The sequence below is a fragment of the Poeciliopsis prolifica genome, unplaced genomic scaffold (genome assembly GCF_027474105.1).
Source record: "Poeciliopsis prolifica strain line A6 unplaced genomic scaffold, Auburn_PproV2 SCAFFOLD007, whole genome shotgun sequence".
NCBI lineage: Eukaryota > Metazoa > Chordata > Actinopteri > Cyprinodontiformes > Poeciliidae > Poeciliopsis > Poeciliopsis prolifica.
Window position 1 is genome coordinate 8,553,867 of NW_026562382.1, and position 67,009 is coordinate 8,620,875.

At 35.7% G+C, this 67,009-nt stretch overlaps 3 protein-coding genes across 8 annotated transcripts; 2 read left to right on the top strand and 1 right to left on the bottom strand.

The window, feature by feature from the left end:
• Positions 1–4,297: 4,297 nt before the first annotated feature.
• On the bottom strand, positions 4,298–24,861 carry LOC129361438 (immunoglobulin superfamily member 3-like). Of its 3 annotated transcripts, none has more exons than XM_055032281.1 (9): positions 24,826–24,861; positions 12,279–12,650; positions 11,770–12,189; positions 11,260–11,655; positions 9,598–9,969; positions 8,697–9,068; positions 8,212–8,604; positions 6,660–7,040; positions 4,298–6,567 (listed from the first exon to the last, which is right to left on the bottom strand). In XM_055032281.1, exons 1-9 carry the CDS (start codon positions 24,833–24,835, stop codon positions 6,374–6,376), a joined length of 2,910 nt encoding a protein of 969 aa, XP_054888256.1. In that variant the 5' UTR covers positions 24,836–24,861; the 3' UTR covers positions 4,298–6,373. The 3 variants fall into 3 exon arrangements, with proteins under 3 accessions (XP_054888256.1, XP_054888257.1, XP_054888255.1); XM_055032282.1 differs by lacking the exon at positions 24,826–24,861 and adding an exon at positions 14,768–14,839; XM_055032280.1 differs by lacking the exon at positions 24,826–24,861 and adding an exon at positions 14,373–14,739.
• Positions 14,578–28,571, top strand: klhl6 (kelch-like family member 6). 4 transcript variants are annotated; one of them, XM_055032286.1, is made up of 8 exons: positions 14,578–14,612; positions 20,065–20,362; positions 20,440–20,605; positions 23,000–23,449; positions 23,550–23,787; positions 24,241–24,443; positions 25,816–26,029; positions 28,089–28,571. In XM_055032286.1, coding segments are annotated over exons 1-8 (1,869 nt in total). In that variant the 5' UTR covers positions 14,578–14,611; the 3' UTR covers positions 28,388–28,571. The 4 variants fall into 4 exon arrangements, with proteins under 4 accessions (XP_054888261.1, XP_054888262.1, XP_054888263.1 ...); XM_055032287.1 differs by lacking the exon at positions 14,578–14,612 and adding an exon at positions 14,855–14,977 and having other exon boundaries at positions 19,069–20,362; XM_055032288.1 differs by lacking the exon at positions 14,578–14,612 and adding an exon at positions 14,855–14,977 and having other exon boundaries at positions 20,025–20,362.
• A 1,353-nt stretch (positions 28,572–29,924) lies between these two features.
• On the top strand, positions 29,925–44,218 carry LOC129361439 (sporozoite surface protein 2-like). Its single transcript, XM_055032284.1, has 14 exons — positions 29,925–30,201; positions 30,287–30,346; positions 31,148–31,456; positions 32,372–32,641; positions 32,870–32,971; positions 33,655–33,714; positions 34,105–34,212; positions 34,667–34,861; positions 36,382–36,573; positions 37,238–37,417; positions 38,079–38,258; positions 38,924–39,103; positions 40,523–40,714; positions 42,692–44,218. Exons 2-14 carry the CDS (start codon positions 30,298–30,300, stop codon positions 42,943–42,945), a joined length of 2,271 nt encoding a protein of 756 aa, XP_054888259.1. The 5' UTR covers positions 29,925–30,201; positions 30,287–30,297; the 3' UTR covers positions 42,946–44,218.
• Positions 44,219–67,009: the final 22,791 nt, after the last annotated feature.

Sequence of the window (67,009 nt, forward strand, 5' to 3'; positions counted from 1 at the left end):
TCATTGTCAGTTTCCTCCATGCCAGTTTTCTAATTGCTTTGCTTTTCCAGACAGTTATTCTTCAGGTCTCTCAGACCAGTTCTAATATAAGCTCTAAGTAGTAGTTTAGAAACAACTCCAAGTACAGTCCATTTAGTAATAAAATAATGTCTGAAGGCAATTGCACAGGAATTTAATGAGGAGTATCAGGCTGAAAACAATGGCACACCACACATTTTTAGATAATTATATGTTGGTGTTCAAATGAAACAAATGTTGTTTTTTCACTTACTTACAAATATTTATTCACTATTCTTTTAATGCCAGCATGTGATAACAGTGTTTGTTAAAACAGAAAGAACTGAAAACATTTCATGGTTGGAGAATTTTAAATAAGATGCAAAAAGCCGAGCTGGAAAACACTGGCTGCTTTTCTGTGGTTACATCCATCCTTTTATTTTGGGAGTGCAACAGCGCCATCTAGTGTTAAAAAAAATGATGGACTTCAAAAGATAGAAACCGACAAAGCCGAGGCTTTGTCATTTCTTTTAGAGTAAAAGCAGCATCAGACACTAAGATAAACCTATAAGGAAGCAGGGAGTGAAAGAAAGAAAAGTTTAAAAAAAGAAAACTAGGTGAGTTGAGGTAAGAGGAAGTAGCACCTCTGAGAGGCAGACTTTCAGAGTCTAGCAGACATGTTATGTAATTCGTACAGATGGCAGATTGGGGGTTTCTCCTCTCTGAATGTTATATCACTGTGACTTCCTTGCACATGTTATGCTCTATTTCAGAAGACTGTTTAAGGCAAACTTTGGTTGCTCATGTTGGCAGTGGTGGTGTTTGTCTATGTGACTTGGACTGGTCATTGTAAAACCAAGCTTGACCACATATGTATCCATAACCAAAATGTCTTTTGAAAAGAGAAGGTTAGTTTAAACTTCTCTTATTGCCTTTGAATCGCATTATAACCACATACGTTAATTGAGGTTTTTAGGATTTGCCTTTGACAGAGGCTCAGGTTCGCCTTCCAGCAGGACAAGAACTGCAGAGGAATGGTTTGAATCTGAGGTTTTGCAAAATGCATCATTGGCTAATAGATTTGCATTATCAACACTGATATTTCAATTAAACATATATTCCAATACCAAGTTATTTTACTATAATCGAATATAGAAAGATAAATATTGGACAAAGCCAATGCTGTCTGCAAATGTATCTACTAGCGGTTCAATCATGTCGTTGACAGAAGAAACATTTTGCCCCTTATGGGTCATGAAAGGTCAAGGGAAAACTTATTTCACAAATTTTAATTCTATGTACATCATATATTTCACTAGTATCAACTTATCCAAGGCTTCATGGAGAATGGAGATGTTTTTAGACCAGTTGCCTTAATGCAATGGACAAATGATCCAATTATTGCTGAAACATTTTAACTGATACACCACATGATGGCGCTTTGGAGAAAGGTAGTGGATCACTGAAAAGAAAGTAAAATAATTAATAGCATGTTCCTATCAGGTAGTTCATCTGAACCAGACAAACAACTTCCTGAGCAAAACCTGCCTGACATGTAAATCAGTTTTTCTTCGTCTGTAGTAGGAAGCAACTGGATGTAGGATTTTACTTCAACCCTGCATGTCTGAGCTGACATAATAGTTTTCTTTGTTGAAACTTTATTTGCATCAGTGACGGTAAAACGCTGGATGGTTAAACTGCCATTTAAATTAGACCTTTGCTGTATTTGATTTTAAATTTAAAATTAGATTTACTGAACATTATTTTTGGTCTCAACATAGAGAGTTAAGAAATGTATTTTTTGCATGTTTTGCATGTGGGTAAGATTTAAAAATTGTATTTCTTCCTACTGTGCTCCTGAAATTTACATGGACATTCAGATAAATAAAAAACAAAAAAATAAGAACATACAGAAAAAGTATATAAAAAATTTTCCTCTTAAAAAAATGTTGATCTAAATTATATCTGTGGCCTCCTTTCTGAAAAGCATGAAATAAAAGGGGTGTGTCCAGGATCCCTTTTTCTCAGGATGACATTGACAGACTTGGAAGAAAAGTCAGTTTATCAGTCCTAGCTATCAGTCCTAGCTAGAAAAACTATTTTATCACAGCTTTAACTGATGTTCAATCAGCACCCGTGGGGCAACTAACCCAGTTACTTACCGGAAACATTCATGGGTTTAGTAAAGATGGCTATTACTGATATAGTATTTGTAAAATAACTTCTTTTATTATATTTTTCCATTTTACAACTAGAAATGTCAATGTACTTTATTTAGATATATTGTGAAAATGTGTATAATTATTAAGGAGAAGGAAAATGGTCAAATGTTCTTTTTTTTGTTTGTTCTTTTTAAATATGAAAAGTGGGGCATAGCTTTGCATTCAGTCACAATCTCTTCTGAAGATTTCAAAGTTTTTTCTTCTGTAACAGCAATGAATTTAGTAGACACCCAGCTCTGGCTGCCATAACCAGAGATTATGGGCCACTTGGCATTTATCTGATTGTACACAGTCACAATCTCGGTCATCGGTACAAACATGCACAAATCTTTGTCTACATTATGTTAATGTCAGAAAAACACAATTTCACAAATGTGAATAATGTGAATAATGAATTAAAGAAATATTACATGTGAATAAGCTTGTTCATACAATAAATCATTAATAGTCATAGAAGAGACAGATGCAAAAAGATACATCAAATATAGTCATGAGTGAGTCATGGTGCGAGAGCATCCATTAAAGGAGACATTGACGTCTTAGTTTGGGTTTGGCTACATGTGTGATGTTTTGGGGAAGTTGTAGTCTGCTATTTTTCAGAAGAGCGTTGGATTTAAAATAACTTTCTATGAATTGTGCAATGCTGTGAGAGCTCTGATGGTGCCAGCTGCACATTGTCTGAAAGACAAACCATCATCCTACTACTACTTCTTAGGATTGTTTTTGCCTAACATCCGGTTATTGATGTCGGATCGATAGCCGACATTTTTATCTCTAGAGATAAAAAAAGAAAGAAAAAAACAACTAAAAATCACAGAACAAGCTCTTTGTGTAGTTTTTCACATTTTTATCTTAAAATAGGAAATCAAAATTAGGACTACTAGTATAATTCTTTCTGCTGAGTATGCAATAGTCATGTGGTGTCCTGCTCCTTCGTAGCAAAAGTAAAAACAATAACTAAGCTGTTTTAATTCCTCATGCAAATGGACTGATACAGCTGTCGTCAGGAGAAATAGGGCAGGGAACTTAGTTATTGACTTTAATTTGCTTGCCCCACCTTATGCAGCATTCCTAGTATGTTTGCAATTATACACAACAAATAAAGACATTCAGATCCCAGATCACGTGGATTTGTTTTACAGTTACTGAAACAGGAATGTGGCTTGCCACAAATAAGCAAAACCATGGTGTTACTGAAATTTAAATTAAATCTAAATCTCGATCTTTTTAAGTTGCTGCAAAAGTAGTTTTTGATGAATGTCTGCCATCTACAGTAGACATTCCTTTATGAGTAAAATAAAAGCTGAAGCAATGTGGTTTCCTGCTTCTGGAGACCCTTAACCTCATACTTTGTTGGAAATGTAACGACTTTTGATATTAGTTAAACGTTTGTGATATCTAGATAAGTGTGCAGCAGAATGCCGCGTCTTAACTTGATGCTTAACTTGGCATCTTAAGCAAGTGTTTTTTCACTTGGCTCAATGTGTTTCGTTGTCTAAATAATGTGTGTTATCTACATAATGTGTTGCATTAAATGCAACCATTGTGTATTTTTGCACCAAAAATACCTTTTGAAATCAAGTCCAAAAAGGTTGCCCTCTACTCCATCAGGTCATTCATCACATGCTTTCAGGAGACCACAAAAGTGTTTTTGCACAATTTGGTCAGGTTGATTTTATCCTCAGAAATAGATACCATTTTGTCACCCAACCTAAATATCTGAGTATAGACAACTGTTGTCACATTTAAAATACAGTTCATTTTAGGCTTGTAAACATCCCTGGTGAGCATTTTTTTTCACCAGTGTTTGATGATTTGATGATTTCACTGGTCTACTTTAGCATTTTTGGATTTTTTTATATACCTTTCTCCCGACAACTGATAACTTTTGTCAGGGAGACCTCTCAAATGTTTCGGAAATGTCTGAGGACCAAGGCTTTTTGCTGTGGGACACAACTCAGCAAAATGTTACAAAAAATCTTACAAAAAGAGTTCAATTTTGTTTGGAGTGCATCAGAGGCATTTTTTTTATTTTTATTTAACCAATAATTTACCAGGAATATCCTTGAGATAAAATCTCTTTTTCAAATCAAGTTTATTTGTTTAACAGTTTTCAGTAACAAGGCAGTTCAAAGTCCATTACATCTTAAAAACATTACACATTGACCAATTATGAAACAAAGCAATAAATGTAACATGTTGTGAAATGCCTTCATGAAAATGATCAAGGAAATATGAATCAGACATGTTGATCAATGTTCCGTTTGCTTAAAAACACTCCTAAACCTGTGGGATTTTATCCTTGATTTAAATGAAATCAGTGTTTTGTATGTTTTGCAGTTTTCTGGAAGTTTGTTCCAGTTTTACAGAGCATAAAAACTAAATGTTACTTCTCAATGTTTTGTTCTGGTTATTAGGATGTAGAGTAGACTTCAATCAGAAGACCTGAGTGGTGGTCTTAAAGGATGATACATTGGGGATTGAAAAAGTGGCAAGTAACAAACAACACAGCAACCTTCAACTCTCACGGACAACTCGCACGTGTAGGGTGCACTACACTCAAATCTGTCCATTTATTTCTATGTCACAATTCTCCAAAGTTTGCCCTTTGGTTGATGCAGATCTCTTGGCTGCGACCCTATGAGTTTTCCAGAACTGTCCAACTGGAACCTCTCAAGATTTGGCTATTAACAGCAATTAAGCAATTTGTTATTTCCACATCTCTAAACATCTGAATTCCTTCCTGGCTTTCCAGATCAGTATAGAGATCAGTGTCCCAGTACATTTGATCTTGCTAAAAACATGCTGTAGTGCAAAACTGCCAGACAACATAATTATTAATTAATATAATTTTATTCCTCTTCAGATTCAACAATAGCTACAGATCTTTAATGTATTTTGGTGATATTTATTGAGTGATTTATAATCTAGTAAAAGTATTTGTTCTTGGAGCTATGGGGAGCCACTGTAAGAACCTAAAAACTGGGGTGATCTTCTCTGTCTTCCGGGTTTTAGTAAGAACATGAATAGAAACATTCTTGATCAACTGAAGCTGTCGGAGTGACATTTAGGCAGACTTATAATAACACTGTAGTAATAATGTGACATGAGTCCACTAAAAAAATAAAAAATCAGATATTATGATCTCATTTGTGTAGTTTTTTTTAAAATAGTACTGTAACAGAAGCATGCTGACTTACCATGCATGGAGGAACTTAGAGGCACCTGCAAATGTTGGCTATTTTGACAGAAACTGCTGTTTGTGGGGGGAGTTGTGTTAAACCAACAAGGATCTGAAAACTATGCTATGTCAATTTAAGAACTTTTATTAGAAAAAAAAATTAAATATTAAATTAAGTCATTGACACAAAAAACAGGTTAAACAAACACCCACTTGGTTTCTCAGCAACTCAGCTGAGGAACAGCTTTCTTATGCAAGCTGAATGACTCGCATGAGAAATGTTAACATCATCAGATTTGCTCATCAGAGTTGCAAAATGAGAGAAGCATAACATGCACACATGCAGGTTTTAACCAACTCTGCACTGCAAGCCTGTGTCTTTCTCAAAAAAAAAAAAGGAAAAAGATTTACAGATTGTGAGATCGTCTGTCACAAACACCGCTTACAATCATGTGCACAACCACAGAAAGCTTCCGCTTCTTCCTTTTTTTTTGCAAAGGTTTCAAATCTTACCACATTTTATGACATGCTGCTGTTCTGGACATGCAAAGCTTCAGATGACCCCTCAAAAAAAAATCATAGTTTCAACACTTTGTAACATAAAATAAGAGTCTTTTCAAAGCTGCACAACCACAAACAAAATCTGCTGCCTACCTCAACTTCGTTTCAAACAGACAAAATGAGTGCGTAGAGACTTTAGCTCCAGTCTGAGAAATGCTTGTTTCATTTCAGAGTAGCAACAAATGTTAATTATTCATAAAAGCTAAGACATTCCCACCAGCATAGATAGTAACTTTTTTTTTCTCTAACATTCATAACATTTAATAAAAAATTAAAAAAAATGTTCAAAATACAAAAAAAAACAAAAAAAAAAAACAAGTACATTTTAAAACTTTTTTCATATACTTCTTAGACTTAATAAGATATTTATTTTTCTATACATCACTCTGCTTCACTGATTCACTTAGTTTCACTAAGCGTGTGGGTCCAGGGGGACCTGTTCTGTCCAGAGAGATGGACCTGAGTTCTTTCCTCCTGAAGTATTTTTCTTGCACAGCTTGTACGCCAGAATTGTTATGACGCATAAACCGATTGAGACAGTTACTACATATATTGGTATCCAAGTACCGGCTTGCCATGTCAGATCAGTCACAGCTTTGGCTTGCCCTGGAAGAAAGTGGTAATAAAAAGCAAGTCTCAACATTAGTGATTTTGCAACACCCAAGAAGAAAACTAGCTCAACTGTAAATAGAGCTTACCCTCTGCATCTACTGTCACGTTCAAATTTCCAGACTTTTCCACTGCATGCTTCATCCACTTGTCACCAGGAGCGTGAATCCACTCCTCTACCTCACAGAAATATATGCCGTCGCTTTCCGAATTAGATTTTAAAACTGTGAGGTTAAATTGGTGAGGGGAGGGGCGATCATATCTTACGACATTCTTATCCCTGGCTTGTAAGGTGGAATTTCTGTAAGCTGTAAATATGGTTTTAACTTCGGTGCCTTGTTGCCAAAACCATGTGACCTGGAACTGGGATTCATTGGTGGATTGTTGGGTGATGTAACAGGGAATGGAGAAATCCTCCGCAATGCTTATGTTCATCTCTGCGTCTTTTGTTTCAATGGACAATTTTTTTTCTGTGAGAAAATGCATAAATATTAGTATTCAATTATTATTCAACAGTAGTTGAATGCATTAATAAGGCAAAACCAAACTTCCTGGAAAAAAGTTAGGTAGATTAAAATATAGGTAGAAAAATATATACATATAAAAGTATTAGGTGCAGAGAAGGAGATTGTGCAATGAAAAAACCCTGAGAGAAATTGTTATACACAACAGTCAGAAAAGAAGTGCCTATCTCACAGATACAGAAATAGAGAAGTCAGGTTTTGCAACATGAGTAAGCAAAATTCATATTGACATGATCTACCGATAGCCCTCGTGGGGAACAACCTGTGAATGATTCTCAAAAGTACACTTATCTTTTTTCTTTTTTTTTTTTTACTGAAGTCATGTTGCATTTCTAGAGAGCAAAGATAATACTGTATTATACATTAATCTACTCCATCTTCAAAATGTAAAGTATGTTGCAAAAACACTCTTGCCACATTCATTTACAGACATTTTGTATCTTTAGAACTACAAACTCCCATACATTTTACTATATTTTGTGTAATTAACTAACAAAGAAGACTATTAATGTGAAGAAGGTAAATAATGCACGTGTTTAAAGTTCATTGTGATCTAGTATTCAGCCCTATCTACACCAAAACACTCCAATTAAATCCAGTTCTGCTATTTTCTTGTTTTCTTCGTTGGTGACTTGGGAGATGGTTAGTTAATGGGAAGACGAACTGAGGTGAACACAGGTTAAACATGGAAGGAATTTTGTTCAGCGGTTGTAAAACACTTCGATTTGGATTTTCACCTTGTGACTGAATAAGAACCCTTAGTGTATAGACAGAGACAAAATGGAATGACTTCGGTCAGAGATCATGCATGCATCAGAACAGCCCAGACTTATTTTCTATTTAGAATTTGTGGCCAAATATGTTCACATGTGCTCAGTAGTTTAATTTCACAATTGTGTTCTACTTTCTGTCTGTTTATCATATACAATACCAATAATAAAATATTAAAGTTTGTTTTTGTAATATGATAAAATATATATTTATATATAGCTGTAAACATTGAATTTAAACATTTAAATGAAGCCATTTGATATAAATAAAAAGAAGGGAAGAATGTAAAATACATAAGAATCAGAAATTATTAATAAAAATTAAAATTAAGAAAATATTAACCTACCTAGTTCAATGACATCAACCTCTGTGTGCGAATGTTTATCTGAGAGTGAATACCATTCTCCCCAGGGATCTTGTAGGTACTCCACCACTTTGCACAAATAAATGCCTTTGTCTGAAATTCTGGCTTGCTGAATAGTCAGTTCAAAAGTAGGTCCATCAGTGTGCCTCATGCTGATCCGTTTCCTGTGACTCTCTTCAATCTGTTCTCCAAACATAGTGATACCATTACGGTCTGAGGTCAGAATGATCTTATTTCCAGCATCTTCTTGAAGTTCCCAGGTGACGGCAAACAGTGAAAACTCTGATGTTCTTGAGGTAACTTTGCAATAAATTTGTATGTCAGTATTTATTCTTTGGGCAATGGTCTGATTGGGAGATAGGGCAAGTTTGCTATCTAGAAAGGTGAGAGACAAATAAGTAGAGGTAAAAAGGTGAAAAGCTGAAAACAAAGCTACAAATCAAGTCATCATCAAATTTCAGCATTACCTGGATTTAGTACCTTCACATCCACAAAATGGGACGCAGGAAGCTTTTTGTAAACGTTATGCAGGAAAACTGACACCGTACATTGGTACTTCCCTGCTTCTCTGTGACTGGCACGAAGGACTTTCAGACTGTACATGACAATGTTACCCTGGTTGTCCACCTGCACTTGGTAATGGGACTGGTCTCCAGACCAGCTGATGGAGCCATTTGAGTACAGTACCACTATGGTATTAAGGTTGCCGTCTTCTGTCTCCCAGCTCCAAGTAAGAGTCATCGGCACATCTGGTCTTGATATTTTGCACATTAATTGTACATCATTTCCCATGGTCACCACAGGCTCTCGGCTTCTCAGTGCCACCTTTACCAATGAATCTAAGACACAAATTGAAATGGAAAGAAAAATGATAACTCAAATTGATAAAGTATAATATCTTTAAACTTGAAATATTTTTTTTTTTGCATTTTCTTGTAAGTAATATTATAATTTGATCCAATGTTGGCAATAGGGTAATCACTAAAGGAGTTATGAATGACTAAATTGAGTAACCAGGGAACTTGATCATTTCTTTTAACCTAAAGGTAATCTTGCAACAGGCCTTCCAGCATCTAAAAGTGTCATGATGAGGTCAGAATACCGCTGGCATTACAGTTACTTCACAATTCTTAGCTATGAATGTAAAGTATGACACATCTACACATTCATATTTTCACACAAGAAAAGTTCAGTCTTAGGCTCATCTGACCAAAGTATGTGGTATTCTTGGTACAGTTGGTAAACTATATGACCACTAAATGTCTCTTTTTGTCCAACAGTTTGTCTGATTTGTCACAGTCAGAAAGTATATCTTTATTAACCAGTTGTCTTAGAATAAAAATGTGTAGGTTTCATCATTTATCTTACCAATAGATTGCACAGTGATGTCGACATTTTGCTTCTGGCTTTCAGTTCTGCCATTGGGTTGTGTTTCAGAGACAATGCACTCATAGGTACCCGAATCAGATTCTGCAACATCAGGCAGCTCGAAGACAAATCTGTTCATCGTCGGACGCGTCACTCTCACCTCACGACTTGCAAAAGCGCCAGCTTTCTCTGTGACACCATTCTTATTTAGACTGACGATGGTGGCAAACAAAGATGACGTGGGAAGCGTTTTGCGGTTCCACGTGACAGAAAGCTGACCTTTGACCCCATCAGCGTCACAGATGAGCTTTAAATTCTGTCCTGGGGAAACAGTTTGCCTCACATTTTGCATCTTGACGGAGAATCCACTTTCTGTAAACAGATAAGGCAGCAGATGTGACTGGGTTTGACAAAATGATACAAAATCTTATCAACATTGTCATCAGCAAAATCTAATCACAGAAATATAATGTATACTCTTTTGCAAAATAATTTATTGGCTTTGAATACTTTCACCTATTGTTATCTTAGAACCACAAATTTGGAGTAATTGTAATAAGTTGAAAAATATCAATTTATTTAACTTTGATTGATACAACAACTAGAATAAATTGGAGCATTGAAGAGAAGTAACATGTTCACTATAGTTTTATGCATATATACATAAAATAATAAAATCTCCCTCTCTCTCTGTAAACATGCAATAAATTTTAAGGTTCACCTGATTCAAATTCTGTAAAAATAGTCTCCTATTAAGCACTTTTTGTTATCCAAGTATTAGTCAGTATATCCAAACAATAATCAACAAATTCGCCCTGTGTATTGTTGATTTTAAGTCAAGCAGAAAGGGCTGAGCTTTTAGCAAGTTGATGTTGAAAGTATGTTTTAGCTGCAGACACATATTTTGCTACACTATGTTATTCCAATTTAGGCAGAAATATTTATTTTTTAATTTTAAAATAGGAATTACATTATTTGTTTACACATTTTAATTTATTTCTAATATATAATACATAAAAATGAAAAATCTGCAGAATGCACAATTTTTAAAAAATCTGATTAACTGATCAATTGTCAGAATAATTGATAGCATAACTAATCATTAGTTGCAGCACTGCTTGGCACATATTTTTAATTAGATTGCGCTCTGGTTTTTGATGGAGACATTGGGTCTTGCTGCATGTTTATGGTCATTATCTTACTGGAAAATCAACCTCTGCTCCAGTTTCAGGTGTTTACCCATCTTTTACAATAGGAATGGTGTGTTATGATGTCTACTACATTCGGCATGGTACACATAGCCCAGAAAGATCAAAATTATTATTATTATTTTTTTTTTCGAAGCATCTTTTGTCACATGTTTGCTGTGCATTTCTGTTTTATTGTATTTAAATTATATCCATGTTAAATAGGTTGAAGACAGACGCAGGTCACCCTTTCAGATTTTAATTTGTAAAAATGTTTCACACCATGCATCACATTCCAGCCACATCACAATTGACTATTAAATGGTGTTATCAGTTAAAATTAATCAAATTAGAGTGACTTCTTGGGCAAACACATAGTGTGTGAAGGGGTATGAATCATTTTACAAGGCACTGTCTAGAAATTAAGAATAATTTATGCAAAGATTTATGTTAGTATGAGTTCATCTCAACCAACCTGGAGTAAAGATGTCAATGGCCATGGCTTGGGAGTCTTGAGCTGCTCCTTGATTAAAGTTTCCATCTTCCCCTCTCTCTTCTGGCCATGCCCTGCAGCTGTAACTCCCTTTATCTGTAGTTTTCACTGGCATTATCCTGAGTTGGTAGTTATTATTTCCTGTTCGCGTGGCTTTTAGCTCCCCAATTCTCTCTCTGTCGATATACTCTTGCCTTACAGTCAGAATGCCTGTGGGCCCGATTTTGGCCAACTCATTTCCTTCCCAGAGCCATGCTACGGAGAAGAACCGTTTTGCAAGGTTTTGTGCATTTATGCCACAAGACAGCAACAGCTCCTGCCCCTCATGGAGTGCATTCTTTGCCGAAAGACTCACTTGTGGTGACATGCTTGTCACCACTACACATAATAAAAGAATAAAGAACACATGTTAACAAGTGCTGATTCATTTCAAGACATCCCACTTAGGTCAGGGCACTAATTAAAGTAAGTTAAATGGTTACTTCATCTTACCTTTGGCTTTGACTGTGAGGGGAATTTCCTCTGCATCCTTCTGAGAAATCTTGTACCAGGAACGATCAGGATCTTGGATCCACTCCTGAGCTTGGCAGTAGATCTGACCCTGGTCTGACTGCTCAAGCTCAGCAATATTAAGCCTGTAGGTGGCCTCATCTAATTTGTCTAATCTAATGGCTTCATCTCTATAGCGCTGCTCAAAACCCTCACCTGGAACCAGTGTGAAATCTCTGTCCAAAGAAATAATCGGTTTAGCGTCTTGTGCCCCTTCTTTACGGAGGTACCAGGCGAATGCCAGATGGACGTGCTGGATGGTGTTGGTGGAGGCTTGGCATGTCAAAGAAAGAGCTTCCCCTTCGTTATAGCTCAGTGAGGTGGGGGAGCCACTGGATGTAATGCTAAGGGAATCGTCAATCACTGTGGCAATGCAAGAAAAATAAACATTGTACCAATTACATTTTATAACCATACATACAGGTGTGGCAGCTAAAAGAATAACTAGTTACCTTTCACAACTGTCTTTGCAGAATAGATTCCATTGAAAGTATATTCTGGGTTGACTACGGCGCATTCGTATTCCCCTTCATCCTCCTTCTTTAGGTTTTTTATTTCAAATATGATTGAGTTTGAATCAACATGTTTCATAGAAATCTCATTTTTTTGTATACGAGGAAAAAAACGAGCATAGCTAAAGTTCGGGTCTTCAGAGCTTATGATATTAATTTCGTGAAAGGGCTTTGCAGGATTTTTCATGAGGATCTTAAAATCTTTCTTTAAATTGGGGTTGGAAAATCCACTTGTATTGCAGGAGATGGAGAGCAGAGAGCCAACCACACGATACAGGGGCCCGGTCTGTATCTCAGTGTTCACTTTGGCCTCTAAGGAATAAAGACAGAGATAATGAAATTAGTCATGGGTAATGATTGGGAGTTTTTGAAATAATATGAAACGCTGAAGCTCTAGTGGCTACATTGGCTTGTAAAATATGTTTGCTTGATGATATAATTAATGGACAGATGTGGCAAACATGTACAGAAGACTTGATGATTAAATGGTGTTTAGATTAAATAAAACGATATCCTTTAAAACTGGGAAGCATAAGACACAAGACATGGCCAAAACATGGCCATCCACCAAAACTAACGGTAAGAATTAACCACAGAAGCAGCCAAGAGGCCTATTTTAACTCTGGAGGAACTGCTGAGATCCATAATTAAGTTTGAATAATCTGTCTACAGAAACTATTAATCATGCTCTCCACATATCTGGCTTTAATGGAAGATTACAAAAAAAAAAAAAAAAAAAAACATTGTTGAGAGAAAATTGAAAAATAGTTAAACATGGCAGTAGAAATATACTGTGTGACAGCTTTCCAACAGACAAGGAAGCCGGTCGAAGTTGATGAGAATAAGGATGGAGATGTTGGAGGCTCCAAAGCACTTGGATGCTTTGGAGAATGAATGCCCTTACATGTATGTACACAGACTTCCCAGCAAGCATCATAAATAAGGGACAATCATGTCTGTATTTCAACAGGGGTCTGAAGCAAGCTTGACTCATACAGACCTTTTTTTTTTCAGTTTTTGAGGTGGTGAGTATGCACGACATCACCAGACAGGAAGTGCTTGGCTGCTAGACGTTCAATCTAACAAAACACAAGGTAACTGACTTCCCTCAGCTGAGGATATCAGCCACAGCAGATAGTGCAGAACAGTGCACCGCACATTGAGGGAAGCATCAAACCCATGACCTAAAGACAGAAAGCTAAGCAGCATCAAATATAGAACAAAGGGGTTTGACTGAAACTTCCTCCCAAAGGCTGCAAAGCTTATGAACTCTCTGCTTCAATGAATTATCCATATTTGGTATTGTATCTTTTTGTCTGTCCTGTGACCCCAGCTCCCACCACGTTGTTTTATTTCATGATACCTAATATTTTATATTAGTTTTATTGACTTTATTTGTAGGTGTATTTTTTGCTTCTTGCTTTGAGAGTACATCACTGGACTTCTGTCGACTAGGTAAAAACTGAACATGAACATTACAAGAAATATTAGTCTTCACATTTACAGAGAATGTAATGCTAACAGTACAGTAACACTACTGCTATCACAATTACTACTACTACTACTACTACTACTACTACTACTACTAATAATAATAATAATAATAATCCAACGTGTTGCTGTTCAAAGTTTTTAAATACAAAATAACAATTACAAAGACAGAGGCTTAGTAAGATTCAATTTAAACTACAGGGTTTTGTATTAAGAATATTATCAGAGGTAATTAATTAGCTTCAGTTTACCTAACATGATTTATTAAGAATAACGACCCAGAACGAGACTATATATTAAGGAAACTCGCTCCAACACGTCAAAAATGATTTCATGGTAATCAATGAAACACCCAAAGTTTCCTGGAAACTTAAAACTGAGTTGTAACTTTTACCTTTTATGTGGCTTATCAAAAATAAAACGAGTCAATTAAAGCTGAATTCATTCATGATAAATAGCCCCAATTTAATCAACATTACATGTTGACTACCGTGGCTTTGCGAAAGTCAATATAAGTTTAACAACAATAATTGTCTCACTTACCGCAAAGCAGAAATAACCCCAGTGAAATCAATAAAAAGGGTCTAAGCGGAGAGAACACCGAGAACTTCATTGCGAGTGCATGTAAGACGTTTTCCCTTGTCAACCGAATTTGACTGCTTTAGTCTTCGATGTTAAGCAAGAGGAAGAAACATACATTTCCCGGTACATGAAAAGGTACATGCGCAGGAAATGGATAATAGAGTCAAAGAAGTGAAGAACGACTTGCTGTTGCATTTCTGAGTAAGCACTTCCTTTGGTTAACTTCGGTGGTCGGAACGAAAGACAAGCCGCGAAGCCAAATGCTGAAGTTTCAGACGAGAGGCTTTTATTTTATGCAATAGTTATTGTACCGTGGACAGAACTGCTGTGGGCAACACCCACAGAACAGAGCGTACCTGTTCAGGTCGTGGTACAGCCATGGTAATAACATTAATGGCACATTTTAATGTCTTTTTAAACTCCACGAAAAGGTGCGGGATTGATATACGTTGCTAAGTGACAAGTGATATACAAACATTACTGTTTCCAAGCAGAGTGAATTTGGTCCTAAAACGACCTCAAACGCGCCCTTAAAAAATTCAACGGGACAACACTGCCGCCTACTGGTAAGTTGTCAGATTTGAGGTGGCACAGATATCGGTGATCTCCATCTTGCTGATCCTGTATTTGTTAGTTTTAATTTATTACTTTAAATTGTAAAGACATGAACTTTTATGTACAAATCACTAGCTACAATATTATATGTGAAGTTTTTTTTTTTTGAAGTTTTACTGTGTGAACATCTGCCCTGATAAAGCAAACTGGTGAATTAATTATTAACATTGATAAAATAGTTCCCAGGCGTTATGTTTTGTCTGGTTTATCACTCAGTATTTTTTTTTATTATTTTAAATTATGCACAGGTCCTTCTCCATAAATTGAAATATCACCAAAATATTTGCTTCTGAAATTCAAAATGTAAAAACAAAAAACATAATCCCTTAGGAAGTTAAAAATGATCTAAAACAAAAACATTATTATGTAGACTATGAATGTTTTGTAGGGTTAAGCTACGAAAGATAATGACAAAAGAAGCTGACTCTTCACACAGTGCTCAATCCAGAGCATATTCATAGGAGGTTGAGTTGAAGAAAATACATATCATTTTGGCCTGCCCATAGCAATGCATAAGTCAGTCACTGCCTCCATGCATTGCATGGCAGGCACCTATTGTTCTTCACCTCAAAATAACTGCTGTTTCCTTCTAGAAGAAGGCACAGAAGCTGATTATGTGCCTTCAAATAAGTTTAACAATGCTCTTGTAGAAGATTCATAACTTATAACTTATAAGTCTGAAACAGGTAGAGGTTTGAAAAACAGTCTGTGTGCTACACTCATTGTTACCGTTGAAGCTGAACATTCGAACAATGCTCCTGTGTTTGATGCATTCACATCAAACACGTTTTGAGCGTCAGGCGAGTCTGGTTTATGTTCAAAGTCTATGTGGAGTGTTGGATGCGCAAGATGTGTCAAACACGCAGTAGCCCTAGACGCACCTCCACATAGACTGAAGGCAAACCAGACGCGCCTGACGCTCAAAACGTATTTAGTATTTAACACTGGACATTAGGTCAGTGCTTCTCAGTTCCAGTGCTCAGGCCTTCTGCTCTGCATGTTTTAGATGTGTCACTATTTCACGATGAAATGATTGCATGACCTTTTTTCATAAAAAAAACTGACTGGGTGTCTCACAAAGATAGAATTATTTCTTCATCTCTGTCTCTTACACACATAACAGTTAGCAGAGGATCCATTACCATGGCAACGGGACACAACAAAAACGCATCACTGTAGTTTTTACTATTGCAAAACTCAGGAATGAGCCGACCTTTAGAACTACTTGTGTTTTGGGCATTTTATGACTGATTTTCACCAACCACATTGTTACACACAGGACTAGTGTGCCAATTTTAAATTAAGCTTAATGAAAATTACAAAATAAAAGTCTTGAGCATTTTTACATGAGGTAATTGCTCTCCTGGGCATTATGTGACTTTTTTGAAAAATAAAACCACTGTTACACTTTGGATTAGTTTGGCAATTTAAAATGAAGCCTAATGAAAATTTCAAAATAAAAGCATTCACATTTTTACATAATGTTATTGCTGTTTGGGGCATTTTATCATTGATTTAACCCAATCAGTATTACTCATGGGATTAGTTTGGACATTTAAAATGAAGCTTACTGAAAATTTCTAAATAAAAGCCTTAATATTCTTCTCTGGATAGTGTACTGCCATAGGCGGTATTATCATATTAGCTTGCGTTATCTTTTTCTCTCAGGTGCAATAAGATTAGCCTTCATTATCTCAAGCTAGCATTAGCATTAGTCTTTTATCTTAAATAAGGTATTAGCTATTTCTCTTACTTATTAGCCATGTTTATATTGAATGGAGTAAGTCAATTACAGGCAACATGCTAGTGATAGTCTATATGCTACTAACATGCTAATTTTAGCATACTGAATTGTTCAACTCCATGTTCTCAACATTTTTTTTTTTGTGCTAAGCTTAGCATTGATGCTAATTTTTAGCATCAAAACGCTGACAACAGGCACACTTTGGCAGGCCCCGGTTAAATTTCTTCAGGAATTTTCTAGTTGATAACTTCAGCCTTGTAGCATTGTGAAGAATTTGATGGGGGTTTGTAAGGTGTTGACTCCGGCTAGAGTCAGTAGCTCATGAGGAATCACATTCAGATGAATCAAAGACTTGGTTACAAGTGTTGCTCTTTTCAGATGAATGTAGCGCTTTCATAAGCATCTAGCATAAAAAGAAGAAGGTCTTTCAATGCTGTAGCTATGATGTTTTTTTTGGTAAGAATCAATGGATACATGAACACCACAGTTACAGTGTGCCACTAGATTCTCTCTACCATCTAAAGCTGAAGCTGTTTGAATAAGAGGTCATAGCCCTTCAGAAATTTGTGATAAAATGCTAAGTATTTGCAATCCTATGTAGTTTCTGATTAGCCATTGCCACTCATTGCTTTTGATTTTATTTGACTCTTGTAAACTTAATCTGACCCCTTTGTAGTATCCATTCTCTTCGACTTGTTCCTTATTCTTATCAGTATCATAATCCCCTTTTCATTCTCTGTTTCACTTGAATTTCAATCTTCTTTTCTATTCTAAATTACTAAGTTTTGTTTATTTTGCTGTTTTGGTATTTGAATACAAAATGTGTTAGTTTAGTATATTGATTACATATCACATTATGAGAATTTACAATTGTCAATGCCAACTTCTCAAGATAATATTCTTTGTGAATATTCAAGCCTAATCTCAATTATAATATGTAGAATCTTTACACATTGCACAAATTAATAGTCAATTAATTTGTACTGTTAATTAATTACAGATGTATATGTTAAGTTTGTTCTCTAAAGCATCGATTGATTTATTAATTGTTGCATTATTTGAAAGTGATAATTTTGAAAAAAATAAATAAATATGATTTTCAATTACTGTCAACATTCCAAAAGTAGCATTGTTTATTACATTGCTGCATCTTTGACTCATGAACCAACCTGGTTTGTACCACCTGTAGTTCTTGAAACCTCCTCCAGAGGGGAGAAAATCATCACTCTTCCTCATTTAGGCCAGTTTGCTGGCGAATGAAGCACAGTGATACTATTATCGTTAAACCAGCAGAGGGAAACGTAAGGTAGTCTAAAACTTCCTGCTGCATGGCTGTGTTTTCTTAAAGTGTGGTGATATTCAGTGAACCAAAACCATCAGATAATATGGTTCATGTTATCACTGACAGTTGAAACCCAGGCAGCATGGATTCTGTCTCTCAACCTGTAATCTTGGTTCAAAATAAAATACAAAACTTACTGAAATCTGAGGAGTAAGTAACTAAGAGATACTGAGGAGTAAGTAGACGAGAGTAAGTAACTGCAGACCACTGAGCCATCGTAAGATGCTTTTGAAATTCATATTTATAATAACAGCTGTACCTCATGTACATCTGTGTGGAATGGTTCTTCAAACTTTTACAACACTGAGTCTCTTAAATGGGTTGTGCTTTTCGATATCCTCTTCTATAGTAATCCATGTTGCTTGTGAACCTTTTTCTATTTATGTTTTCCTCCCACTCAACTTCCTGTGAATATACTTTGACAAATCACTCTTTGGACAGTTTCTTTAGCAATCACCTTTCGAGGCTTACCCGTTTTGTTGAGAGGTTTAGTGACATTGTGTTGAAAGCTGTCAAGACAGCAGTCATCCACATGTTTGCTTGGGCTATGACAATGCTTTTTTTTTTTTGTCTTAATTATTCTTTTTTTATTACTTGTTACTATTTAATATTAAAATTTTTGAAGAAACTGCATTTTGGATTTTAATCACAATAGCTCATAATTCCTTAAATTGACTGATTTGCTTGTAATATCCCTCATTGTGCAATTAATATTTAACATATGATACATAAGTTTCACTTAAATCTTTTTCTAAGATATTATAATTTATTGATATTCATTTGTGACAGACTATACCAGTATGAATGCGTCCAAATGCCAAGCTCTAACATTTGTTGCTTTTCAGTTGTATAAAAACATATTTTCCTTCAAAATATCATATCTTCAAACACATTTTATCATCAGACAGTGATAAACAAGGTATGTATAAAACACAGTTTTCAAATTGTGATTTTAGGTTATCTTTACCAGAAAATCATAAAGGAGAGTGTCTGACTACAGTTCATGGCTAAACCTGCAAATGATTCAATAAACAAAATGAAGGTTTTGGTGTGGCTCAATCAAAGTAAGAATCAAAATCTAATCATGATTTTCTGGCTTGACACTAAACAGGATAGTTATATGTAAAATTGTACAATTTTACAAAGAAGATTGGGCAAAAATATCCTTCAAATAGATGTATTTGAAGAATCCAAATACACCTATAACAGATGGATATTTGAACTATCAACTCAAGTCATTGATAGTTGGTACCAATCAGGATTTCCCGATGACATGGTTTATATCATCACTGACCATAACTTTGTACTATGCAGCATGGATTCTAAGTCGCCATATAAAACCAAGATCCCAGAGTAGCACATTTTTACACATTGTAGTTCACACAGATGTAGCATAAGACTCATTGTTCACTCTGTCAAAATGATTGGAATTAAAAAGATTAAGATATTTTCTCAGCTGTACCTCATAATTGGTAAAAGTGGCAGTGAAAGCACTGCATATACAACATATACATTGTGTGCATCTCTCATTTAAAGTATAAGCAAGTTTTCCCTGTAAGTCAGCCATTGTATAGAGGAGAGTATGTAACTACAGAGCTGAATAAAAGACATATACATCAAACTGCTCTTTGGCTTTGTTTACTGTTATCTCTCTTTGTTGAGGCCTACTGCATGAAGTCTAGAATCATTTTTATCAGCAAAAAGAGGAATATTAGGTAAGCTAGGGTAAATTTGATCAGCACATTCGAAGAGGAAGTGCTTAGAATTGCTACACACGCATGTTCCCCACAGAACAGGAATAGGAAGTATGAAGAGGACAGAAGAGAAAAAAAAACAAATCCTCATCTCAAAGCGACATAACTGCTCTCACTGTGAACCACAAAGGCTTTTTTTTTTCTTCTCTCTTCACGAGCCTTGAGGTGCGTCTGAAGCTGTCGACTGGTTTTCTTCAGTGGAAACTTTACCTCAGTGGAAATTACTGGTGGAAAGAAAGATGAGTGACTCACTGGAAAGGACGACAGACTGTCCAGTATCGCCACTCGCAAGCGGGTCCAGCCTGACTGACGAGAAAGACAAACCAGGAGGTGCAAGTGAGCTATGCTGGCAAGATGGAGGCCTGCCTGTGGAGCTGCAGAGAGGGATGGAAACCCTGAGGGTGAACAGAGAGCTGACCGATGTGACCCTCTGTGTTCAAGGGCAAGACTTCCTCTGCCACAGGGCCATTCTGGCTGCAGCCAGTCAGTACTTCAGGTAAAAGCAATTCTGTTATCAGTGAAGGTATTGTGATGGGACTTCTAGCTTCACTGACCCAATGTATGTTCGAACAGGGCCATGTTTTGCAGTGGCCTCAAGGAGAGTCATGAGGAACGTGTGGAGATAAAAGGCTTGGACAGCGGGACTATGCGCTCTCTCTTGGAGTACACCTACACCAGCCGAGCCCTCCTCACACACTCAAATGTCCAGAGAATACTTGAGGCAGCCAGCCAGTTTCAGGTACAGCAGCTTGATATTTTATAAAGATTCTCAAATGTTTATCTCAACCAACTTTCACATGGGGGCTTCATGATTGACTATTTCCCAATAGAAAATGAACAAAATATTCAAAAAACAGGCGTCAGTTTTACAGGATATTTGTTGCTGCTTTGACATTCAATAATTTGAAGTAATTTTCTTGGCTGCTTATTGTAAGTCAATGAACATTACCTACCAGCATGAGGTTGTAGGATTAATTAAGGGTCATTATCTGTGAACCAACCTGAACTGGAATATAATGATATAGGATGTTATGATAATTCATCTTCATAATTCACAAATCTAAACATTGGAATAAAAAATAAAAACACTCAGAAATTCTGCAAATACGTTAAAGCTGTAAAAAACTGACCAATTTTGCCATTAATAGAGATTATAATTTTAAATCAACATTCAAAGCTTACATGTTTAGAGCTTTTAAGTGGCTGACTCTGGTTGGATCAAGGGTCTTTCTTTGTCATTATTCACGAGAGTCTTTCGATTCAAATGGAAATTATAGGAGGGACAAAATAGAATTTGCAATTTTATTTTACTATTAAATTATATTATTATTATTATTTTGTCAAGTTTGATTATTTTTATTATAATTTATCCTCAAAATTCACAATAAATTTGAATTACAGTGAGAGAAAAACCCTGATACACCAGGGTTCAAGGAAACATGTATTTTGAAAAAAAGCTTGTTTACAGGTTCAAAATGCAATAGTAATGAAGTGGAATTATGAATTAGTGAAGGGACAAAATGAGTAGGACCCATGAATAACACAAAGGCTATTATCATAACCCATATGTCAGTATCAAGACTGCAAGCCAATTAGCCCATTCAAAAATATTTTATTTGACTTTTTGAATGCTTCAATATTTCAAAAGGCTTTTTGAAAATGGCTTTTGATGGCTTCATTATGTAAGCTTTCTAACATTCATGTTTTGTGTGATTAAATAAATTCTAGCAATAATATGCCAAGGAGGTAAAATGCTATTTATCTCTGTAAAGCTTCAAATGAACAGCTAGCGGTGCTAATAGCCACATGATTAATTCAACGGTATGTTAAAACAGACAGTGCCGAATAGTAGAAAACTAACAGCAAGAAAGTACACTCAGAAAAGGTAGCTTTAGTAATTGAACACTGAACATCATTCAAACTCATTTAAACGATAAATTGTCTTCTCACTTCACAAAACCGCTTTCCTATTAAAGGATTCACACACTTAAGTTCTCTGTTAGTCTAAGAGGGAAGTGAAAGTTGGTTGTTGTTTACACTTAGGATCAGTTTTCCATTTAGATTTAAATTAACTGCACAGCTGTGCAGTTTGAAAGAGGAGGCAGGTGTTTGTGTTATTGTGTTTCTATTTTTGCAGAAAGCAATTTGAGTTGTTTGAAAATAAACAACTCAAGAATTTAAGCTGATTTCTTCTGCTGTTTAACAGATTCCTGCAGCCATAAATGTGGTTAAGGTTAGAATCTGACATTATTTAGATGAATTGAGAATTATTGTAATTGTTAAGATAACAATATTTTTCTACACCAAAGTATGATTACAAATCAGATTAAAAAACATTTTCAACATATTTGTTAGCCTAACAATTCAAATCAATACTTTTACTTAAGAGCAAAATTTGTCTTTCATCTTTTTTTTGACGTCTGTTCTCAAACAAGACAGAATCATGCACAGGCACAAAGGCCGACAAACAGAAACAGAAACAATGAAGACAGTCACACGGCTGGGCAAATGGATGGAAATGAAATCAAAAACTTTTCCATAGTGAAGCTAATCAAACATAACAACAGTTACATGGTGGAAATCAGTGTGAGGACTTTAACTTTTCCAAAAACAATATACGCCCATCATAAATACCAGAAAAATGCCTGAAATGCATAGAAATATTAGCCACAAGTGCTTCTGTTTTTAGGAACTTTGTATATTAAAGACAAGTGAATGAAACAAGAAACTTTCTTATGATGTAAAAAAATATTTCACGGCATGAGTAACTTAGCTTCTATTTAAAGCATGAGTTTAAAAAAACTATAGTGGAACACAGATGCGAACACGACTTTAGCTAGCACCATGATGGAAAATGATTGTGTGTTTTATTTTCCACACAGCAGCACTAAAATGAACTGTATATCTGACGACTCTCAAAAAGAGGTCACTAGAGTCGACTAAACCTTTAAAACATTTATATTACCACATTATGTTATACAGCATTCCAAGCCTTTTGGAGAACTGTTTTAAAATGACATCAGAAAATACATCTCCTCAGTTTTAATATTGATTACTTTTATTGTAATGAGTGTTGTATTTGTGTCAGCCAGGAATGACTGTAATAAACAAAAACATGTCCTCTGTTTTTCAGTTCCTCCGTGTGGTAGATGCATGTGCAAGCTTTTTGAGCAAATCTATTCATCTCGAGACCTGCATAGGAATCCTAAATCTGGCTGACAGCCACGTTCTGCCCACCCTGAGGACCAGGGCTCAGGACTTCATCACCTCTCAGTTTTCTCAAGTGGTGCAGCAACAGGACTTCTTAGAGCTGCCTGCAGAGTCTTTGGAGGCCATCCTGCAGAGGGATGACCTCAGTGTGAATTGTGAGGAGTGTGTCTTTGAAGCTCTGATGCGCTGGGTGAGAGCCCAGCAAGATGAACGCTATCCGTTACTGGCCAGGTTGCTTTCCCATGTGCGGTTGCCATTGTTGGAGCCGGCGTACTTTGTGGAAAAAGTGGAGTCAGATGAGCTGATACGTCACTGCACTGAGGCTTTCTATTTGCTGCAAGAGGCTCGCATGTATCATCTTTCTGGTAGAGAGGCATGTATCCATTAAATAGACAAATTATCTCACTTTTTGGAATTAAAAATAGCTTTGAGAGCTACACAAATATTTATCTTTATCATTCACCTATTCGTAGGTGGTCTCAGAGCGAACCAAACCACGGGTTCAGCACTTTCTGTCAGAAGTTTTTCTGATCATTGGAGGATGCACTAAGGATGAACGCTTTATTCCCACTGTCACCTGCTTGGATCCTCTAAGACGCAGCCGACTGGAGGTGGCTCGGTTGCCAATGACAGAAATGGAAGATGAGACCCAAATCAGGAAGTGGGTGGAGTTTTCTTGCATCACTTTCCACAATGAAGTTTACATATCAGGTGAGAAATCAATCACAATCTTATGCATAAAGACTGAAGTATGACGCCACCATCCATTTTTAATTTATATCTTCCATCATAATTGTTGCTTCCAAAATATATTTTCTTTACTGGAACTGAAATATTATGGTTGAACTGAAACATTTTGAGTTCACTAGAGAACAAAACAAACAGGAAGGCGTGATGTCGTCTGCAGTAACAGTTACTGTGGTTTTAGGCGTTTCCAAACCCAGGAGCTGACATTTTAGATAAGGGTATTTTAACTGCAAAGGTTCTTGCACGCTGCAAAAGTTAAAACAAGGTCATAGGCCTTTTGGCACTAAACCTAACATGACCACAATGTTCCAACACAGACATCAAGACTAATCTTTAGTCTACATGTTAGGATAAATTAGTGGGATACAAAGTCTTAGCGAAAGGTGACATTGTTCTCATATGATTTGCTTGCTCAAGGTGGTAAAGAGACCCCACATGATGTTTGGAAATATAATGGTGCCTTGGACAAGTGGATCCAAATTGAGTCAATGTCGAATGGACGCTGGAGACACAAGATGGCAGTTCATGGCGGAAAAGTGTACGCTCTGGGGGGATTTGATGGGGTTCAGAGGCTTGCTAGTGTGGAAGCCTATGATCCTTTTCACAATCGCTGGACACAGGTAAATACACACTTAGTTCAAAGTTGGCTTCAATGTCTCTAAGTCCACTTTCATATTCGAATTACACCACACCAGAATTACAAATTCCCCTGAACATGGACGATCTTAAAGAGTTCCTCAGATACATCAGAAACACAGAATCCCCAGTGCACATCCCCAGCCATTTTTCAAAGTTTTGATTTTAGCACATTTTTCCAATAAGTGGGGATAATGTAATAAATTGCAACATTCACTTCCCCAGCATTGGTATACAGCGCAAAGGACAAATACATACTTGTACTTTGAATTTCCTTGTCCAGTCGAACCTCTTTTGAGTAGAGGTCAGACTGAAAGCTGGAATAAAAAAAAAACAGAGGAAAAAAGGTAGCTGTGTAATATTTACCTTGTTCCATTTTTGTAGATTCATTTGAAATGTGCATGTTGGCTGATTGGTCATAGACTGAGGAATTTCTTGTGCAGTTAAAAGATGCAAGATGTACTGCTGTCAAAAATGGAATTTACGAAACAAATACATATAACTAAAAATATAAACAAATATGTACTGTGCTTTGCAAAACTATCTAGCTTCCTCTTGGTGCTGATAAACTAATGAAAACAGTGAAGTCTACCACAACAAAGCTTCAAATGATGTTGGAGGTCCATAAATCTGAGGTTTGGGAGGTTTCACATCTCCAATAAGCGTAGAAAAATTTTACAAATTGTGGGGAAACATCTTAGATATCTTTCTTGTGGTCACTATCATTGTAATATAACAGGGAAGAGAAAAGCAGGATTACACATGTTCTCCCTCTAAGAGGGAGGAAAGATTATACTTGCCTTCCTTAGAATTCCCCAAATAAAACTCCCTTCCTCCACATTTTTTAAATGTAACTTAATGCTAGGACAGTTAAAGGAACCCAGTTTAATTACATTGTTAGTGCTATAATGGTAAATTTATCACTTAATTATATTATATTATTAATGTTATATTAAATATGTGTAACTGTTTTAGTAATAAATGTCTTTTTATGATGTGGACCCTATTGGCAATGGCTAATGGGGATCCTAATAAACAAATATATATATATATATATATATATATATATATATATATATATATATATATATATATATATATATATATATATATATATATATATATATATATATATATATATATATATATATATATATATATATTTGCTGCAATCTGGCAAAGTTTGAATGACCATGGAAATCTTGGTCAGGTGTAATATCGCCTATTGTTACACTGCGTGCAATAAAAAATATTACTTAAAAAAGAGATTTGTCTGTGAATCACAGCCACATGAACTCCCTTTACTGATATTATCTTGCTTTGCTTGCGTAGTAAATGTTCATGTATTTACTACAGGTGACACCTCTTGCAGTGGGTGTCAGCTCCTTTGCAGCAGCAAGCTTTGGCAGATGGATCTATGTGATCGGCGGTGGTCCTAATGGAAAACTAGCCACAGATAAAGTTCAGTGCTGGGAACCAGGGACAGACAGCTGGGAACTCCGGGCACCCATCCCCATAGAAACCAAGTGCACCAATGCTGTGACATTCAAGAACTGCATCTACATCGTTGGTAAGTTTGAAGTATTTAAAATAAATAATTGGATGTTACTTGACATATAAACAAAGATATTATCTGAGGTGTGGAAATTTAGATAAATAGCTCAATATGGCACAAAGATAATATTCCTAATTTTTTTTGTGAAATATTTGGTCATTATAAATTTGAAACCAGTAAAATATAAAAATGCTTAAACAGGATATACAGGAAGACTTGGAAACTCTGAATTTTAAAATTAAAAATTAAAGGCTGCATGAAAAAGAAAACTGAATTCTGCAATTATTTACAATGCATAGAATACAATGTCAAATTCTTCATGTGCAAGGCAAAGTACCTAGAACAATAATGTTGCTGCTGAGAACATGGCGGTGTGTGAAATTCGCAACTGCATTCAGAACTGCTATTTAACACTTCATCATGCGTAGCAAAATGATTCTGAAGTGCTGTGGCTGTTTTTAGCGCATTTCTGTGAAAGCTGTGTCAACATGGTTTGATTTTGGAAATTGCTTGTTATCTTTCCTGGTTGACATAATAATGACAGTGCAAAAGCCAGCTTAGACTTATTTCAATGCAAACATTTGGCTTAAACTGCAGCAAAGTCACAGACATATTAACAAAGGCTACATTCCTCTCAGAGGAAGTTCTGCTTTTGCATTTGCACTACAGGACAGCCAGCATGCACAGGTGCAAAAGTGGAACACAGCCTTCACAGCCTCAGGAAAGGCAAACCATTATCTCACCAGTTCTATGCCAAACCACATTCTCTGCAAAATTTGCAAGAGTCCAGACACCGAGATATCTTATTTTCTAACGAGAAAAGTAACCCAACCAAACATTTCATATATCATGAACCATTTGAAATGCGTAATGAACGATGCATTCTGCAAAGAACTTGTCCTTCAAAGCAGCTGGGATTGATTTCAGTTACTAATCCCTCAAAATTTCAAATAATGGAGGAGTTATTATGTTGGTGGCATCTAAAGTCTGCAAAAATGAAACCAAATATTTTAACACTATATACTCACCATATTCTGCAGCTTTATTAATTTTATTTAGCAAGTATTTTGGAGAGCAGTGTGTAAAATAGCTTTCACTGTTGACTGATCAGATGAGGCTAAGCTTTCCATGTGCAACCCAGTGTGAGAACATCTACAAAACTGTTAGATCATGGGGCTGAATGGAAATGCATGGCTAATTTTGTTGACTTTTTTTCATAATTAAAACAGATTTTCAAAAATGTGAAAACCATCCATCTCCCTTCTTCCACTTCAAAATGATCAATTACTCTGTGTCGGTTTCTCACACATGATCCCAATAAAATACACTGAAGTTCAAGGAGTAGGAAGAGTTCAACAAGCCGCTCATTTATTAGTACATAAATCCATATGTGGCTTTCAATAACCAATGGGTATTCATTTCAGTTTATTTATATCTTTATATATTGAAATATAATTCACTAACAAAGTCCCAAATCACAGCAAATGTGATTTCATGGCTCTTTACAAGACAAAGAGCTCCAATACACATTATATCCAGAATACATTTCTGCCCAAATTCAGCTCATATTAATCTAAGTTTTCTGATTTTGATTGAGTTTTATATTCTATGCTGATTTTAACACAGTACAATTTAAGTCATGCAATATCAGTTGGTAAAATGAGAAAGGCAAGGTTAGCTTTGCAGCAATGCTTTTGCTTGAGCAAGCACAGGACTACAGTGGAGAGAAACATTTTATTTAAACAGGAAGAAACCTCCTGCAAATAAAAAGGATAACCAAGTCTGTTAGGTGGTTATTCTTAATACTAGGTTAAGAATAACCTTAACTTGGCAGGAGACCAGCTATGACAACTGGCTGGAGGCTGAACGGACATAAGAAACATAGAAACAATTGTCCAGGAGTATGTGTGTTTCAGTACACGCACATACTCCTGTGTCCTTACAAATGAAGCAAGATTAAAAAAAATTTAGTAGATACATAATATTCATTAAGATTTGAGTCACCAATTTCAGTAGTATGTATGCTTTATGACGTAACCTTTAGCTCATCTTCGATTCTTTATTGCTCTTCCAGGTGGTGCCATGCACGCCATGTACTGCTATTCCCCTCTGTCCGACTCCTGGTCCCTGGTGGCTCGTCTGGGGGAGAGGGCAAGTTGTGCCATTGCAGCCTGCAACAACAAACTTTTTATCACAGGGGGGAGGGATAACAAGAACCAAGTGATTTCCACGGTGATGTGCTGGGATGTGGATCGAGGGGTGTTGACAGAGGAGTGTGTCCTACCGTTGGGCGTATCCCACCATGGCAGCGTGACGCTTATGAAGTCTTACTCGCACATTCACAGAGTCACATCTTCGTCAGACTGCCAATGACACAAACTTTCATGAACCAGACTTTAGTTTTGCTACAGCAAGTAACATATCAAAATGAAAAAGTGTATCTTTTTCATTCACTTGCCACTTTACCATGAGATATCACTGTGTTTTTACTAATGTAAGCAGTGAAATTTAAACATATTCTCTTGAGCTCTATTCTAATTAAAAATAACTGTTATTATCTTCCCTTGATTTTGTGTTCTCTGGGGTATTAAGGGCATTTCAGTGGTAAGGATTAGTGAATATGATTGAATAGCAATTTATTTCAGCAATTCAATTCCAGAGACAATTTTACTTTAATCTTGGTCTTTGAATCATTGATCAACAATCATTTTCCTTTTTTCAGTTTTTTTCTTTCTTTCCTCACCTTTTACTGTTTTCTTAATTTACTACAAATTTCCTTCCACTAAACTTTCCATACTCAGTCATGCTAAGATGCATGAGTGTGTGAGCAGCCAGCTTTTTTTTACTTTTTTTAGTGTCCATTTGTGTCCTGTTAATGACTGTCTGCTGGACATCTGTCAAGTAAACAGTCTTTCCCATAATTGTGATAATATAAACAACATACAATTCCTGCAATATACCAACAGCTACTTGTGTTTTTTACCTTTTCCTTCTAAATAAAGTTTGTCTCGAGTTATGAATAACACTTGATCTTTTGAAAATAAGCAGCTTATCAAGTGTTAAACTAAAATTACAGAATTGTATTTAGTTTATTATGAAACTGAAAAGTAACATTGTTTTCTTTATTATTTTACAAAAACAAAGATTTAAGTCCTATAACACAAAATTAATTACAGTTTGTGTAATCAGATGATTACACCATTATGTATTGTGAAATATTATGGAAATTTGGAACAAAATAGCCCACTTCGAGTAAAACATTTTAGTATTTCTGTTGTCGAAATTATGTGCACATATTGGATAAACAAATTGTTAAAGTTAGTCTGTTCGATTAACGAGCGCACCACTTAGCTGTGGCCATAACATAATATTTATGTATTAGAAACCCACTTTATAATTTAATGCTATATCAAATATCTGAGAAACTGAATTTAATTTTTGATGACTGTAAACCAAAATTGCTAAAACTGACAGAAGTACTCGAAATAGGTCCACGTTCTGGTTTTAATTGCTGCACTGATTTCTTCATTACATTTTAATTTACTGAGATTCACATTTATGTTCCAAAAAACTGTTGCTGTAAAACATGACTGATTTTGGACTATAAACTGAGGCGGAGGCAACACCGAATTAACAGTATATACTCAGCGTGCTTTTAAAAAAGAAAATAATTAAATTTTTCGCAAGCGAACCAATCTAGCTAGTCCTACAAAAGGAATGTCAGTAGCTTTTGCTGTGAGTCTTATCTTTCCTCACACATTCAGCTTCCCAACAAGGACACGCCAAGCTGGAAAACGCACACATAATTAATTCCGGTTTACGGACAACGTCAAAGTAAACGTTTATCTTTTTCTTTCTTTTTTTTAATTTATGTTTTCCATTTTTAATCATCTAAGGTATTAATATTTTCTAATCTGAACAAGTGTCTATTTTCTTAAAGCTACTGAAACACAGTTGAAGTAATATTTACTCATTTCCGGTGCAAAGTAGGCTACACCGGAAATTCAGGTGTAACGCAGGTGAAATAACCGAAACCCGGACGTTTACAAGTTGTTTCGTGTCGTTCCTTGTATTTTATCTTATTTTTGATTTTAAGATTATTTCCAATCCTGTCCACACTGGTTGGATGTAAAATGCTGGACGTTTTTGCTGTTTGAACCCAACCGGCTTCGGTAACCTTTTGGAAGGTTGGAAGGTCGCTCACCTGTTTGCGAAGTGAAAGTAAATTGTGGTTTCGAATTAAACATTAAACTAACACCTGCAATTTGACAGCGATTCCAGAAATGAGTCGTTGGTGTTTCATCGCCTGTTTCTCTCTCACTTGCTATCTGGGTAAGTTTAATTATAAATACTTTTCAAACTACTTTGAACATTTCTGTAAACACACATTGTACTACATAATGGGAAAACAGCACCGCCCTGCTTCCTTAAAATCACAAGGACAACAATCTGCCTGGGATTTGCTTCTTCCACACCTGATCTGTACATATTCTGACTGCACGTCTAACTTAGGTCTCTTACAGAGACTTTATTAGCTTTTATTAAGGTGCTAAGATGCTCTTAATTTAGGTTTTTATGTTTCTGATGTCTAATAACTTTCTGAATCGTCCTTATCATGTTTTGATCTTTGTGTAGCATTCTCTGGGTGGAGATTGTTCTGTTCATTCAGAGCTTAGCAATTCCAACCAAAGACTATTATGTTTTGTTACTCTGCAAACAGACTTTTGTTTACCATGGGACCTCCCACACGGGTCAGCCATTACTTGTTTTTAACAAATAATTCATTGATGTTGATTTTTAAAAAGTACTAGTTTCATTGGCTGTTTATTTGATTTCTAGGTCAAAATAATAATAATAATAATAATAATATAATAATAATAATAATAATAATAATAGTAATAATAATACAAATTAACTAGACTAAAAATAGTTGGTAATATCTTGTGTTTTTCCACTGTATGGGCCACATGCATTTTGAAAGAATTTAATATCTAGGGACTTCATTTTTTTTTTTTCTTCCCAATATTTGAATAAACAAATTCTCAGTGGAAGGCTTGAAATACTTTGCTACATTGTTTTCTATAGTGTACTGATCTTTTTAAGTGTCTACTCTCACTTAAATTATCTTTTTAGTTTCTGGACAAAATGAAAAATATGTACTGGTTGGGAAGAAAGTCGACTTCACTGGCTTCAGCGACATTAAAGGATCCCCTGCTGACATTCTGTGGAAGCATATACGAGGACACATAGGACACAAAGTGGTGCATTTTGATAGCAGTCAAGAACAATCCTATGGGTCATTTGAAGGCCGGGTCACTCTTAACTGGCGTTCTGCAGATCTGTCCATCAGCAACCTCAGATATGAAGACAGTGGAGAATATGTCCTGGAAATATTATTTAACCACAATATTATGACCAAAAGATATCAACTTACAGTCATTGGTAAGTTTTTTTTGTTTGTAACTTGCTGATGAGAAGCCGTCAGCTAGTTTTCAGTGTTTATTTTATGCATAGTTTGCATTATTGTTATGAATAGGTTAGAGTTTAATCACAGCATGGGTAACACATTTTTAAAAATGTAGTTCCAGGAGGGAATAGAGATGGTCAGTCAAGCCAGTGCAGAAGAGCCTTTAACTTGTAGTCCATGGAATGGTTTGTCCAGTTCCTGTAAAATATAATCCATATTGTATCAAAGTCTTTGGGCAAATGATCCTACTTTGCACATTGTTACTTCATAATACTTCATTGAAGTCTTACATTAATGCACATTTTGCTAAATAACTATCTATCAAAGGCAAATTCTGCAACTTATTTTTTCTGTAAGTCAGATCCCTATTTGGTTTCATCAGTCAGTGGTGTGTAACTCTCTGACAGTGTTGTTTCAGTTTCTCTCTCAAACTTCAAGTTGGGTTACACTTTATTGGCTGCCTTGGTTTCATATTTGATTCCTTCGATTTACTTTAAAAAACAAAAAAAAAAAAAATAGATTTCTCTAGTAGTTCACAACTCCTAATGACTGTTTAAATGTGTAATGTGTTAATGATATATTTGTCTTAGATGGACCTTTGCTCTCTTTTTTATCAAAAAACTGATATAGATCTTTGCGACTGAGATCATAAAACTCAGGGAGATTGTTTCACTGTATTAGATCCTTGATTTATCTGGGCATTACGCAGTTGAAATCAATTTGTTTTAACATTAATGTTAAAAATAATTAAATTTTTATTTTTTATTAAATAATTCAAATCTAGTTCTTTTGTGGCAAACTCTTAGTATGTAACATTTTGTGTTGATGTCAATGAATCAGTATGAATGAAACAATTAATGTAAATTGTTTGCTTTTATGGATTATTTCAGACAGAGTCACCAAGCCTAAAATAACCTGTGAAATAAACGATGCAAGCACCGCTGAGTCAGCAGGGAGTGCAACTCTGCTCTGCTCTTTACCATCTCATTCTGATAAGTCCTCACTGAAGTTTCAGTGGAGCACAAATGGAAAGATTGATCTTGGAGACATGCTGAAAATTTCCCTTGGAGGTGAATTTGATGATCGTCAGTACAACTGTACTGTAAACAACCCACTCACTCAAGATTCAGCAGTGTTCATTGCTAAGGACTGCTACCCTGGTAAGATATTTGTTTTACACTTTTGTTCTTTAGTAAAGAAACATATCTTAGAGGCTATTTATTTCAATGGTTATGTGTTAACACAGAGACAACTGCTGAACAAAAGCAGATAAAAGATGTATGATCAATGCTTATAATCAATTTTATTCTAATTTCAGACCAGATTTTTCATTTCATCTGAGTTTAGTTATTTTTTTAAATAACTAAACTTTGTTTTTTTCTTTACAGAGACAAAGGCTCAAGCCGGACTAATTGCTGGTGTTGTTGTTGGTGTTGTTTTTGTTGTTCTACTCCTGATTATCCTCCTGATGGTCCTTTATCTTAAAAAAGGTACTGTTACAAATAAATTGGTTCACTAATAAGGTTAAGAGTAATAAAAGTGGTATAAAATTAAATAATTGAAATCATGAACAAAATAAGCCATAGAGATTCCAAAGCATTGATTCAAAACACACAGCCAACGAAACTCAATTGGTTTGAGGAAAAAATAAATAAAAAAGCTGGAATGGCCCTGATAATAAACCCATATGAATCCAATTGAAAAAAATATGGAAATAATAGATTATCATAGTGCATAATAGAGTCTCCCTGAACTTTAAAATGTTTAGGTCATTCGCTGGATTCATAAGTCAAAATCCAACCTAAGCTATACATTCAATTGATTTCTCCACATATATAGCAGCTATAACCACCCACCAAGCTACTTTTATCAAGAATTTAATACATTTTAATGAATGTTTTCAACACTTAGCATTTTACAATGCTAGGTATTGCAAAATGCTAGACGTGAATTGTGTGAATTACTCCTTTGTTTAGATTTACTCATATGTATAAATGTATCTGATTGTTACTAATATATGTTGTAGATTTCTTGTCTGTACCCTCATTAGAAATATATGCAGATAAAAATGTTGATTCTGTCTTTAATGTGGGTATTTTTTCAAAGATTTGAAAAAGTAGATTGATAGACAGTTCTCTGAAACGTAATCATGATACCTTTTTTTTTATTATAGTACGCTCAAATCGTCGGAAGTCTGTTGTGGAAACTCAGTCAAATTCTGAATTTTCAAAAGGTATGTCACTACTTTGTCTGGACCAGAGATAAAAAAGTCAAACAAAAAAAAGTTAAGTTTTTGCAATAATTTATTGGTGTAAATGACAGAAATGTTTTATTTCTTTTGCCTTTTAATTGCCATCTAGATATGATATAACAATCATTGAACTGATAATACAATTGACACATTTTGCATGCAACATTTTTTTAAGCAGGTCATAGTAATTTTTCTATGGTGGTCTGCTACGAAACAAAGAAGCAGGTTTGCAGTAACAGATGAGATTTTTCTCTATATTAAGCATTTCTTAGTATGATCTTCATGTAAATTATGTGTTAACAGTGACCGTGTCATTGTGATAATTTTTGATTTCCAGCTACTTTTATTATGTCTTTTCATGTTTTTCAATAGTGACACCTGGAAGTGAGGAAACCGAGGTTCTTCTGAACAGAGCACCTACAATACCTTCTCATCATAATCTTGGACACCTAAACCAAAGAAATGATTCTTTCCAAAAGGGTAAACTCCACCGAAAGACTTATAGTACTTGATTAAAGAAAGTGAAGCATAAATGTTTAAAGTAAATTAAAGCAATGAACTTGCAATGGTAGAGGAAATATGTTTCTGGATAAACAATGGCAAATATGCATGAAGCGAAAACAATCACTTTCTTAAGTTACAAATTAAAGTTTAATATGTTGTATCAGATATCACTGGGAACTGAAAATGTAAAAAAAAAACATGCAAATTCCTAAATTTTAATGAAGCAAGGTGTTTTATTTTCAAATGTTATTCAGTAAATAGCTGAACTTTGTTTCTTATCTCCTACTTATATTTTAGGAGATAACATTCAGTTAGTTTTTTAGACTAACTGAATGCGTTTTATTCTTTTGGTTTGAATTTATCTCACTACACGTGGATTCAATATTAAACTGTGCTTTTTTAAAATCATTATTATTATTTTGTGGTTTAGATTCAGAGAAGAACAAAGTCCAAGACAGTTGTTTAACCTCTCCGTCGGTTAAAGAAGTGTGCAGCTTCTTTGAGGAGATTGGAAAAGCTAATGAATCTGAGCCCAGAAAGGTTGAGGAGGAAGAAGTCTTAGAGGAACACCATTCAGATTCTGAGCCTATGAATCCTGGGCTAATAACTTTGTCACCTGAAAGTAGTGAGTATATATGGACTAAAAATTGGCTTTTTTCCCACTGCTACTACCTGCCATGAACATGTTTAAAAGTATTTTTAGACACAAAAAACACTACACATAGAGCTGACATTTGCTACTTTCTCGTTTCACCATAAGATGCATTGTAGCATTGTAGAAGTATTTTGTGCTATTTTCTAAAGTATTTTTTTAAAGTGACTCACACCATTTGAACAAAAGAGCTGTACCCCCTCACCAACACCTCCCAACTCTGACTCCTATGAAGTATGCATGGACACCCAGGTTGCTGAAAAACAATTAAAGTCAAGACAAATTACAGTGGCATTAAAAAAAGCATTTGCTCCTTCCCCAATTACCTATCTCGTATATTCGCCACATTTCATTATTTGAAAATTTTCAAGTAATTTCTTGAATGGTTACTCTTTACTTCTACTGGATTAAAAATCTATTGAACTGGTGCTATGCTTACTGCAATATGTTTTTTGGACACTCTCATCCTGTATGAATGATTGCTTTTGTGATCTTATTTTTTTCACACACACAAAAAAAAAAAAAAAAAACAAAAAAAAAAATGCTTGTGTAAAATAAATCTTACCACAGCTGCTGGCACCCTGCCCTAAGACATTGTGACAGCCCTTCAGGGTCTTTCACCCTTTGGGCCTCCTGGTAAATGACAGCAGACGTGGGCGAGGAAAGAATCTCTACAAAGATTTGCCTTGGGACCCAAAATGGCTCCCCTCCAAAGTCTGCCATTGGAGGAGAGCAGTCAGTTTTTCACACAGGGCCATGAAGGCTTTTTCTTTCCTTATGAACCTTCATTTAAAATTTATATTTTGTGTTTGCTTGTTTTGTCCTTGACTAATATTTAAATTGGTTTGATGTTCTGAAACACCTAAGTGTGGCAAATATGCAAAAACATAGGAAATCAGGAAGGGGAAAACAGTTTTCCACATCACTATAGAGATATTTTTCCCAAACCAAGCAGTCACTGTTTTGTGCTTGCTCCAAATAATACTTTATTGATGTGACAATAGATTTTTTGTCACACCCATTTGCGCTAGTGAATCTCTGACAGGCATGTTCTATCAAGTAAAAAAGCAAAAAGACAAGCACCTGAAACTTCACGTTTGACCAGTTTGATTACAACAATGGAGTTTCATTTAATCCAATCAGTTGTACATGTTTTCATGTAAGTATCTTCACCAAACTATGCTCCTTGATGGCATAGTTATTTTACCCAGTCAGACAACAGCCACATGCATTTTAAGGCAAATCTCAACTTGCCTCTGCAAGTAATGGCAATGTTTATGTGCTTTCTCTGCTTTCCTTAGAAATTAAACTTTTTACAGCTACTTTTCACCTACCTCTGCAATTCTAATTGACATGGAGCATCTGAGAAGTGCCAAATGAAATTTAAAGTAATAAATTAAAAAAATCTGATAATCAAAATAGAAATCTGTACAGAAAAAACGTTAGTTGTTCCTATGAACATTTTATGTAACTTTTCCTTTTTTTTGTTGCAGGTCCAGAGAAAAATAAAGATGAGGACAATAAAGCTTCACATCCACCTCCGGTGGCTAAAAAACCCAACCTTGATCCGAATTTCTCTGCATCACAAAAAGCAGCTGAAAATACAAATCCGGACGTTATCAAGCAGCAAGTTTTAGATGATCCTGCTGATTCTGGAAATCCAAATGAGATGTCAAATGATCAGAGTGAGTACAAATAAGCTAAAAAATTTTTAAAGACAACACTATTAAAACTCCTTTTTAGAACAACAATTTATTGTATTTTTATTTTTTTATATATATTGAACATACAAAGTAACTCAAACAGTATTTCTTATCCTAATTCCAATATCTGGTGAACTTCCTTATATTCTGTTTATGTTATGCCATTATGTTTGTAATTTTGGTTTTTTCGTTCCTGACTTTTCTTGAACCTCAATGAAAACATTTGGTCTGGTTTTGATAACATTATGTTAATGAAAATGTCTGTCTTATGATTTTGTAAGACATAATGCAACAGGAGAATAATATACCTGAAATTTTGCAGTAATGCCTGATAGTAAAATACCTTCATCTCACACTGCACTATCTAGGTGATTTTAACTCACTTTAGAGCTGCAATATAATTTTAAAACAGAAATGAAACATGATCTTTTCTTAAAATCTGCTTTCCTTAGAAATCAAAATTTTTACAGCTGCTTTTCACCTACCTCTGCAATTCTAAATGACATGGAGCATCTGAGAAGTGCCAAATGAAATTTAAAGTATTAAATTAAAAAAAATCTGATAATCAAAATAGAAATCTGTACAGAAAAAAAAGTTATTTGTTCCTATGAACATTTTATGTAACTTTTCCTTTTTTTTGTTGCAGGTCCAGAGAAAAATAAAGATGAGGACAATAAAGCTTCACATCCACCGCCGGTGGCTAAAAAACCCAATTTCTCTGCGTCACAAAAAGCAGCTGAAAATACAAATCCGGACGTTATCAAGCAGCAAGTTTTAGATGATCCTGCTGATTCTGGAAATCCAAATGAGATGTCAAATGATCAGAGTGAGTACAAATAAGCTAACAATTCTTTAAAGACAACACTATTAAAACTCCTTTTTAGAACAACAATTTATTGTATTTTTATTTTTTTATATATATTGAACATACAAAGTAACTCAAACAGTATTTCTTATCCTAATTCCAATATCTGGTGAACTTCCTTATATTCTGTTTATGTTATGCCATTATGTTTGTAATTTTGGTTTTTCGTTCCTGACTTTTCTTGAACCTCAATGAAAACATTTGGTCTGGTTTTGATAACATTATGTTAATGAAAATGTCTGTCTTATGATTTTGTAAGACATAATGCAACAGGAGAATAATATACCTGAAATTTTGCAGTAATGCCTGATAGTAAAATCCCTTCATCTCACACTGCACTATCTAGGTGATTTAACTCACTTTAGAGCTGCAATATAATTTTAAAACAGAAATGAAACATGATCTTTTCTTAAAATCTGCTTTCCTTAGAAATCAAAATTTTTACAGCTGCTTTTCACCTACCTCTGCAATTCTAAATGACATGGAGCATCTGAGAAGTGCCAAATGAAATTTAAAGTATTAAATTAAAAAAAATCTGATAATCAAAATAGAAATCTGTACAGAAAAAAAGTTATTTGTTCCTATGAACATTTTATGTAACTTTTCCTTTTTTTTGTTGCAGGTCCAGAGAAAAATAAAGATGAGGACAATAAAGCTTCACATCCACCGCCGGTGGCTAAAAAACCCAATTTCTCTGCGTCACAAAAAGCTGCTGAAAATACAAATCCGGACGTTATCAAGCAGCAAGTTTTAGATGATCCTGCTGATTCTGGAAATCCAAATGAGATGTCAAATGATCAGAGTGAGTACAAATAAGCTAACAATTCTTTAAAGACAACACTATTAAAACTCCTTTTTAGAGCAACAATTTATTGTATTTTTATTTTTTTTTATATATTGAACATACAAAGTAACTCAAACAGTATTTCTTATCCTAATTCCAATATCTGGTGAACTTCCTTATATTCTGTTTATGTTATGCCATTATGTTTGTAATTTTGGTTTTTTCGTTCCTGACTTTTCTTGAACCTCAATGAAAACATTTGGTCTGGTTTTGATAACATTATGTTAATGAAAATGTCTGTCTTATGATTTTGTAAGACATAATGCAACAGGAGAATAATATACCTGAAATTTTGCAGTAATGCCTGATAGTAAAATCCCTTCATCTCACACTGCACTATCTAGGTGATTTTAACTCACTTTAGAGCTGCAATATAATTTTAAAACAGAAATGAAACATGATCTTTTCTTAAAATCTGCTTTCCTTAGAAATCAAAATTTTTACAGCTACTTTTCACCTACCTCTGCAATTCTAAATGACATGGAGCATCTGAGAAGTGCCAAATGAAATTTAAAGTATTAAATTAAAAAAAAATCTGATAATCAAAATAGAAATCTGTACAGAAAAAAAAGTTATTTGTTCCTATGAACATTTTATGTAACTTTTCCTTTTTTTTGTTGCAGGTCCAGAGAAAAATAAAGATGAGGACAATAAAGCTTCACATCCACCGCCGGTGGCTAAAAAACCCAATTTCTCTGCGTCACAAAAAGCAGCTGAAAATACAAATCCGGACGTTATCAAGCAGCAAGTTTTAGATGATCCTGCTGATTCTGGAAATCCAAATGAGATGTCAAATGATCAGAGTGAGTACAAATAAGCTAACAATTCTTTAAAGACAACACTATTAAAACTCCTTTTTAGAACAATAATTTATTGTATTTTTTCAAAAAAAAAATATTTTGAACATACAAAGTAACTCAAACAATATTTCTTATCCTAATACCAATATCTGGTGAACTTCTTATATTATGTTTATTTTATGCCATTTTGTTTGTAATTTTAGTTTTTTTCGTTCCTGACTTTTCCTGAACCTCAAAGAAAACATTTGGTCTGGTTTTGGTAACATTATGTTAATGAAAATGTCTGTCTCATACCTCTGTTTGCTCATCAACATTCCTTTTAATTTATTATGAAATCGGTTTTATAACAATTGTGACTAAAACACTTTGTTTTAATGGTTTTGTAAGACATAATGCAACAGGAGAATAATATACCTGAAATTTTGCAGTAATGCCTGATAGTAAAATCCCTTCATCTCACACTGCACTATCTAGGTGATTTTAACTCACTGTAGAGCTGCAATATAATTTTAAAACAGAAATGAAACTTAAGCAGTCCCTTACTATCTGATTGTTTTATCTAATAATTTCTTGACCACTCATGGAGCATTGAAAAAATCCCTGATGGTTTAGCTTTTAGTATGGAAATAAATAAATAAATACAAAACAAGGCAGGGACATCAGGAAAGAGTAATGGAAAAAATTTATTTAGATTAGGAGGTAAATAAAACAAATAGCTCTTAAGCTAATTGCCTCTGCAAGTAACAATAATGTTTACTGCTCACTTTTCCACTCAGTTTTATTATGTATTGACTATCATACTTGCATTCACTTTTAACTTGAGTTTGAGAACATCTGAAAAGTAAGAACTGGGGCTTATATACTTTTCTTTTTGATCCCTTGATATTGCCAAGGAACAAACATTATGACAATTATGTGGAAATACTGAAGCTACATCTAAAGGTATCTGTCAGTAACTTACTGGCCTGGATTTTCAATAAGACAAAAGAATTAGTTGTACAATGGCATAAAAAAAGAAGAAGCTTGTGAAAGGAAATGTAATAAAAAAAAATGGAATAAAAATATTTTAGAATTTTTTTAATGTTGATTTGTGTTTCTGTAAAGATAAACTTCTAGAAGGATTGGAAACAGTGGGCAGTCATCTAGACTCTTAAGGAAAATGCTTTAAGTAGTGTGCCAAATAACAATAAGGTACACACAAGCTCTCACCTTAAAATCTGCTTTCCTTAGAAATTAAACTTTTTACAGCTACTTTTCACCTACCTCTGCAATTCTAAATGACATGGAGCATCTGAGAAGTGCCAAATGAAATTTAAAGCATTAAATTTAGAAAATCTGATAATTAAAATAGAAATCTGTACAGAAAAAAAGTTATTTGTTCCTATGAACATTTTATGTAACTTTTCCTTTTTTTTGTTGCAGGTCCAGAGAAAAATAAAGATGAGGACAATAAAGCTTCACATCCACCGCCGGTGGCTAAAAAACCCAACCTTGATCCGAATTTCTCTGCGTCACAAAAAGCAGCTGAAAATACAAATCCGGACGTTATCAAGCAGCAAGTTTTAGATGATCCTGCTGATTCTGGAAATCCAAATGAGATGTCAAATGATCAGAGTGAGTACAAATAAGCTAACAATTCTTTAAAGACAACACTATTAAAACTCCTTTTTAGAGCAACAATTTATTGTGTTTGTTTAAAAATTATATTGAACATACAAAATAACTCAAACAATACTTCTTATCCTAATACCAATGCCTGGTGAACTTCCTTATATTCTGTTTATTTTATGCCATTTTGTTTGTAATTTTGGTTTTTTCGTTCCTGACTTTTCCTGAACCTCAAAGGAAACATTCGGTCTGGTTTTGATAACATTATGTTAATGGAAATGTCTGTCTCATACCTCTGTTTGCTCATCAACACTCCTTTTAATTTATTATGAAATCGGTTTTATAACAATTGTGACTAAAACACTTTGTTTTAATGGTTTTGTAAGACATAATGCAACAGGAGAATAACATACCTCAAATTTTGCAGTAATGCCTGATAGTAAAATCCCTTCATCTCACACTGCACTATGTAGGTGATTTTAACTCACTTTAGAGCTGCAATATAATTTTAAAACAAAAATTAAACTTAAGCAGTCCCTTACTATCTGATTGTTTTATCTAATAATTGCTTGACCACTTGGGGGCACTCATGGAGCATTGAAAAAATCCCTGATGGTTTAGCTTTTAGTATGGAAATAAATAAATACAAAAACAAGGCAGGGACATCAGGAAAAAGTAATTTAAAAATATATTTACTGTAGTTTTACAACAATTGTTAGTAACACTCTTGTCCTCTTATTTTACACATTCGTATGTTTAATGGTATTGAAATATGTGATGCAACAGGCAAATATACCCTCAGGTGGCTCAAATATTGAAAGAACAATGTAGTATTAGCATCCCTTATTTGACACTACACTGGTCAGATGCTTTGCTGACCTCAGACATTCAATGGCTGAAACCAAAAGTGAAACTTCAGCCATTACTTGATATCTTATAGTTGTCTAATAACTATTCGACCACTTGGGGGCACTCATGGTTCATCAAAACAAAAAAAATCCCAGATGGTTCGTTTAGCTTTTATTATGGAAAGACAAATAAAACAAGAGGGTGACATAAGGGAAAAGTGATGTTCATAAATATAATCCAGCAGGGCACTTTAAATTTTATATAATTGATCTACCATTTATTATACCACTGATGAACATTTTGCAAGAGGAGTGCATCAAAAGTGAGGCATATAGTACTTGATATTCCACAATATTTTCTTGGAAATTTTTTACTTCTTCAAAAGGGATGTTGGATATTTTTCAAAAAGAAAGATGTATAACAAGGTGTCATGTGTTTAATAATGATATTATTTTCATTTACTAATATTTTTAGTAACTATGTTACTTCCTCTGTCACCATTTTTCCCAGTTAATCTCTTTTCTTTTGTATTTTTTTTGCATATCATTTGTACATATTTTTCTTTTATATGGTTTCTTTGAAGGTTTTCTTGCCTGTTTCTGCATTTCAATGAACAAAACTGTCATTATTTTTTCAAGTGGAATACATAAAGATTATCATAAAGTATAAACCCAAAGCAACATTATTATTTTTATGATGTCCTCATCTCCAAAGCTTCCAGATTAAATGACATCTTCTATATTCAGAATATGGAACCCAACACAATAGGTTCAGCATCAGCGGTTTTGTTATTGTTTATTCATGATCTGGTATTTTCTGATCCAGAAAAGAAAACACTTATTGTGAATGACTTTTCCATCTACAGGAATGACTAACGTTCATCAGTTTTGACAGGTTAAATTGTATTTACACAAGCATGTCACAGCTTGGAAGAAGGACTCAATTTGATTACCTTTAATGTACTCCATTGCTTTGTTTGGAAGTTATTTTATTTTATTTTACTTTGCCCAGTCCTAAAAAGCCCATGCAGGGATTTTTTTTTTTTTTTTTTTGTGTTACTTACAATAAAATATTCAACATATTTGCAAATTCTTAGCAGATGGATTCTAGCACAACTGTTGCTGTCTGTTTCAGATTCAGGAAGCAAGAAAGAGGAGAATGAGTTTGCAAAATCAACCCCTGAAAATGATGTTCAGCCACCGCCTGTTGCCAAGGAGAATTCTCCTTTGAGCCAAAACTCTCCAGAGAGTTCACCAAAGGCTGAACATAAACAAGACATCAACTCAGATGAGTGTGCAATGACAAGTAGTGGAAAATCTTCTTCATCATCCGTAGAAAAATCAGAAGACGAGGAGCATTTTGGGAGCTTCCACTCCCAAAATGACTGATTCAGAAACAACAGTGGAGGAGCAAAAGCCTGCTCTCTCTGAACCAGAATCTGAAATGGAGACCCTGCAAAATAAATGACCAACATTTATTTTGGTCATTATCCGTCTCCCCTTTCTCACAGAACAGACTCAAAGCCAAGAAATAGACACCAAACAGCAATGCAAAGACTTTTGAGACGAGCCTGATCTAGAAAATATAGTCTCAGAGGAAGAACAAAAGAACGAAATCAAACATAGCACTATAGTCTGCTGAAGACGAAGATTAACCTACGCAGACAAAAATATAAAATAAGAGCTTCAGTGAGAATACAGATGGGCAAACTGTTGGAGCTCCACATTATCTGCTGCCTGTCAGGCAACATGACAAATGGGCACAATTCCAAGAGAAACCAATGAATAAAGAAGACAGATAGAAAGGAACAAAGACCAAGATAAAAAAGTAACAAGGGGTTTCATTCTGAGATTAAGTTGAGGAGTTCTACAGTAAGCTAAAGAAAGATTAGTGCTACATCTTTTTCTGAACATGGACTTGCAGTGACAAGTATCAACCATAAGCTACACAGTATGTTTTGAGAATTGCTTAGTGATAGATCAAGACAAAATGCCTAAGGAAAAAAAATACAAAGTATTTTTTTTTTTCGAAAATGAAAACTTTAATGTGCAAGGTGCATATAACTTCATCTGCCTGAGGATATAGTTTTATGGAAGCATCTTTTGCTTTGTGCACTAAAAAATACACTAAAATGTTTCTCATTCTGTTTTTCCAAACCTCAACTTCAGTCAGTTTCAATGGAGAGTACGGCATTTATGAAGATACCTACTTAAGTCTTCTTGACATTTAGGTTGATTCCACTGTAACACATGAGTATTTGATCTAAACCATTTCAGTGCATCTATAGCTCTATGTTAAGGATCTTTATTCTGTTGGAAGATGAACTTCTGCCTCAATGTCCAGCTCTTTACATTCTTTTCCAGTTTTATTTTCACTTATTTTCCCAATAACTTGAGCGGCACCTTGTCTTGTAAAAAATTTCCACTAAAGCATGTTCAGGGGTAGAATTTTAATGTTTAACAATAACTAATTTAAAGTTATCAATTGTACACATGATAATATTAAATGTATGCTTGTAAATGCTATACTTCTTGTAGTTCTACACACACATGTTAGAAAATGCTTACATCTTTGTACATTTAAAAATCCTGGTGTTCTTTTCACTGATAATTACAATGTATACTCTGAACTTTATATCTAAATATAGAATTACAATGCTTACAGCTGTATATAGTTTAATTTGTTTTTCAGACGTTCAAAAAAACTACAAGCTTTATAATACATTATACAGTGGTGTATTTATAATACTAATCAACAATTAGGCACAACATCTTACATTTAGTATGAACATCTGGATAGGTCTGCTGATTTGCTGCTCTTCAACTTTGTTGATTTGCTGACTAAATATCTCACCCATAGGTGAGTATGTTCATGTCACTTATCCATAATGGATAAAACATTATCAAAACACTCTGCTTGACATAAAGTAATTTGATTTATGTATATAAATAGATACATTTTTATAGCAACAAGACAGTGTTTGCACCACCTAATTTTATCAATTTTTTTGTTTTGTTCATAACAATAAATTTAATAATAATTCTAAGAACTTCTGAGGGTTTTTTTGTATATTTATATTATTATTATTATTATTATTATTATTATTTTTTTTATCTCTGAATGAAATTATGGGAGTGTTTATTAACTTTACTGGTACCTCTATTCCTTCAGTTTTCTGTGACTATTAGAAAAGTACTTTTGTTGCAAATCTAGAGGCAAATCTAATTTTGATTTGTAAAAGCACACAATCTTAAGTCTGTAGTATAGTAATAGCAATTTGAAACATTACTTTTAAATATCATATAAAGCACTTTTCACTAATGAAAACTTACTTTAGCATCAATTAATTCTAATCTGCTTAAACATTTTTATGCTTTGCACCTGTCACAGCAAACCATTTCCATAATTTGCCTTTATGATCATAAGAACTTCATGCTTATGTGAATGCAAAGTGATGTTTCTTCTTCCATTTGCTTCAAAAAAGATGTCTCAAAGGCAACCCAGGATTTGCTGGAAGGTGGCCATATTTTAACCTCTATAAAGGTGAATCTCCATAAGTTAAAATATGATTAAAAATTAAATGATTTTTTTTTGTTCAATTCCACAGGTACAACTAGTTTATTATATACATCTATTCCACAGACTTAATAAATTAGGACGATTATGGCTTTAAAATACAGATTTAATTAGACAAGTCACAATTCAAATCTAATAAAATATAAACATTTTTCAAACATGGCTGAGAATTATCCATTCACTGTACAGTTCATTTGAATTATTCCTGCACAGACTGGCATGAATACATTCCTTAAATACATCCATGTGTAATGTGAAGTGACTTTTCAGATTTAATTTTCAAACTGATACTCTGATTTATTATGACACACATGTTCACTTGGATGTTCTTTTAAACAGGAATACAGTGGATTTTAAAGATGGACAACATATATTGTGTAAAATAAAATAGCATGACCAAAATAAGAAAAACATCAAAACAATCTGCTTGACAGCTTAAAATTTCAAGCCTGCCACCAGGATATTGAAATGTGGTAATATTCGGACGTCAGTAGGGGGCAGTGTTTAACAGTCAGTCTTGATAATGGCTATTTTTTTCCTTCTATCAATTTGGACATTAGAAATTCTCTTTTAATTACTCCATTAATGGTTGCTAGATAGCGTCTGTGAAAGCATTTTGATTGAAAAACATTTACAATGCAGTGCTGAAATGTCCCATTTGATGAATTTATTGCAGAACATTTTTCAAATGGAACCTTGAGATATGAGATACTGCCTTGAGTCAAAGGCTGTGTGTTGATGGAGTGTTGTATAACTGCATTATGAGGGCAATGTGTGGAACCCTGGATATCATTTTGAGATGTCCTGTGCCTTAATGAAAGACTGCGTGTCTTCAAGTCAGACAATTTTATCACATCTCCACAGTTAATTATTGCGAAAGAGCTGCACAATTAAACAAAGGTTCAGGCCCTATAGAACAGCGCTACCACACGGAAAAAAAAACATAACAGGTCAGTCAACCGGACTGCTGTGTGATATCAGTACATGACAAGCTGGTGTAGATTTGAGAGGGCAGTAGTTGGGCCGTGTGAGCGAGTCGTGCATGATTAGTTTAGCCTCTGAGTCTCTGAGAAGTCTGTGATCTGCTACCACCTGCCCTGTGGGTTCAAGACACACGAACAGAATGAACAATATCGTATTTCTGTGGCCACAACCAATACAGAGGCTTTATTGGAGTATGGAGTTATTTGTGAGGCTCTGTCTTCTCAGATCCCCAGTCTAGGAGCAGTGCTGCAGTTCTATTGATCAAAAAACCTTTTTAGTTAGTTTTTAAGTGCAAACAATGATCTGTGATACACAAACCATTACACAGGACGGAGCTATTTAAGACTGGGTCAAGATTGCACTTCTTTAGATTGTTTATGCCCTTTTGTCCTTGTTGCAATAGAAAAAAAAGAGTGCTAAAAGAAGAATGGGCTCCCCTCCAGAAGTGCCTTTTATACGGGGGCTTATTAGCATGCTGGGTTGTTTAAATTGCCTCCTGGAGGGCTGACGTGAAATCGAACAATATCCCCTGGCTTTAGAGACTACAGCCCCACGGCTTCTCATTTATTTTTATGCAGAGTTAGGACAGAGCTTTGGCATGGCTTTACTGAGGAAGCCGAGCCCGGGGAGGCCAGGTCTGGGTAGGTCAGGACAAATCAATTAATATCCGCTCAGTAAACGTTCTTGGCTATTCCTGGGCCATTCTCCGCTGTGACAATACAAGCTGGGCACCAACATAATGATGTGGTTGTGCTGTTAAATATTTTTAAGACATTTTAATGGAAATAATAACCCTTTATTTCCCATCTCTATTAAAAAGCTTGATTTGTATTTGGATTTTACTTCTAAGGACGAGTACCCAAGATTGTTTATTATTACAGTTTATTAAAGGTCTCCCTTTTGGGTGATGATTTTTATGACTGCTTTTCCCTTTCCTGACTCTATGCATTTATTTTTCTGCAAACATTTGGTCATGATGTAAAATTCAAGCATGCCCAAGGCAGAAGGATTATTACAGCCACAGGAGTAGCCAACACAGTGGAAACAATCGCTAATAAGTGCTCCAAATGGGACAGATAAAATGAGTGTAGGCTCGAGAAGTGAGTTATTTGTATGATCTCAGTTGTCAAGAATAATTATAGTTGCCATGAATTTGGGTCAGGACATTAAGTGAATTTCACACAAAGTGGAGACTGCAGTGGACAGCAATTCAAAAACTCCATGTGTGAGTGTTTGACACTTTAACATTAATGTGTCACATCATACAAGCCACTTAATGGCCAAACGGTGATAATAATGATAATAATGGTAGCATCACGTAACAATGGAGGATTGGTGTTGTAGGTGTTGATTTAATGTTTGGAGAAAATTGCCAAGCATCGTCTGTCCATTAAAAGTGACATTGTGCATCTTTGTGCCTGAAAGAACAATTCCTGTTAATACTTCTACATTAGTTACTTTTTTCTGCTGTTTTTGGCTGTAGGACTGTAATTTACAGTTTTGTGTTGATTGGAAACAGTGGGACAGCAACTTTACAGTTAAAACTACAACACCCTGTCTGCAACTTATATTGAGGTACAATGAAGACGGTGCCACTGACAATGCTATTTATATCACTCAGAAAAAGGAGGAGTGACATGTGGGGAATTCTACTTTTCGAGGCTCGACGTGCGCCATGTTTTAGCTGCACCACCTCTTAAACACACTTGAATCAAATACATAATTCTCAGAGTTTAAATGTGGGTTAATTTGGAGGAGGAACGCTTCTGAAACATCAGCCCTCAAGGGAGACGCTGATGGGAGCTCGGGATGCTGTAAAATCATAAAGGAGCTAAAGACACCGAAGACAAAAGGCAGCAAGATATCAAAGACTAAAACAAAGAAGTTTTAGTCTAGGAAACTTCTTTGCTCAATTAAAATTAAAAAATTCTATTTTTTTTTTTGTATCTAAAAAATTTACACTTACATTTTTTAGATACAGCATCTAATTATTTTTCTGAGTTCAGTTTCTATTTCTCCTTTTTGTTTGCCGTTGACAATATTTATGTCTTAAAGCATGAAGATCCAAAACGGGGTAACATTTTTTCATTGCACTACATCATAGAAATTTCTCAAATATGTGGCTATGATAGTTTAGCAACAATATTTCATGGTTTTTGCACAACATATCATAATGACGTCTTTGTAAAAATATATATATATATTTAGAGTGGAAAGTGAACAAGTTTAAAGTAAATCATGAATGAAGGTAAATGAAAACAAAACTTATCAAGACTATTATGATTCAGGCATGGAAGGTCAAATTGCTCAGATTCACTGTTATCGTAGTTAGATGCAGTCGTTTTAGGCTCTTGTCTGCTGTGCAGTAAGTGACTGAAATGCCACTCATGAAACACACCACTGCTGCCAGGCTCATATTGGGTGACCACAGTGTAAACAGGTTGTTAGACCTCCAGGCTAAGTGAAGGTGTGCACGGTGGCAGCCATGTTTGCGTGACTCTTACAGTGCATTCCTTCACATTGTGACAGCCTAAAGCTAATTAGAGGGGATCTGCGTGTGGCCTGGCAAGAACTGGGACACATATTTTTCTGTCATCTGTCTTCACAATTGTTTCCTGCTGAAACATCAATACTGTAGTCAATGAGTAAATATTATTTTCTTTATAGTCAGGAGGAACATCTGAAATAATTATTTGTTTGCCTTCGAGGTTTGTCTTGAGTATTTGGTTTGGAGACACCTTTCATCTCTGTGGCGAGGGCCAAGAAGCAGACATGATGATATTTATCTCTGTACAGTGTGCTCACACAGTTGAGCATTAAAAGATCTGGTGTTAAAAATGGGCAAGGCTTCTGGGGAAGAAAACATTAGTTTGACAACATGGTTATTTACTGTGACCAAGCATAACATTATGACCACTTGTCTAATAGCAGTTTGAGATCCCAACAATTTGGAGGCCAAATCAACAACTTAGAGTTTTGTAATTCTCAAACCAGTGCTGAACTCTTTTTCAGCTACCAGGGAATGCTAAGCTGCAGCATTGCTTAGGTTAATGAAACGTACCAAATTAATATCCGGGGTCAGCTCTAACTGGTCTGCAGCTATATGTGAGGCTCAATATGCAACAAACTGCAACAAACACTTGCTGCAATGCACTATGATGGCATCCTTCTATCTAGACCAGTCTTAGCAGTCTGTTGCATAATAGTGACTGTACGCTGAAAATAAACGTTATATATTTTTATCCCAAAATTGCAAAGGTAAAGGATTAAAAGGTAATAGATTAAAAAAGTCAATTTTAGGATGTTTCGAGTGATAACATTGACTTGTTTGACAGGTGGCACTGGCAGATTTATTATTGCAAATCATGGAAGAAACCTAAGTCCATCATGGACTTTTATCTAAAATTTTACAGGAATTTATAATATATGCCAATATCAGACTATATTGCCAGAATTAAGGCATTCATTTTATTTTTAGTGATTTAGATTAACAGCTTTTGATAAACCTCCTGGGTCTCTCAACACAAAATTTTTACTTTTTGAAAAAGGTACATATTTGTGTAATTTTTTTAAAATGACATTTTGTGTCATAGTGTATCTACTTTGTTCTATTATTGATTGATTATTCCTGTTTAGACAAAAAAAGTTTGCAAGTTTTGCAGTTTTTTTTTGTGTGTGTATTTCTAGTCTGTAAAACTCTTTTTTTTATTCATAGAATGAACGTCACGTTACAGATAAACTTACCTTGTCTGCTTAAAACAGAAAAGATGGCACTTTGTCCCTCAAAGTTTGAAAAATTAATTTATAGTTTTGAGGTTCAGACTTACTGCTGGCATCAATGTTGGTAGAGTATATCAAGCTTTGGCGGGCTGGAAAAATAACTTATCATTGTCAAACTAATTTAAATTACTGGAATGAGGCAATATCATAACATGTTCTATGGTTGTTGTTTTTTTTTGTCGTTGTTGTTGTGTTTTCTATGCTCATGGTTACATTTTTCACTGGAGCTTAACCAAGCAAATGTTCCTGCATGATCTTGTCGCCTAGAGCAGACTTGTGATTCATAACTAAATGTCACTTTCTTTCAATCATCCACAGTCATGTCTGACTTTCTTCAGCCGGGACATTAAGTTCTGGAATGCTGCAATGATTGTTTAAGTTGACTTACTTTATATTTAAACCCAAACCAATTTCTTAAGGCTTGTTCACAAATTTTGACTTTTGCTTCTTCTCACTCTATGAACTACAATAAATACTTCTTGGGAGCATATTTTCACTAGCCAGGTAGGTGTAGGTACCTGTATCTCTGTCATACTGTTCCTTGTCTTTTTTGTCACCTCTATACATATGGCTTCACATGCATAGTTGTAAGATTACAGCATCACCTTTTTTATGTATTTAATTATGTGGAATATATAATGTGATTTTGGAAAATTAGTTTTTGGACATAATAACTGAGGATAGTAACTCCATAGAGACGATATATATGCTGACACAGATACAGGTGGCACTGCCACAGAATAGAGCAGACAGGAGCAGTCAAATAAATTTTCTGAGAATATTGATTAATATTAATGTGTCTACTTTGAACTTTCCACCCATAATAAGGACTTCAAGCTTTTTAATGTGTTTTTTGTTAATTAATGCCAGACTGTATCATTCTTAAAAAAAAATAAATTCAGCAAAATAAGTCAAATGTAACATCTTTAAAAATTGTGATTTCATTTGTTCATATGAAACAGGTCAATAAATTGACTTTTTTTTTTATGCTGTCAAATTTTGAATGAAGATTTGTAACAGTGATCTGAAATATGTTCCATAAAATGTCTATTTACTAATGTAAATATGGGAAACCATAAAACATCCTTATTATTTTAAGCATTTTAGTTTAATATATTGATCAAATTCTTTCCAAGAATAAAAACATAATTGAACATGAAAAAAATGTGAAACCCTCGCTTTGCACGATGATTTACACACAGTACCCATGTAATGAGTGCAACTCATCATTATCTGCTCACATACTCTTTTGTCTGGAAACCAGAACCATATGAGTCCATTTGTCAAAGATAAGCCCCACCCAAGATGTTGAACATTCTGACTTCTTCAAGAAAACACATTTTTAAACAGCTCTGTAACCAAGAAGGAATGATAAAGCTTTAGCAGTTAGAAATGCATGCTTTCAGCACCACTGACAGTTTCCACAAGCCAGCGGAGGGAATAACTTTGTTTTTGTTTTCAGTTGTCATGTGTTTCTGTAAAAAGCTATTCTCAGCAGTCAAGTTGCGCAGCCTCAAGCTTTTTTTGTCGGGTCTTTATTCAAACAAGCTGCCTGTCAATGTGCCACGCTGACGTATCTGCACTTGTGCACTTGCGCAACCTGACACAATTCTCCTGGGGGCCCAAAATGGAAAACACTCGCAGCACATCGCTCGCTTTGTGTTGTCTGATGGGAAGATTAAAGCCAAACAAAATTCACCGTCTTCGAGTGAGAGCGGGTCGATGGTGGGACCACCGGAGGGGAACAGCTCTCTCAGCAATGTCATCAGATGACATTATCATTGATCTCCCACTCTGGTCCTCTGTCTGTCTTCTTGGGTCTGCCCTGAGCTGTCAGTAACATTTCCCGTGGCTCCCTGCTGCCTATCGTCTGAGAAGCGAGATAAGAAATCCTAATGACTTCACCAGAAAAACATACTGCTTCCCAGCAGTGATGCATCTCTGCTTCTGCTGAAAAAAAGATGAAACAATATATTGACTTCTGGTAATGATGGACAAATCTCATGTTTCATGGTGTCCCTGAGACATAGGTTTGGAGACTTAAAAATGTGTGATATTTTTATATTATTATTATTATTATTATTATTTTGTTTGCTTGTTTTAATACATTTCTCCACATAGAAATGATAGTGTCATATAGTCCCTGTCTCCATCACAAAGCCGGTTCAGGTGTATCCATCACAAACAACCAAATATTTCAGCAAGATAGATAAAAGAGTTAGAAAAAAGTATGTTTTGTTTATCTGTTAACCAGAAGAGAAGTCTGCATTAAATATATGTTTGGTCTGACAATCTTTTGTATTAAAAAGTCATCTACTTAAAGCTTGATGCTTCTTAAAGAGATAGGTGGCACTGTTATGTCATCTATTTTCATTTTAAATTTGATACAGGATTTTTATTACAAGCAAGAGAGTTACTATATTGTGCTATAAAACGGCACTAAGTGCCTCAAAAATGGATTATGAAGGTTATTGATATATTTCTCTACAACCATTTTTTCCATAAAGATCCTCCAGAGCTCAGTCAGGTTGAATGGACAGCTACTGTGCACTGACATATTTAGTTCAAGGATATACACAGACTTTACTATTTGGGTGTATGCTTTGGGTCATTGTTACACAAAATGAAATCTCATCCTACCACGAATCTAGAAAAACGTTTGCTAGAAAAATATCTATATATAGTTTCTGTTACAGAAAAATCTCACCGCATGATGCTGCCATTACCATGCTTCACAGTGGAGTGGTGTCAGTCAGGCGACGAGTTTCTCTGGACATGACATTTGGAGTTGGAGCAAAAAAATATGTATTTTGCTTTCAACAGACCAGTGATTTAGTTTTTCCTGGTTTGACAACATCTAAGTTGCTTTTTGGCAAAATCAGAAGCAGGTCAAAGCATTGTACTGTAAACATACTTTTCAAACCTTAATATTTGTCTTTTGACAGTTTCCTACAAGTGGGTCAGACGTTTGTCTCGAAACATGATGTGCAGATCAATATCACTTTGTTGTGACATGTAATTTTTGGATGACTTTAAAAAAAAAAGAAAACTATTCAAAAATCAGTTTTAACAAAATGTAGACAAACTGAAGGGGTGAGAATGTTTTCCGCTGGCAGCTTCTTTTAAACTATCCCCCTAAACTATGATGTAGCTGTGAAGGAATAGTTTGGATTTTGTAAAATGGGAACATGCAAAGAGGTCACGAGTAATGAGTTAAGCTTTCTAAACAATCTTGGTTGAGAGAAATAGGACGTTTGGGTTAATGCCTCATTATGGAACCTATTTAAAAGCACATTTCATTCTATGATTATTTACAGTGACAAACATGTTCTGTCTGTGGTTCATTATTTGTTCCATTTAAAACAGATGTTGTAATATGGAATACGTCAAGCAAATTAGGGCAGAGTATAAACCAGTCAACTCTTATAATTTTATTGTAGTTCAAACAATTTAAAATCAAAGAATAAAGTTATATTTTTAGACTTGTAGTAATGCTTTCAGCTGATGAGATAGATGGTTCAAAAATGAAATTTTAGGACTTTTAGGCCAACTTTAATAAAGTTTTTCATAAAGAGCTTGTAAAGCAAATACAATTAAATAAAAAATAATAATTGAAAAAATATATATTGTGTAAAATATATTTGTGTTCTCAAAACTGGCTCTAACAATGATTCCATGAAATCTCATTTCGTTTAATGAAAGTCGAATAGCCTTTCTCTGAAGCTGTGAATTGGCACAGTCCTTCAAAAATATTGCCATGTTTATTCAATCCTAAATATTGTTTGAAAGAATCTGTGAATCTTGGACATAAAAAGTTCACTTGAGATTGGTCACTATGAATGAGAAATCTAAATCAGATGCTTTCTTTGAACCAAAAAGAAAGACAATAAAGGATTTACATCAGCTGTCTCTTGAATAATTTAAAAGTGATGCAGGTCTTTTTCAATGCTAATTCAGGCTTTGAACTGCAGGTGGTTAGTTAATTTCCAATAAATATTAAATTGCAAAATTTTGTATCACAAGCTCTTGTAACATCCGTATTTTTATTTTATTTTATTTTTTACTTTTCACTTTTCCTATTTCTGTTCTCCAAAATGCTAAAAATGTTCGGTTTCACTTTAAAATGAAACATTTTGCAAAAAAGGCACAGACCGATGTGTTCTTTAGAGTAAATAACCATAGACTTCTTCGTAAACAGATCATTTAAAAGTGATGCCTGTGTAAACGGTAATAAAAAAGTGTTAGGGGTAGTTCAAGCAGAAGTCAGAAATCTGCTCTGGATCCGCTCCCAGGATCCCATAAACTCTGGTCTCTGCTCCAAACTTTTTTTTTTCTATCTGTTCAAAACTGAGCCCATTCAGAGCAGAGTAGTTCCACTCCATATTAAGCAAATCTTTAGAAATATGAATTTTATAGAAGTCTTTAATTTTTCTAGTTTCTGGTTTCAAAGAGTTTGTTCATCTTGCGTCTGTGGCACTCCAAGCATTGATCATTCAAATATTGGTGAATCCTTATCAATGCCAATAGACGATCTGTGTTACATGGTATGAGATAAAATTAGATTACTGTACAGTAGACGTCAGCCTATTTGCAGATCATTATTCACATATTCACCTATTAGCAAATTTTCCTGTCAAGCATAACCTCATATTATTTGCAAATAATTTGCCTTTTTGCAGATTTTATTATGAAATATGCTTAATAATAAAAAACACAACCTTACTTAACATAGTATTGGCTCTCTTTTGCAAAGCAGAAGAGAGCCAATTCAGGAGAACCTTGGTGCTAGTTGGCTGTACCACTAAGGACGAAGATAAGGATGACCTTGGATGTTGGATTCTGTGGTAGTGCCAAGACAGTTTCCACTATGCATAAATTCATAATAAGGGTATTTTGTACTTCATCCTTTAAAAAACTCAATTATGGACATTTTATTAAGAAGTCTTTAGTATCCAGCTGTTTGTGGGCTTTTATGGCTGTGACCTAGTGAACATTGGCAGTCCACTATATCACTAAGTCATTCAGGCAATGGGAGAGTTGCATTTTTACAAATTTTGTTGCAGTGATGCAAATGTGTGCTATATTCACTCATTATTATCCAGAAGCACCCAGGCTGAAGATTTTAATGCTTAATCAGTGTGTGGAGAAGTTTAACCTAACCAAATCCAACTGCACTCCAAATAAAAGCTGTGCAGAAGTTTTTATTCCCCTTGAACTTTTTTTATTCTGTCATTTTACAAGAAAATACTTCAGTGTATTTTATTTGGATTTTATGTGATGGAACAACACAAAGTAGCACATAACTGTGAAGTGGAAACACTACCCCCTCGGTGAAACACAGGAGTAGCAGTATTAATCTGATGGTATACTCTGAAAGCCGGAACAGGGAGGCTTGCTAAAATTAATGGAAAGATGGAGATAGTTAAATAGGAGATCCAGAAAAAAAAAAGAAACTACAAAAGGCAGCAAAATATCTGAGACTTGACATTTTACAAATTTCAGTAGAGCACAATTTCAAGAAAAATTTTAAGATCTGCAGCAGCAGGAACCTTCAAATTCAGAGCTCCACGTCTGGTGTTCTCCTACATTTGATGTGTCTCTCCTTCGACACACCTGAGTCAAATAACAAAGTCATTACCACGACTCTGGAGAACTCTACTGTGTTACCAAGGAGGTAATTCAGCTATTTGATTCAGATGTGTTGGACCAGGGACACATCTAACAGTTAACAGAATACTCAAGGCACTTGAAGTGAAACAAATCCTAAATTCATTTAACCTTTCTTGCTTGCAGAAGACTTCTTTATGCTCTCTACAATGCTGCTTGGATCTATGGGTAAAAAAATCCTCTAATTCAAGGGTTCACTCTGTGAGACGGAATGTTTCTGTATGTGAAAGCAAGCGTTGCTGCCAAATGTTCTAATTGTTTATTTGTGTCTGTTTAGCTCGATGGCAGCATGTCACTTCTGCTTCTCTGATCTGCCAGTGAAGGAATGATTCCTACTGGCAGCACTGCAGATTGTGCTGGAGATTAATCAGTACATGTATGTTGCATTGTGCAAGGTCATTCATGTGTAGATGCCTGGGAGAGGACTACATATAAGTCCCTGCACGTATGTAAATGCTTGCTCCTGTGTTCGTGTGCACATTACCAGTGCGTGTAGAAGGGGATCTGGCATGCCTTTCTGCTCACACGGTGGGCCCCTCTCAGCCAGATGGATGGTCTCAGCCAGTGTCAGCGAGGTGACAGCTGGCTGGCCTGGGCTTTCCTGGCTACAGGTCTGGATCCTGTCCTCTGACGGCTCCTGACAGCTTCTGATGGGTCTCCCCCTCACCTCCTACTCAAAAGGTTGCATCATGGAAAATCCCAGTTTACTAGACAAATCAATGATGTCTCGCAGCGCACTTTTAATGAAATGTAAATGATATGAGCCACTCCCCGGTGGGATGACGCCTGAACTCATAATGGCTCGAAAGGAAGTAGCCAACCGACATGTGATTAAATAATTAGTCAGTAAAACGTTCTTCACAGAGGGAAGAAGTAATATCTGCAGGAAGATAACACGTCATGGTTTAGAGAGAGATGCAATGAGAAGCTCTGTATCATGTCGAAAACCTCATTAGGTAAGTTAGACCCACTGTCACAGAGTCTCTCATGAAGGTCATAAATTAGACTTATCCAGGCTACTCCTTTCACTTCTCATATCAGCCCCGTTCTACTTCTTGGTCCCGCCGCTCTCTCTGGGTCTTAAGTGGCTTCGGCTTTGCAGTCAACTTGTTAGAGAGCCCGACTCTCTGCGTCGCAGTAAGCTGGGTACTCCGCGTGGGGACTCGTCACTCCACGCGAGTCATTATTTTTTGGTCTGCGTGCAGCAGGCTGCAGGTTTCAGCAGGACGAGATGGAGAGGGGGGGGGGTATGATAAACCAAACTCGTGCTAATGAGACAGCTCCACAGGGATGAGAGGAACACACACGGAGCAGCTCAGGAGACGTCTGCTGGCCTCCCAAAGGTAATTCCCTTAAATGAAAAGCAGACCGCGTACTAGTCATTGTTGCACCGAGGGGGTTAGGATGAATAGTGATGGGGTTGTGTTTCAACACACCTCCCTGTGCTCTTGTTACAGGGCTGAGATGAGCAGAGGCAGAGGTACAGTGCTCATGCACTCCCTGCTGATGTCCTTTATTTATTTATTTATTTTTTACCCAATTATCCTTGACTAAAATGACTTGTGTTACGCTGGCCATGTCACGCAGCTTTGGAATGGGTACTTTATCCTATCAAGGCTCTTTCATTTTTCAGATTAGGCGCTGCCTTTTGTTTCAACCAAGGACGCCAACAGAACTGAAATTCTCCACATCTGGGAGGCATTAGGGACACATTGAAGAGGCTCATTTGGGGCTCTTGTTAGCTCACCTGGTGCTTTAAGTAGGACCATTAATCCCATGCTACTTAAAGTATGATCCACACTTCACGACTTCACATGTGCATGTTCGATGAGAAAGATGCTGCTTCCCTGCTCCAGTTATCACTATCAAAGTGTCAGAAAAATGTGATGTGGACCTAATACACTTTCCAGATGTTCTCCCGCTACATTTCGTTTAATCCAATACTTCTGCAGGCCACTGTCCAGCCATAAATCACTGGCTGCATGCGACAGGAGGAGAAGAAGGGGATGTGGCCCCGATGCAAAGGCTACATGCTTGATTCATGAGCTCACAGCAAATATCTTCAGAGCACAAGTGAAACAATTAGCTGTTACCTTAACTCCCGAGGCTACATAGTCTCTTAAAGGACTTTAGGATCCTAGTTATAAGCTCCACAGGCCCAACTCAAAGCCACAGGGACAGCAGGGCTTTATAAGACTGGTTTGGTTTTTATATGGTATTCTTGGATGACAGTCTACCACAAGTCGCTGCACAGTGTTGGTAACAGTTCGTGGCTTCATTTGGTCTGACGGGTGTCCGAGAGTGATCACGTTGAACAGATGTCCGATAAAATGCGGTGTTCTCATCCATCTAATGTTGATGTGCTGTGAGACAAAGGCTGCTATTAATCTTAGTAAAGCACTGGGAGATATTATCCTTTAGCAATCCAAGCCAGAATAAGATCCCAGTAAGAACTGAGTCTGCATTGCCTTACACTTCTACAAACCCAACTACATCATATGTTATTAAGACTTTGTGGGTGATGGAAAAGTTGAAGGTATTCTGTCACCTTGTCCCAAATACCTCTCCATAAAAACATTGCATAACCAAGTAATTTCACAAGTAATTAGTAACTAAAGTGTATTGTATCATACTGTTGTGTGTTGGAAAATTAACATTTTTACACAACCCAAAACCATCATCACCATGATGAATCATCATGACAGAGACATGCTGTGAAGATGATTTTGAAAACCTTTTAGAAACTGCAAAATATATAAGTCTGGGCAGCAGGATAAAGACCTGATGATATCCTTCCATGTTGATTTGTGTTGGATCTTTTTTTAATATAGACTGCACAGGATTGCATTCTATCTACAGACTTGAAGCCATCACTGCAGTAAGACGTTTTCTATGAAGAATAGACTTAAGAGTTGCTTCTCACCAGCTCTGGCCAGCTCTTCTGCTCTTCCTCAAGAAAGGATCCCCAAAGCATCATGCCACCACCATGTTTATTCATGAGGATGTTGTGCTAAAGCTGTAGTAGGTAACATTTCAATTGTTGCCTCTTCCCTGTGGTCCTACTGGCATCTGCAGAAATGCACTGATTATATTCAAAACCCTTACCCTAGCTAATCAGAGCCAGAGAGAATGTCTTAATGCTGTCAATCAAGCCTGTGTACTTGCTGTTTCATGTGATATGAAAGAAACAACTTTCCTCTGTTTATCGGCCATATTCGCTAATCATGCTAACTAGCCTGTGCATTCATGACAGGCTCCTCTGTGGGGAAGGAGCAAAAACAAAGCAGATACTAAGGGGGAGGGTGTGAGCAGCATATACAAAATGGTGCTTGTACACAATGAAGTGGTAAGACCCTCCTCCAGCTTCTGATTGCTTCTGAACAAGTATATGTGTGTGTATACTATTTTTTTTTTATAAAAGTGCACTAGCCACCGCACATTGCATTGGTCAATTGATCATTTTCTTTCCAATTCATAGTTCTGCACTATTTTTTTTCGTCTTTCACTTAAAATAATTTAATATGACAAAATATAAACATAAAAAAGTTTAAAACATATGAAAGCTTTGATTGTAATACAGTTTTTATGAATCAATGCTGAGCGTTGCACTGATTCATAAAAACACAAGCATTTGTTCACATACCACCTAAAAACCTGACATAATTTGCTCTAACCCGGGTTCACTTTGTATTCCAATTTTACGGAACCTCAATCCAGATCCAGAACAAATCAGACAAAGTCAAGATGGATATATTTGACTAAGTTTCCTCTCCAGCTGCGCTTCAGTTACAGAGGCCACAGGGAAATCATGTCATTCTAAATCTCTCTCCTTCCTGAAAGAATGTCACCTCCGTCCTACCTTTTTTTCCAGTTCTTATAAACGGCCACTGGCAGGTCTGAGGTCTTTTAATGCGCAATCCATCTGTTCCCCGCCTTGTGCACAAGAAATGAGCCGATCCATAATCTGTAGCTTCGCTGGGAAAGGTGTTCTGACTTGGTGGTGAGAATGACAGAGCTGATGTTGAGGTTTTATTTTTCTGGAAGAGCTCTGTCTGGCTTTGATATCTCACTAATGGAGGGTTGGGGAGGGACGGCATGAAAGCAGTTTGTTTTCCAATGATCCGTTACTCGCACGTTATTAGATGTTTCCTAACTAGCTACCCGCCCTTTACATGTAATGATGTGTGAATTGGAAGTTTAACTGTGTGAGTGTTTTCACGCCCGGCTCTTAACCCCCTATACAACAAAGGAGCTCTGAATCATATTTTTTCTGCTGTTCAGGTCAATGCATATGACTTGGGAGGTGGTTGTTGAGCTTCAACCTACGCTTAGCAGGTCAGAATATTAACAACAACTAATCTCGGGGTTTAAACTATTATATAGCTGCTCTTTCAAAGCTTAGAAATCATAATGAAGTTTGAAAACCAGTAAAGCAACACTGGATCGCCTTAGTGACAATAAGAGGCTTGACACCGTTGTCTCCAGAGATCCCTCTCCTCTCTGCCAATAGCAAACCCCAGAGCGGCTGCGCATGTTGTCATAAGATCATCCTGGTATTTATTCTATACAGATGACTCGCATATGTTCACCACTGCCATGCCCTCAAGGTTAAAGCTCTCATCTGCTCCAGCGGAGGGATGGAGAGAGTTGGCAAGAGTGATAGATGTCCTTTCAGCTGCAGCCACTAAACGCTGTCTCTTGTTTCCCATCTCACACCTCATGGCAAGGTCCAAACACCCGCGGCAAATGACTTCCAGAGACCCTCATGTGAGAGGTTTTGCTCTTTCTCGCCCTGTTTGTCTTCGCATCTCAGATTAAAGCAAAATCAGAGGTAACTTGAGGGAACACATTCGCACAACCAATGTGGTGATGAATAGCCTGTTTTCCATATCAAAGAAGGGGTCTTGGTCATGGGGATCACTGTACTTCACAGGCGTGTGGTGAAGGGGTCTGGCTGATAAATGAGGAAACTAATTAGAGGAAGTAGTCCTGCGGTTCTACAAGGCAGTCGGACATCGAGGTTCGGCTCTCATGTCACCAGGTTTGCAACACGGAGCTATGCGGATGCATGGCTGTGTTGACCCTCCATTGACAGACAGCAAGGGATTCTCAGCTCTCACTGCATGTGAGAAGAAGTCCATAACAGCCATTCACAATTACAATGCGCCCAGTAAATGTCAACACAGGATCTAGTGGGGATATGGTATGCAAACAAAGGTGAAACCAAACAAAATTAGGGTCAAATCCTAAATTCTATCACCAGCTTCCTGCCTCACATTCAGTTCAATTTGCTTTGGCTGCCATTGAAGGTTTATTTGTAACAGCATCTAAAGGTCATCTGCAAGATACAGAGCAAAAACATCCCGACCCCCTGAACCATTTCACATTTTATTATGTCACAAAAAAAAACGTCAATGTATTTTTATTAAGATTTAGACATACATTATAGGGAAGATGAAAGAAATTATACTCAACATTTTTAACTAATAAAAATTCTAAGAAGGAGTAGGTCAATAGTTTGTAGAGCCATAGCTTTGCAGGAGCGTCTCTGTCAGCTTTCCACCTCTAGATACTGACAGTTTTGTCCATTTTCTTCTGCAAAAAATACCTCTTGCTCTGTTCAGTTGCAAACCATGAGTGAACAACAGTTTTTAAGTTACAACTTTGACTAGGAGATTCTAATATTGATATGGTTTGATTCAAACCATTCCATTGTAAATGTGGTAGTATGTTAAAGAGTCTGTGTCCAATTCTTAGGAATGCCCTGTAACCACGTTTCATTTTGAGTAATTATGTGTTCATGGGTATGAACAGTGTTGGCTTTCCACCAGACATAGCATGATGAGCATATGATCTCTGCATTGGCCTCTTGGCTGCTCTCCTCGCCAAACCTGTTTGTTCACTAATATTTTCTTACTTCTACTTTTCTGTCCTCTGAAGGCGGTCAGTTGCACGACAATAACTTGAAGGGTCTCAGAATAAAGGAGACTGGGTGCTAACTCAAGCCGCAGTTTTAATATTTTCTTTGTTTGAATATGTTGAAAACTGTATACTTTTCCTTTAATTTCACATTGTTCACTGCTATGTGTTGATCTAACAGATAAATCCTTTTTTTTTTTTTGTGAAAAAAAGAATGGGAAAAGGCTCAAGGGGTATGAACGTTTTTCCATACCCCTTCTTCCGTACAATATGTCATAACGTTGGTTTGGTATCACTTTAGAAACAGCAATAACACATCTTAACATTACACAGGCTCAAAACAGGCACCCAGAATGCCTTTTATTTCACTTCCGAGTTATATTCCAGGAACAATTTTACAACATTTCAGGTCACTGGCACGCTTTGTTAGAGAACTATTCGTATTTAATCAAATATATCAATAGCTAAAGCCATTTACAGGGACTGAATGGAGCACATTTGTCTCTTAAAGTCTGGACAGTTCCGCTGGGAATAGTATATCCGCGTTCCCTTTACTGACATTTTCTTTTCCTTCTTTACAAGCTCGCAGAGACACATAAAGCCGGGTTCATCTAGAAGAAGGTTGATGCAAAGCTCTGGAATTCCTCCTGATTCTCAGAGACTTTTCTCCAAGAAGAAAACATATTGAGAACTAATCAAACAACATATAATGGCTTAATGTTTTTATGAACATATGTGCTTTCAGGGAGATTTATCTAAATAAATTGATTCTGCAAATATAAGCTTAGTCGTGCTCTCCTTTTCTGGAATTATTACATCCTAATGTTCCTCTTGTTTTTTTGTTTTTTTTTTACATTTCATCCAGCTTATTTCCTCATTGTATCATCATTCATAAACATTGTGCTTTCTGTAATAAATAAAATAAATACTTTGATGGTTTGCTTTTGCTTAGAAATATGGATCTATTGTGGGTTCCTGATGAATAAACACATCCCTGCAAGATCCTTAGAGACTCCGAGAGCTCAGACAGAAACAAAGCCACAGCAGTCACAGAAGAAAGAAGCAAATCATCCTCACGTCATGTGCTCTCACCGTATCCATCAAGTTGAAGAGGCCGTGGAACAAAAGGTGAATGAAATATATGCATTTGGTCCGTGGATTTGACATGGAATTACTTGAACCCATGCCGAAGCATAAATCCATCCTTTCCTAATCCTGTGGTAACATGTAAACAGTCTCCTTCTCGGATGACACACACTGAAGTGTTTTTCAGTGTTCTCCTTTGTCTTGGACTGTGCTACGTCTTGAAAACCTGCTTTTGTTTTATTCTGATGTAGAGTCGATGGACTGTGTGTATTTTATTCTTTGTAGCTTATTCTCCACAGGTGTTTGTGTTTACTCTCTCTCCACTGAAGCCTAGAGTGATGGGACAGGATATTTCCTGGACCCTCACTGACTTTGTGCGCTGCCAGTAGAAAGTTACACTCAATTGGCATCTTCAATTAGATCATGGCAGACTGCTGCTACTAAGATAAGGCAAGGCGAGAGAATTTTATTTGCGTAGCACATTTCAGCATCTATAGACCATTCAATGTGATTTACATGATGAGAAGGAAAAATAAAACAACAAAAAAGCTAAAGAAATATTTCACTGCAGTCATATGTAAGAGAAAGTAAGAAAAAATGACAACAGGTTGAAAAACAGACTACAGTTTATGATTTTCTGGTAGTTATTAATCAGCTCTAAATAAGCCTCGATTTAAAGGAACTCAAGAGTTTTAGTAGTTTTGCACTTTTCTGTTAGTTTTTTTATTTTCCAGATTAGAGGAGTGTAATGCGCTGCTTCTCCATACTCTGGGGGAAGAAGAGTAAACCAAAAGACCTCAGTGGCCTGGAGGGTTGATAGCAACAACAGATCTTGAATATATTTTTGTTGCTAAGCCATTCAGTGATTTATAAACTAACAAATGTATTTTAAAGCCTATTCTTTGAGCTGCAGGGAGCCAGTGTTGCTCCGAGAGCTGGGTTGATGTGCTCCATTCCTAGATTTAGTGAGAATGCAAACAGCAGCCTGCTGGAGCAGCTGCATCTGTCTGACAAAACTTTTGAAAAACGTTGGAATAACATTTTTTACCTTTCAGAAAGATAAAAAAAAATGAGGCAAAAATGTAAAAATTTATCAAACATTTGCTTCATGTTTGAAAAATTTCTAAACAGAGAAGCAATAGAACTACTAACAGCAATGAAAACAGAAAAACTCTGTTAGTCAGGTTGATTCATTTAGGTTGATTGCAAAGTTTCTGTAAAAATGTCCTCCTTCGATCTTGTCCAGTGAACAGTGTTCGGTTCTGAATCGAGAGGGGCTTGCATGCGTCTTGCCGACAATACGCTTCGGCGTATTTTGCACCTTCATTCATTTAAGTCAGAAATAACTTTTTCACTGAAAGCTGCTGTAAACACAAAAGAGCTGAACTCAATTCACTTCTCAGTTTCCATGGACTTTAACACCGCGTCGAAGGGGAAGATTTTTTTTCTTTCCTGGCAATCTTGTATAGGTGTGCACTGAGGTAAATTATTCCCACTGACATTATTATTTCTTCTACAGAAGTAAATAAAAGGCGGAGACCCCTTAACTTCACAAAGCTCTAAAGGTGAACCACTGCAATTCATTGCTTTTTTTCTGATATATCTTGATATTTTCCTCTCATTGCCTCACACTGATTTTATAAAACATATTCATCAACTTGGAAAGCAGTGACACTTCAGACATACCCTTTGCAACACCAGAGACTCAGATTAGATGCATTATATGCATCTTTTTTTTTCTTTTTGTATATTATACAACCATGACAGTGGGACCCCTTTTGACCTCATGAATATATCCAGAAGGAAGTTATTATTTTTCAAGAGGTGAAGATAGACAACTTGCCAGTTTATAGCCCTTTATGAGTGTTTTGCCATGACAGCCTGTTCCATTTCATTGTTTGAAGAGTTGCTTATCCAAGTCACCCAGAGAGCCTGGCATGCATATCACCTTGAGCCCAGCAAATTGCCCCCAAAAAGACATGGCACTGTGACTTTTGAGTGTTTGTCGGCATTTCAAGAAAATACCCCATATCAAGTTTCCCCAAATTAGTAACAGTATTGCAGGTCGTAAAACATGGCATCTCCTTTAATCTGCAGTGACATGCATTGTGCCCATACTCTCTCATGTTGCAACATCAGGAATGCATTTTCGACTAATACGGGGCTTCTCGGCCATGTTCGTGCATTTTTGAGGAGACCAATTTGTAAACCCAGATTGTGAAATTCTGAGATGTAATAAATCAGGACGTTCAGCAGGGATGTAATGAGTGGATGAAGTGTGGGCTTTGGAGAGAGATTAAAAAAATATGTGCTTACTCATAACAAGGATTTTTCTTTTCTTTTTTTTTGCCTTTTCTTGGAAAGGACCTCTGAGAAAATCCTGAGGAGAAAGTCAGTCATTTAAAAAAAAGCACAGATGAACTTTGATGAGTCAGTTATCTGGGGATCGACAGTCCTTCTTGAGCCGCTTACTTTTCCTTCTTCATTTAAAATATAATTGGCCTAATGCTTCCTACTGTCAAGATAACAGATTTCCATGTCATGATCCAAAAATGCCTGCTTGATGTTATTATTGCAAAACTTGTGTAAAACGGACTGAAAATCCTACATTTGCACACAAAGAAATCCTTATTCATACTTATTTGTTTATGGTGGATTTTGCTTCTGTTTTGGGCGCAAAATACATCTGCAGCTATGTGACTTGATTGTATGTGTTCTCATAAAGTTAAGTTAGGCCGGTTTTCAAGTTTCATGGTTGTGGTAAGGTTTTAAAACTCCCTTATACATTTAATTTTTTACACTAATCATCAAAGTGCAAGTTTTTTGTTCCCCCTGAACTTAACATTGCCACTGCCTCTCACTGCAAACCTATTACTGACAAAATGTACACATTTTTGTTTGCGTTGTACTCTTTACTCCATTTATCTAATTCCTGGGTGAAGTTCCTTTGGATTTTAATTTCTCTTCTTCAGCATCTGTCAGTAGCTTGTTTTAACCAGGCTTCGATGGGGGACTTGGATGTTCTGAAAGGCAGTATAGATTTGATCATTGCATACAATTGTCTAATATGGAAGATGTCCTATCAAACCTAAAAACTGTTACATACTGAAAGAAATTAGCAAAAGTTTCTCGATAAAAAAGGACAAAAGGAACCTGAAATAATCTGCTTTTGTCTACCATTGCTTTAGAATTTTTGCCAGTGAAAACCCTATGTGCTTGATCTCTAATTGTTTCACATATTTTAACTTAGAACACAATTATTGTTTTCTGCATCATTTATTCATTTTTAGCTATATTTTTTCCTCAGATAGATACATTGTGTTTCATTTTTTAACACTGTGAAATCGATCCATTAAAATCAATCCAATAAAAAACATGAAGTATTTTCCACTTGTCTTCAGTCAAAATGATGCATATTCCTTACATTGTTCATTTCATAAAGGAAGAAACAAGCAAAACCTTGCAGGGCCTTCAGGTTTCACCAGTAATCTGTGCAACTACTGGTGAATGTAATCATTTCCTTCTCTGAGTTTAACTCTCTTTTTATTAAATTGTTCTCTGATTATTAAAAATTTCCCAGAGATATTTGATACTTCTAAGACAATAGATCATCTGATCAGTGTTAGAGGAGTGACTGGAGTTTGGTTTCAAGTAAAGCCCAGATAGAAGCAGCACGTTTTTTTTTTTTTGCAATGCGTTATTGTGGGGTTCTTGGACTGTGGAGTACACGGACATGGGATAAATTAATTTTACCAAATGTAAAACAAAAATATCTCCTTTGTTTTGCTTTTTCTTTCAGTGTACCTTAGACATTAGAACATATAGGAACTAAATGTCATCTGGAAACTGAATGCTTAATGCTTGTCTATTTATCAATTTAAAGAAAAACACTGGATTGGACCAAAAGTGTGCAAGAAACACATCAAAATTTAATTTTGTCGTTAAATTGGCCATGAAGTATACTCTGTGTGTTTTTATTATTTGTATTATCTGGTGTGTCTTTATTAATGTTCCCTGAAGTCAATGAGACTGATTAATTAAATCATCTACACAGACCAACTCGGAGTACCTATCAGTTTAATTACACTGGAGAGCCGACTCTGCTGCCAGAACTATATGAGCAGAATCAGTCACACAAGACTGGGCTTGGGAAATGTTTATTTTTCCCAAATACTAAACGGGACCCTGGGGATATTATGCTTCGTACACCACTTTGTCTCCCACTTCAAAGCCGCTGCAGAAAATCAGCTGACATGTTTCTCTGAGCTAACTTGCCATCGAAGCAACTGCTTGAAAGTGAGAGGGCTGTATTTTATATAAACAGGTTTTCAGGGCATCACTTGAGTTTAATTATAAAAGAAATAGTTGTTCTTCGAGAGACAGAAGTCAGAAAAAGTAAAAAAGTGCCATAATTGCGTCTGTGTGGATCTTTGCGATGCC

What these genes read in the sequence shown, in the direction of transcription:
- LOC129361438 (XM_055032280.1), bottom strand. Translation starts at nt 14,442, where the DNA reads ATGAAGTTCTCGGTGTTCTCTCCGCTTAGACCCTTTTTATTGATTTCA. An exon ending in CCTCACAGTCAAAGCCAAAG is followed by an intron (nt 11,656 to 11,769) that starts GTAAGATGAAGT and finishes TATTATGTGTAG; the next exon opens with TGGTGACAAGCATGTCACCA. An exon ending in CATCACTGTGCAATCTATTG is followed by an intron (nt 9,069 to 9,597) that starts GTAAGATAAATG and finishes TTTGTGTCTTAG; the next exon opens with ATTCATTGGTAAAGGTGGCA.
- klhl6 (XM_055032286.1), top strand. An exon ending in ATCATCTTTCTGGTAGAGAG is followed by an intron (nt 23,450 to 23,549) that starts GCATGTATCCAT and finishes ACCTATTCGTAG; the next exon opens with GTGGTCTCAGAGCGAACCAA. An exon ending in CAATGAAGTTTACATATCAG is followed by an intron (nt 23,788 to 24,240) that starts GTGAGAAATCAA and finishes TGCTTGCTCAAG; the next exon opens with GTGGTAAAGAGACCCCACAT.
- LOC129361439 (XM_055032284.1), top strand. Translation starts at nt 30,298, where the DNA reads ATGAGTCGTTGGTGTTTCATCGCCTGTTTCTCTCTCACTTGCTATCTG. An exon ending in ATATCAACTTACAGTCATTG is followed by an intron (nt 31,457 to 32,371) that starts GTAAGTTTTTTT and finishes GGATTATTTCAG; the next exon opens with ACAGAGTCACCAAGCCTAAA. An exon ending in AACTTTGTCACCTGAAAGTA is followed by an intron (nt 34,862 to 36,381) that starts GTGAGTATATAT and finishes TTTTTGTTGCAG; the next exon opens with GTCCAGAGAAAAATAAAGAT.